General features: G+C 37.5%; 2 protein-coding genes across 2 annotated transcripts; one reads left to right on the top strand and one right to left on the bottom strand.

The window, feature by feature from the left end:
- Window positions 1-34,969: 34,969 nt before the first annotated feature.
- LOC104088560 (SKP1-interacting partner 15) lies at window positions 34,970-36,621 on the bottom strand. The gene is made up of 2 exons (XM_009593263.4): window positions 35,259-36,621; window positions 34,970-35,173 (listed from the first exon to the last, which is right to left on the bottom strand). Exon 1 carries the CDS (start codon window positions 36,460-36,462, stop codon window positions 35,296-35,298), a length of 1,167 nt encoding a protein of 388 aa, XP_009591558.1. The 5' UTR covers window positions 36,463-36,621; the 3' UTR covers window positions 34,970-35,173; window positions 35,259-35,295.
- A 3,747-nt stretch (window positions 36,622-40,368) lies between these two features.
- On the top strand, window positions 40,369-40,902 carry LOC104093852 (uncharacterized). Its single transcript, XM_009599686.2, has one exon. It carries the CDS (start codon window positions 40,369-40,371, stop codon window positions 40,900-40,902), a length of 534 nt encoding a protein of 177 aa, XP_009597981.2.
- Window positions 40,903-68,232: the final 27,330 nt, after the last annotated feature.

Genomic DNA, 68,232 nt, shown 5'->3' on the forward strand with positions numbered 1-68,232 from the left:
TTGTCGCAAGGTGCAAGATCTTTCCACCAGTCAAGTAGCAACGGTGGGATGTTTTAGACCATACCGAACCTGGGGACTTCATGCTTCATTTTCTGGAAGCCAACAAAGGTTAGCCCTTTCCCCCTCCAGATTTGACTACTTATGCAATAATGATCAACACGTTGGCGTATTTTATCCAAGTAATGCACATAATATGATAGTGTCCATTGGGATTATGGAAATCTCGGCGAACTTTGGACAAGGTTTATCTTAGCGGGTTGTTATGTTGATAAAGCTTCAGCCCATACTAGGTTTAGCATGATGCGTGTACATTTCAAGTTAGAGTAGGGTTTCTAGAATAGTCTAGACTGGTACTCCCAAGTGGACACCTTGAGAGGGAAAGGTACGGGACCGTCGATTGCACCGCTGATCGATTAGTCTACCGCAAATAAGCCTTTCTAATTTAAAAAGGGTAATTTTTGGAAGAGTGCGGACGCTCATCAAGCGCCACTATGTTGATAATTGGTGCGAGTGGAGTATGATATGGAGCATGCTTTATGCAGAGATAATAACACGTTGCCAAATATTTGCATGATCGAAAGCATTAAATAGGATGGCAAAAGTAGACATGGAAAGAATAGAGAAGAAAGATAAAAGGAAGAAGTCAGTTTAGTTCATAAAAATATATACGGGAATGTAATAAAGCAGGAAGTAGGGATGGGAAAGACATGATATAACAGACATGATGAAAATAGATGAAGGGTGGTTATAAAGGTGAATGGGGAAGGGATATGCATGTCATAGCAAATTTAAGAAGATAAAGGCGAATAGGGGAAGGGATGTGCATGTCATAGCAAATTTAAGCAAATAAAGGTGAAGAAGGGAAGGGATGTGCATGTAGCAGCAATTTTAGAACAAATGAAGAAAAAGAGAGTAATTCACATAAGTCAAGTTCATTATGGTAAGATCCTAAGCGTAATCCCCAGCAGAGTCGCCATGTTGTCACGCCCTATTTTCTCGTGAAAGCGGGCCTCGACGTGTGACAACTATTTTAAATGAGGTATTAAAAGAGAAGAATCGCCACCTAACGATTTTTAAGGTGCGTTAGGGCATCTATTTGCAAATAACTCTGTTTTAACTAGTCTGTGTCACCAAAAATTAGGTAAGGGCTCAAATTACTCATAGAGAATGTGTTAGGCACTCTTCGAGGTCCACAATTGTGGATCCCGGATGAACTTTAAACTATGTGAATTACGTGATTAGGCTAGGTGATCAAATAAACAAAGGGAGATATAGAAGTCGAAGAGTCTTATCATAACACATTGGGAATTGGTACAAATCCTAAATGATTACAAATGCATTGGTCTATGTTAAATGACTAAATGTAAAGGATGACCCCATGCAACATGAATAATACTTCGCAACTTCCTTTAGGTAGGGTTTGCTCATATTATTCAGCGGGCACAGGCTATCATCTCCTGCTACCCGATTACTATGTTGAAGTTGTTTACTTAAAAGTGCTCTAATTTAGTTCTAAGTCGTACCCTACGCGTGTGCCACTTGTCCCATGCCTTTGGTCCAGGAGGCTTTGGACATACTATCTGGGTAGTTCTAGACTTTACTTAGGTTGCTCAAGAAATGATAAAACTAAGCGACATTCAAAACAGATAGGACTTCACGTAAACACAATTAAAGGCCCAAGTTAGCCTCCACACATAACAACAAATGTACGTGGGCAGATTTCTGGTTATGCAGTAGATGATTTCAGGATTAAAACATATTTTGGGTTGTTAAATCCTATAGGCATGGTTCCTATGTGAGTTTGATTAATATTATCCAGACAATACTACAACGTATAGGCCAGTTAAAGCACCGCAAGTCCTATATGCATGATTTCTAATTGTTTACGCGATGAGGTAGTAAAGCAATATGAATTACCAGATTACTAGTGCTGATTTTATAAACATGCTTCTTAGGCAGACGTCAATGTCCTATAGGCTTGGTATCTAGGTAAGTAAAAATATTGCATTGCTGCGCCCTATAGACATGTTATCTAAGAGTGTTGAATAGTAGACATGGGAACAAGTATGGCAAATACTGGAACTAACATATTTTGACAAGTTAAGTGAAGTGTGTGCGTGACTCCTATAGGCATGATGTCTATCAGTGTGCAGAAATAAGGCATGCTAAACAAAACAACAAATAGAGCACATAGACCCTATAGACATGTTCTCTACCCTTTATGCAAGAATAAATCATACCCATTTCTCCTTTTTACTAATTCCCTAATTGTTTAGTTTATAAATTATTACAAAACCGGATAATGAATACACCTACAAACATTACATAAAGAATAACCACAGGCCTAGAAATAGACCCAAACAAAACAACCCAACACTAGCTGGGCCTTCAACAATCCTCACTCTTCACATGACCAGCAGGCCCAAGCCCTAGGCTGCAGAACAATAGAAGATGCCTGAATTCAGTACATAGATCCAACAACATGAATAGCCCAATACTAGGCCCAAGATGCATGACTTACCTACTGATGCCAGACTTAACCATGCAAGTGACAACTACTCAGGGAATTCATTGAACACTTTTTCACACTTAATTCTGAAAGCTGTAAGTAACAAACAGTTCTAACCAAAATATATAAGCAGGATCACATGAAACTTTGGAAAATATAGAAGACATACATAAAATGGGCTCATGCTAGGTTTTAAAGTGACAGGATTGAACATCATAAGCTAACAAACTACTTCAAATAGAATTTTAAAACGAATCATAGTCCAGAATAAGCCCAAAGGATTTCAGACAATTAGCATGAGAATCTAGCAAATTCATAGACAAGAATAAGTGAGAGGTAGTTTTCATATGAAGGTTTTAAAATGAGAGCCTGATGAGAGTATGGTCATCAACAGCATAGCAACAAGCTAATGGGTATGGTTAAGAATAGTTGGCAGCATATCACTTAGTTGAACATGAGACCTAACATGATGGGCATTACTATAGCACAAAGACTCTAAAGAACTCATGGTAGGTAAAAGAACATGTCAATTATAGATCAACAGGACAAGCAAACATTAGGATTCATACTAGTCGATCCCACATGAGAGAAAACTACACATTGACATTTATCCTAGAAGCAATGCTGAGAGTGCAGGATTGACAGATCAGAGAACATAACTATTCGAGTTACGAATTGCAAATAAACAAGTTTGGTTATATAGTGAAATAGTGCTATAATATAGGAGAATCAGGAATCAATTTGGAGGAAATAATAGATTATTCTTAAAGGGTTCAAGAGGAAGAGATTCATTAAAGCAGAATCTGAGCAAATATGACATTAAGGCACAAGTATGAACTTATAACAAGCACAGAACATGACATTAAGGCATAAGTTTGAGCACAGGACATGACATTCAGGCTAGTATGAACATGGTCAGTAAGGTAAAACTTAAGAGGGCCAGAAACTATTCGAATCAAATATGTAGAGTGAAAGTCTATTATGCATGTTGAAGCCATTCAAGTTCGATACTAGAGGTCATGTAACTTATAGGACATCATTGAGATAGTAGATTTATAGAAAATCAAACAATAATATAATACTACAAGTCCATAAATAACAGAGAAACTTAAGGCATGTTTGTCTAAAAGTTTAACAAGCATCGGCATACATAGTACACACATAAGCAAGTAAAGGAATAACGATGAAGGCTATGAGAGTCAAGAATGCTGACCAGTTACGAAGATAAACGAACAAAAAGGGTGAGTACCCAGAATCTCAGTAGTGACAGCAACAGAACAGCAAAAACCCAAATCCTAATGCGTCAGAGTTCATAGGAGCTTCAGTGAGCCCCGAGTAGTGCTCGCACTAGGGAGGTTAATAGAGAAGATTCTGATGGCATTGACTTTCAGCCGGCCAAGAGCAATAGATTCAGAATAGTATCGAGTGAATGAGAGTATGAGAGAATAAATGTGATTCCCGTTCCTTAAAGGGGATTAGGGGATGGTTTTATATAGTGGTAGAATCAAGCGAGTAAACATGAAAAATAATTAATCACACACAAAATAAGGAAATGAAATAACATGCAGTCGATAATAGAACCAGTAAAGAAAACAAATTGAAATTTCAAACCCTAGTTCGACGGAAATCAAAGATTGGCCAAGGATTTTGGTAAATCGGACCCATACAACCCGTTGGTGAGTGTATATAGACGAAATACCGTCTAAGTCTCGAATATTGAGAACGGTTGTTCATAACCCAAGGCCTGGTATTTTTCAAAAATAGGCAAGCACTAGGTGATGCCAAAATCGTGCAAGTAACCAGATGACAAAACGTATAAGGTTAGGAAATCATGGATTGATTCCATTTTGGGGTAGGAATTAGAGAGATTTAAGGGAGGCGGCTATTAGGGTTTCAGAGAAGAGGGGAAGGTTCAAGAGATTCAAGGGGTGGCTGAATGAGCGATTTGTCCCTAGGGTTTGGGGCGAGGGTTATAAGGAAAGGGTAAAGGTTGTTGTGGGTCGTTGATCATTTAAGATCAACGGCCAGGATTAAAGGGGAAGCGGGGCAGGTCGTGAGATGGGTCGCGACCGGGTTAGATGAAGAGGTGGTTTGGTTTGGGCTTTTGAAGGGTTAAACGGAATGGGCCAGGTGTTTTGGACTTTAATTGGTTTGAAAATTAGCCATATATTGGGCTATAATTTAAAACACACGAAATTCATTAAAATAAAATTATAAAAAGTAATTAACAAATAATAAAATATTATTTAAGTAGTACGATGCTTCAAAAATAATAACTTAACATTATAAAAATAAAAATTCTATTTGGCACGAATAATGTAAAAAATGTAATTATGCATAACATATAGGCTATTATTGCAAAATTGTGTGAATAGCCAATATAATTATATGAAAATATTGTGAAGCATATATGTGGATGCTAATAATATATTTGGAAGGCTAAATCATCAAAAAATAATTTAAGTGGTAATTAATACATATTCATGTAATTTAAATGCAAGAAAAAATTTATTTTAAAGCTCTACAAATTATGAAAAATTATATAAAAATACTTGTATAACTCTTTGTAAATTAAGTAATGATGCAAACGATATTTTGAAAGTATATATACTATTTGAAAAATATGAGGGCAAAATTGGGTATCAACAATGACCATGAGTGATATTTGTTAAAATCTGATTACTTACCTTAATCATGCAACTTTTCGATGATCCCAAAAGGGGGAAGATAAGGTGTGTTTTTGCTTTGGACTCTGATATTTTTAACTAAATGAACCTGGTCCTTGATGATTTGTGACTTTAAATGGAATGTGTTCTAACATTGTGTTTGATGCTAAGCTAGGTTGAAAGAGGTTCCATGCTTCTGAAAAGCGTAAAGTTTGTCATCATCAAAAATGGGAAAAATGGGGAATTTGTTGACCTAAGTGGTTTTGGTTTTGATGATTTGTCATGCCCCAACCTCGGGGAGCCCGACCGGTGCTCAACATAAATAACCCGGTCGAGCAAGCCTGTTAGATTTTCTTCTACCCAAACTCGCCTATTGCAAAAATATATTGGACCCTTGTCCATTGAAAGGCGCATTGGGAAAGTTGCATACCGGGTGGATACCCCAGCTTGGTGGAAAATCCATCCTGTTTTCCATGTCAGTCTCCTGAAACCTTTTCGGGAAGATGTGGAGGATCCTTCACGAAGCCAACTCACAATACCAAGTATTCGAGGCCCCAATTCAACCGGAAAAAGGCGTGCTGAAGCTATTCTTGATGATCGAGTGATTCACGCCTCAAGAAAAGATCACCAGGAGTTCTTGGTGAAATGGCAGGGATGTGATGCAGAGGAGAATACTTGGGAGAGGGGAACAAACCTCAAAGCCTACAAGAGCCTGATTGATGATTACCTTGCAAGGAAGGCGCCGAGGACGTCGCCAACTCAGGTGGGGGAGAATGTCATGGGCGGCTTTCCAGCCATGCCCCATGATCCCTTGGACGCGCCCCGTGGCGTCCTGGCCAGCCTCCCAACGCCCGTCGCCACGGTCGGCCCCGTGGTCTCGGCAGCTCCAAGTGACAAGCGCGCATGTGCCTCTGTCGCCCCACCGATAGCCATCGCCAGCGCCCAGCCACAGGCAAAAGCCAACAGCGCCGCGCGCGCAGACAATGCCGCGCGCGCAGACCCTGATGCTAAAGACAAAGTTGCTGCCAACGGACTTGCTGCTGCTTAGTAGAAGACTAAGTCCTTTTCATTGTAAATATAGAGTAGTTTTGCTGCATTTTCTTTAAGTGCGATTTTCCAGCTTTCATAGGTCTAGTCATGTAACTTTGGTTTATTTTTTTTAAGCATTATTAAGGGGGACCAAGCAATCAAAACTTTCAAGCAAGCAAACAATTCTCTGTACTGGTGTCTCTCCCCCCCGACACCGTCTTGTTTTCTGTAATAGCTTTCATTCAATGCAATCAAGCTTTCTTTCATTCTCAATTCTCTTTTCTGCTCTCTTTCAATTGCTCATGACATTGGTTTTCCCGTACGGCACTGACAATCTAGTCTAGCGTACGGAGGGGACCTCAGTTGGCGGACAGCAACCGTACTGACATCGGTTGCCTAGCCTTACGTCGCCCTTCCAAGGAACTTCAGGAAGGCGCCGCGTAACAGTTGGTATCAAAGCCTAGGCTCGACATCGGACGAGGGATCACATTGCAATTACCACCATTTCTGACCATGGTGAATTATGGGGATCGCATCGCGACCCTTGAGGGAACGGTTGACGCATTACGGCCCATCGTGGAAATGGTGCCCGATCTAAAAACCAGCCTAGTGCAAAGGTTGGACGACCTGGACCGCAGACTCATCCAGGCCGAAGTTGACATAGAAAACATCAGCCGCGACTCTGAAGGAGACCGGCAAACAGCAGCCACAGAGGCAGCTGAAATTTTTGGTAAATTTGAGGTCCTCCAGCAGGAGCGTGCCGAGGATTTAGCCAACAGGGAACAAGAGGCAGACAGGGTGACTGCCATGCAACAAACCATTGACAACTTGACAGGCCAGCTCAATGTTGTCAATGCTGCTTTACAAGGCCTACTTCGAGGAGGCGGAAACCAATTTGGGGGTGGTGTGAACCTCGCCCCCATGGCACAAAAGCTGAAAATTCCTGAGCCAAAGCCATACAGTGGAGCTCGGAATGCCAAAGAAGTGGAAAATTTCATTTTCGACATCGAGCAATACTTTGATGCCGTGGGAAGCCTGGAAGAAGCTAAGAAGGTAGCAACTGCTGCCATGTATCTTCAGGGTGATGCCAAACTCTGGTGGCGGGTGAAGTACGAAGCCATCAAGGCAGGTGAAGATGCCCTCGACACATGGGCGGAACTGAAGGCAGCCATACGCCTACAGTTCTTCCCCGAAAATGTTGAGTACAATGCCAGGAGAAAGTTGCGGGAGCTCCGCCAGACCAAATCAGTGCGAGATTACGTGCGGGAATTCTCCGCGCTCATGCTGAACATCCGTGACATGGGGGACAAAGACAAACTCTTCACCTTCCTGGAAGGGTTGAAACCTTATGCCCGGATGGAGTTGCAGAGACAAAGGGTAGACACGTTGCCTAAGGCAATCCAAGCAGCAGAGTGCCTTGGGGATTACCAAGTGGAAGCCCGGAAGGATAGGCCTCAACAGCCTGTCCGAGGAGGATACAAAGGGGGCCAACCAAACACTAGTGGCCCTAGCAGAAGTGGAGGAGACCGGAGTGCACCCAAATCCAAGACTCCCTCTTCCGGCAGTACTAGTGCTGCATCTAACAACAATGATCGGGGGAGGAAGCCCCCCTCAGGATGTCGCCATTGCGGCGGACCACATTGGAATAATGAATGTCCACATGCACAGATGAATGCCCATCAAGCTTTTGAGGATGGGACGGATGACGACGCCGATGATGCGGACCAGACCGAGCCAGTAGGTGCATTCAATGCAATTGTTGGCTCCATTTCTGAGCCCTTAGCGGGTACCAGTGCCGGTATCCGCAAGAAGAAGGACCCCTGTCCAATTGCCAGGAAAGGAAATAAGAAGGCGAATTTGAGGACTCCTCCTCATCAAGAGAGGACCCTAATGTTCGTTGACATGAAGGTAAATGGCAAGCCCATTCGGGCAATGATAGACACAGGTGCCACCCACAACTACTTAGCCTCGACTCAGGTGGAGCGTCTTGGACTAGTCGTAGGAAAGGGCAAAGGTCGTGTGAAGGCTATCAACTCACCACCTCAACCAGTGGGTGGAATAGCCAAAGAAGTACCAGTGAAGCTTGGCCCTTATGAAGGAAAGTTCAACCTACGCGTAGTGATCATAGATGACTTTGAGTTAATCGTGGGGTTGGAATTCCTGAGACAGACCAATACCATGCCCGCACCGTATGCAGACATGCTGCTGATGATGGGGGCAAATGGGGCCAAGCCCTGCATTATTCCGTGCATTCCCATGAAGATGGCAGCCGAGAACATCTCGGCCTTGCAGTTGAAGAAGGGGGTAAAAAGACATGAACCCACGTTCCTGGCTACCCTCTGCATGGAAGATATAGAACGCTCCTCGGGTCCCATTCCTGCACCCGTGAAGGAGTTACTTCTGGAATTTGAAGACATCATGCCACAAGACATGCCAAAGCGTCTTCCGCCTAGGCGAACTGTGGACCATGAGATTGAGTTGGTGCCGGGTGCGAAGCCACCTGCCCGGGCGCCATACAGAATGTCACAACCCGAACTCGCCGAGCTTCGGAGACAATTGACGGAAATGCTAGACACAGGGATCATTGTGCCCTCTAAGTCCCCATACGGGTCCCCTGTGCTATTCCAAAAGAAACATGATGGTAGTTTGCGACTCTGCGTGGATTACCGGGCTCTAAACAAAATCACCGTGAAAAACAAGTACCCTATTCCGCTAATGGCAGACTTGTTTGATAGACTGGGTGGTGCGACGGTATTCACCAAAATAGACCTGAAGACAGGTTATTGGCAAGTTCGGATTGCCGATGGTGATGAGCACAAGACGACCTGTGTGACAAGATATGGGTCGTACGACTTCCTGGTTATGCCCTTTGGCTTGACTAACGCGCCAGCCACATTTTGCACCTTGATGAACCAAGTCTTCCGAGAATACATTGATGAATTCGTTGTGGTTTATTTGGATGACATTGTGGTATATAGCCAGACACTAGAAGAACACCTGGAGCATTTGCGGAAGGTCCTAGCCCGATTGCGGGAGCACGAACTATATGCGAATCTATCTAAGTGCTCCTTTGCTCAGAGACAAATTGACTTCCTCGGACATGTCATCGAGGAAGGGAGGATCAAGATGGACCAGCAGAAGATTCAGGCCATTACAGAATGGCCTCCTCCTAAGGATATACATGCCTTGAGGTCGTTCCTTGGCCTATGCAATTTCTATCGGCGGTTTGTGAAAAGTTACTCCCTCATTGCAGTGCCGCTGACAGAACTTCTCAAGAAGGCCACCCCGTGGGATTGGGGCCCCAAGCGGGCAAAGGCCTTCGACGCATTGAAGATGGCTATGTCCAGTAGCCCAGTCTTGGCCCTCCCTGACTTGGCCAAGCCATTCGAAGTGCAAACGGATGCCTCCGACTATGCACTTGGTGGAGTATTGCTACAAGAAGGGCATCCCGTAGCGTACGAGAGCCGGAAACTGAAGGATGCAGAGCGACGCTATGCCGCCCATGAGAAAGAATTATTGGCTGTCGTTCATTGCTTACGCCTTTGGAGGCATTATCTACTGGGAGCCCCATTCGTGGTCAAGACAGACAATACAGCCGTTAGCCATTTCATGACCCAGCCAAAGCTGAATGGACGACAGGCTAGGTGGCAGGAACTCCTAGCGGAATTTCACTTCAACCTGGAGTACCGAAGTGGAAAGACCAATCATGTTGCTGATGCACTCAGTCGGAGAGTTGATCTAGCATCGATGTGTGTACTCGCCGCCCTAAAGGGAAGCGAAGTAACCACCACCATAAAAGACCAGATACAGGATCTACTCATCAAGGATCCTGCTGCACAGTATTTGGTTGATTTGGTAGGACAGGGCAAGACTCGCCAGTTCTACACCGAAGATGGGTTCCTGAAGGTGAAAGGGAACCGACTTTATGTTCCTAAAGGAGGAGATCTGCGACGGACTCTTCTTGCAGAATGCCACGATACTTTGTGGGCCGGTCATCCCGGCGAGGAACGCACCATGGCATTGCTTCGCCGTGCATATTATTGGCCTCAAATGGTCGATGACGTCGCTCAGTATGTGAAGACTTGTCTAGTATGCCAGAAAGATAAGTCAGACCGCTTGACGCAGGCAGGGCTCTTGGAACCACTAGCTGTACCAAAAAGACCTTGGGAAAGCGTTTCCCTGGACTTCATCACCGGATTGCCCAAGGTCGGAGATCTCACAACTATCTTGGTTGTGGTGGATCGGTTTTCCAAGTATGCTACCTTTATAGCAGCCCCACAATATATATCAGCAGAAGATACAGCTCGACTATTCTTCTCTCATGTCGTCAAGTATTGGGGCTTACCTAAAGACATTGTTAGTGATCGCGACTCACGCTTCACTAGCAATTTTTGGACCCAACTCTTTAAGTGCCTCGGGTCAAAATTGAGTCATAGCTCAAGTTTTCATCCGCAATCTGATGGCCAGACGGAGCGATTCAATGGCATGCTAGAGGAATATCTCCGGCACTTTGTGACCGGATCGCAGAAGAATTGGGTGAAGCTTCTGGATGCTGCTCAACTGTGTTTCAATTCACAAAAGAGCTCAAGTACCAACAAAAGCGCTTTTGAAATTGTTACCGGACAGCAACCGCTACTCCCACACACAGTGAACGCACCAAACATGTCAAAATCTCCTCGGGCTGCCAGCTTCTCAAAAGAATGGAAGCAAAATTTGGAGATAGTGCGGAGCTATCTTGTCAAAGCCCAAAAGCGGATGAAGAGGCATGCTGATCAGAATCGCCGCTTTGTGGAATACCAGGTGGGAGACAAAGTGATGGTCAAAATCCCAAAGCGGTACTTGTTTGCAGGGGTCCATGACCCTCGCCTATTGCAAAAATATATTGGACCCTTGTCCATTGAAAGGCGCATTGGGAAAGTTGCATACCGGGTGGATACCCCAGCTTGGTGGAAAATCCATCCTGTTTTCCATGTCAGTCTCCTGAAACCTTTTCGGGAAGATGTGGAGGATCCTTCACGAAGCCAACTCACAATACCAAGTATTCGAGGCCCCAATTCAACCGGAAAAAGGCGTGCTGAAGCTATTCTTGATGATCGAGTGATTCACGCCTCAAGAAAAGATCACCAGGAGTTCTTGGTGAAATGGCAGGGATGTGATGCAGAGGAGAATACTTGGGAGAGGGGAACAAACCTCAAAGCCTACAAGAGCCTGATTGATGATTACCTTGCAAGGAAGGCGCCGAGGACGTCGCCAACTCAGGTGGGGGAGAATGTCATGGGCGGCTTTCCAGCCATGCCCCATGATCCCTTGGACGCGCCCCGTGGCGTCCTGGCCAGCCTCCCAACGCCCGTCGCCACGGTCGGCCCCGTGGTCTCGGCAGCTCCAAGTGACAAGCGCGCATGTGCCTCTGTCGCCCCACCGACAGCCATCGCCAGCGCCTAGCCACAGGCAAAAGCCAACAGCGCCGCGCGCGCAGACAATGCCGCGCGCGCAGACCCTGATGCTAAAGACAAAGTTGCTGCCAACGGACTTGCTGCTGCTTTGTAGAAGACTAAGTCCTTTTCATTGTAAATATAGAGTAGTTTTGCTGCATTTTCTTTAAGTGTGATTTTCCAGCTTTCATAGGTCTAGTCATGTAACTTTGGTTTATTTTTTTTAAGCATTATTAAGGGGGACCAAGCAATCAAAACTTTCAAGCAAGCAAACAATTCTCTGTACTGGTGTCTCTCCCCCCGACACCGTCTTGTTTTCTGTAATAGCTTTCATTCAATGCAATCAAGCTTTCTTTCATTCTCAATTCTCTTTTCTGCTCTCTTTCAATTGCTCATGACATTGGTTTTTCCGTACGGCACTGACAATCTAGTCTAGCGTACGGAGGGGACCTCAGTTGGCGGACAGCAACCGTACTGACATCGGTTGCCTAGCCTTACGTCGCCCTTCCAAGGAACTTCAGGAAGGCGCCGTGTAACAGTACACATGGAATAGTACTAGTATGTAAAGCTAACTGTCCACTTTCAAAATAAAATGCCAATATAAGAAAGGAAAAATCATAGAAACAACAAGTCAAAATCAACAATATCCAAATGTCCAGTTAAAACATAACAATTTTAAAACTATGAAAATAATATATATTTTTGATTGGGAGATCTTTAGTACCGATATACCATTGTTCACAATACCATCGTTCACAATACCAATACCACCGTACTATTAGCACGGAGTCCGTTCACGACCCGATCGGTGTAACAACTCATCCAGTCGTTTTGAGTATTTGCACTTCGCTTGGTAGTTTACGGGCGTGAGTAGCTCCATATGATGTATTTTGAGTTGTGTGAATCGTCGGTTTTGATTTTCAGGTTATTCGGGACTGATTTGGAAGAATGATTCACAACTATAGAGCTTTAAATTTGAAAGAGTTGACCAAGTTTGACTTTTTAACATTTGACCTCGGATTGGAATTTCAATGGTTCTGTTAGCTCTGTTGGGTGATTTTGGATTTAAGAGCGCGTCCGGATTGTGATTTGGAGGTCCGTGGTTGAATTTGGCTCGAAATGGCGAAAGTTGAAAATTTTAAAAAGTTTGACCGGGAGTGGACTTTTTGATATCGGGGTCAGATTCTGATTTCGGAAGTTGGAGCAGGTCCGTAATGTCTAATGTGACTTGTGTGCAAAATTTGACGTCAATCGGACGTGATTTGATAAGGTTTCGGCATCGGTTGTGAAAGTTTAAAGTTCAAGGTTCATAGATTTTGATTTGAGGTGTGATTCATCGCTTTGATGTTATTATGTGTGTTTTGAGGCCTCGAGTAGGTCCGTATTGTGATATGGAACTGGTTGGCATGTTCGGACAGGGTCCCGAGGGGCTCGGGTGAATTTTGGACGAGGTTCGAATCATTTCATTGTATTTTTGGATTTTTGCTAAGTTGCTGGTTCTGGTGTGATCGCACCTACGGCTGGTTTGCGCATGTGCGATGGCCGCAAAAGCGACAAAGGCATCGCAGATGCGAGATGAGAGCTGGATGAGGACGCCCGCAGAATCGGAGAAAAAGGCGCAGGTGTGGATGCGCAGGTGCGTTGAGTGGAAGCGCAGATGCTGAGTTTGATACCGCAGGTGCGGGGATTGCTGGGCAAGGCCATTTTTCGCAGATGCGATGTTTTTCCGCAAAAGCGGTGGTCGCATGTGTGACGAATTGTCCGCAAATGCGGAATCGCTAGGCAGAAGCTATATTATCGAGGGTTTTGGATCTTTCTTCATTTTGGGAGCTATGGTGCTCGGATTGAGGTGATTCTTGAGGCAATTTTCACCATATGAATTGGGGTAAGTGTTCTCTACTCGGTTTTGGTTATATTTCATGAATCTACCTTCGTTTTTGGTAATTGGATTGTGAATTTTAAAGAGGAAATTGGGGGTTTTGTCCTAAAGTTTTATAATGTGTATTTTTGAGTTTTGAACATCGATTCGAAGTCGGAATGGAGTGAAACTAGTATGGTTGGACTCGTAATTGAATGGGTTATCGGATTTTGTAAGTTTTGTCGGGTTCTGAGGTGCGGGCCCGGGTTGGACGTTTTGGCCGATTTTGGGCTTTTGATTAAAGATTCGACCTTTTTCATTTGGAATTGTTTTCTTGGGCTTTATTTGATGTATTTGAGTTGCTTTTGGATAGTTTTGAGCCGTTCGGAGGTTGCTACGCACGTGATGGCATCTTTGGAGCATCGCTTGGCTTGCTCGGCATTGGTATTGGCTTGATCGAGGTAAGTAACTCTTCTAAACTTAGTGCTGAGGGTATGAAACCCCGAAATACATGTTATGTGATTGGTATTGAGGTGACGCACATGCTAGGTGACGGGCGTGTGAGCGTGCACCAAGTGAATTGGGACTCTGTTGTTTTCATGGCACTGTATAGTAGTCCTATTTTGTTAATATCCATGTTTTCACCATGCGATAAAGTAAAGGAGCTGTCAATCATGCTAGATATCATGTTTAGGCTTTATGCCGATACTGTTGGGACCCATAGTGGTTGTTTCTTGCTGTCATTTCACTGATTTTATTGATATTTCGTACTCAGTCATATTCATGCATTCATATCATATCTCAGTCTCCGTTGTTATTTATTGATACATCATATCAGCATTGTCGGGCTCGTTTCATGACATTGTGAGCCCATGAGTGAGACTGGAGAGATTGATGACTGAGTGAGGCCGGGGGCCTGTTTGTGAGGATATTGATACTATGTCATGTGAGTTGTCCGTGCAGCATATGAGTTGTCTGTGCGGATCCAGATATTGATATTATAGCACGTCAGTTGTCCGTGTGGATTATAGCGCTTGAGCTGTAGGAGTCCCTCCGGAGTCTGTACACCCCCAGTAAGCGTCGTTGATTATATTGAGGGATGTATCTTCCCTGGACATGGATCTTGTCCGAAGAATTTATATACCTGGAGATGAATCTTCTCCATTGGGCTGTATTGGCCTTCCTTGGTACTGAGTGACTGATGGTCAGTGATGTATATATTCCGGAATGGATCTTCCCCGGGCCGTATGGGACATATACAATACCGAGTGTTTGAGCATGATGATGAAAAGTGTGATATAATGAGATTGAATACTCTGAGAGTGTGAGTACATGATTCATCTCTGAGATACATGGCATTGGCATGCACACATAACATACATGCATAGAGATGCATTTTTCCTCATGTTGTACGGTATCACGTCATTCATGACTTTTTACACACATTGATATGTGGGCATAGAGAGGTATTTCACACTTGCTATCTGGAAAGAAAATGAAACATCTTATTTATTATGAAAAGGATATTTGGAAAAATTACAGTATTCAAACTTACTCGCATTTTTGGCATTTTCGGTAAAAGATTTGGGTTTTCACTAAGATACTTGAAAAGCATGACTATTTTTCTGGAGTTGTGAACGAGATGAGCATTTTACTTCTGAGATACATCTTTTATTACTTGTATTATGCTGTTATGAACTGTTGTGGGATATTGGTATTGGACTTGACCTTGCGTTAGCTCGTCACTACTTTCAACCTAAGGTTAAGTTTGTTACTTACTGAGTACATGGAGTCGGTTGTACTCATAATATACTCCTGCACCTTATGTGCATATGTTGGTTGCTGATGTTGTTGTGTTCTATGGGAGCGGGATTGAAGATGTACCTGCGTCCCGGTTGTAGCTGCCCCTTATTCGTGGTAGCTTTAGATCTATAAAACTTTGTTTATGCACTTTTCAAACAGATGATGTATTTATTTCATTTGAGTTTTTTAAGCTCTATTCTTAGAAGCTCATGATTTGTACTACCAGTCCTTGGAAAATGTATAAAATTCAGTAAATTACTATCGTTTATTTGTCTTGTTAATATCATTAGAATTGGATAGTCACTAGTTGGCTTACCTAGCGGGTTGCGTTAGGTGTCATCATGACTAGTGGATTTGGGGTCATAAAAATCGGCTAGGACATCTCATCTGAGACATCAACAACAATCACAATTTCAATTATAATTTCTAGCACAATCACCACCATGTGTGCGGCATGGCGTCCGATCACGACCTGATTGGCTAGGCCATCTCACCACAATGTCGTGTGGATAGACATCATCCTTTTCTATCAATCATATCATCCCAATTAAGGGGAATAATTTTATCACATCAATCTCATCCCAAACAAGTGGAATGATCATAAACCACTCCTACACCGGCACGTGTAGTTTCGGGGTAAGGTTATTTCAACCTACCCTTCCTCGGTGATTATCGATACTCCCAAAAATATTTTTGATTTGCATACAAAAGAAACAACAATACAAATGCATTTACCTTATAACCTTTCACACCATTTATAGCCTCATTGGCATTTTTATCCACTTACAACATTATTATTTCATTTGCTCTCTTGGCCATACATATGATTCTTCATTCATGATACAATGGTCGTATTTTATATTCCACACTTTCATTTATTTCCTTTCATGGATCGTCATCATAAATATAAACATATATAATATTCCAAAAAGCACAACTTTAAGTTCACTAAAAATGAAGAATTTAAGCACAATAGATTTTTTTTTAAGAAATTGAGTAAAATGATAAGCAATCGAAGCACAAGTTAAAATCATAAACAAGTAACACACCATTTATTCTTGAATTACTTTTCCCCAAAAAGGGCAATACATAATTTTCACTCACGAATATGTAAGAATGCAAAACATATTGAAAATACTCATAAAGAATAGCACTAAAACAGCCACATTGGGGCATGACTTGAGGATATAATCTTTTAGACAAATTTACTTTTGAAGTAATTTTAGAACAACTGAATCAAGGATCATTTCATAATCTTTCTAACATCATCTCATTTCATTGGCACCTCTAGCCACAAGTATAGCTTTCATTCTTGGCATAGTGACCACTCTTTATATCTTCAACTCACTTATTTCACTTTCGAGCATCTTTATAGATTATCAACAACAAGGCATTTCCAATCAAGACTTCAGGTACACATATGAGTAATTAAAAGTCTTAAGCATGTCTAGTTTTTCTCACACAAGTTGGCATACTAGCTTTCATTTGAAACACGACTCAAAGCCATAACATTTTAATACACATATAATTCTTGAACACATTCCCGAAGGATAACATAATGTGATAGGAACATTCGGAACACATTTCGAATACATACATCTTTCGACACTTTGCTTACTCGGAATAATTGAATTTATTAGGAATAACTCGGAACATGGGAATTGGAAACTTGAGCCAACCATAATTGAAACTTACGGGAACATCACGGAATTCATTTCTAAAAGAGTAGTTTAGACAACATACCTCAAATTCATCCATTAATGATACTACAATGATCCACTACACTAAGCAACTTCAATCTACAATAACAACATCCAATGGGACCAATATTAGTAACAAATTCCATAATTTAGGCCATTTAGGCACTTTATCAAACACCTAGTAGGCATGAATCTCTACATCTCTTAACAATATAATTAGTTCATCCAACTACTACCATTTACCAACAATTTATCCCACCATCATTCTCAAATAATTCTTAACTTCCAACATCACATACATGATCATCCATCCATACCCAACCAACAAAATTCCATCAAATAATCACTTTTCAATCTCTACAATGGTTATGTATTTAAATTGGGAACTTATGGCTTCCAATCACTATATCCTAAGTTATAACACATATTTCATACAAAAATAATCACCATCGATTAGTTAGAGATGGTAGACATACCTCTTGTAGTGAGACTCTTGAAAATCCCAACTTGTAGGGTTCCTGACCAATTTGAGAATTTGAATGGAATTCTATGGTTTCAAGATTAATCCTAGTTAATATAGGTGTTTAGGAGTAGTAATCAACTCAAATTCTCCAAAAACATTACCTTGGTTCATGGGAGAGAAGTGTAGGACGGATTTCCCTTGATACGCAAGCCCTAGCTCAAAAAAATGACTTAACCCCTCTCTCTACTCGGCCTTGGGGGTATTTAATAGGCTCCTACGTGCGAGATCGCACACCTGGTCACGCATCTGGCATTGGTTCGGTAAAATGGCCATAACATTCTGTATAAATATCCAAATGATGAAAGGTTTGATGCAGTAGAAACTAGACTCAATGGGATTTAATTTGATATGTAGATCACCTCCTAAGTCTTTATATTGATGGAGTTCTATTCATTTGAAATCGGGTCTTGTGCTAATTGAAACATCCTTTCCACATAATGTATCCAACTTGTTCCACACAAGTTCTTGCTATTCACCAAACTCCTTAGTATGTTCCAACATACCTAAGACATACATTATCATTTCAAAATGATGTGGCTCTATCCCATATGTCTCCTTTAATACTCAAATACGTTATTCCAAAATACTACTGGCGCACTTTAAAATCTTAAATCATTAGAAAATTTTAACGGGGCCGTACATTATCCCCGCTTAGGATCATTCATCCTTGAATGAGGGTTAGAGTCTGTCATAGACACCCAATGTGACTTAAATCTTTATCCACACACTAAAAGCTCCAAAATTTGACTAACTCCCCAAATTTTCAGAACTTTCGGCACAGTCTCCCCTATAATTGGGCCTAACCACCTACCAGAGAACCACCAAAATAACTCCTAACAACACATCCACAACTCAACAAAGTATCACAGTATATATCAACAACACCGATCTCAATATTAAGGGCATTACATTAACAGAAGTGGTGTCTATACATGAGTTGCACATATTTAAATCATAACAGATAACAAGTACCCTTTTGAACCACAACCATTTGGTTATACAGGTAAGTGAGAATACTTCCTTTACTTTGACGGAGGCAGATCTCAATTTTCGGACTTATCTAATAGGGATGACAATTAGGTACCTCTTATAAACCAATTACCCATTAACTTCACCTTCAATAGTTTCCACTGGAACGATAGGCAAAGGATTTCCAACAACCTTCTGGAACCTAGATATATGATGCATTGGGTGCATGGAGGACAACGATGGGAAAACATCATACTCATAGTTTGGCCTATTTCCTTCAAGATTTCATAAGTCCTAATGTGACTACACATACTTTACCTTTATTAGCAATTCACATAACATCCTCATAGAGAAAATATTGAGTTCACTTTTTTCAACTCTAAATCTCTACGCCGTACACCCAAACTAAACCTTTCGAAACCTCCAACAATTACTCTAAGATGTGCTAGCATGAATATGACCATATAATTTCCTACTCAATATGTTTGATCATGGAATGATGCTTCTTCTTTGACTTGTTTGAACCTTCAACCCCCATAGGTTACTATAAATAGGAACAACGAGATCCGAGATTGGGCTGGAATTTTTCAAGAATCCATTAATGTGCTGAACAGGGCATTTCAAGATGTTATATCCTAAGAGACATGAAGGTTACTACCAATAGTGCTAACATGGTTAATTATTGTGATGACATCACTGATTCGACAAATGAGGCGTAGAGGTGCCTAGTAGGTATTGATAATGTAGGGACTATGTGATTCTGAGATTTAAAAGAAATGAGTCATTTTAGACATGTGACATATGGGAGGCATGGTCGGGAGGATAAAGACATTAGCGTCAGTTATTCTTGCAAGACTATGAGTCATGAAAAGGACAGCAACTTGAATCATGAAAAAGGACAGCAACAATTATTTCATTCCATATGTGTCTTGTTCGGCAATAGTAGGCCTCAAAGAGAAATAGCCAAGTACGTGGCACCGGTCGCCTCTTGGAATGTAGGGAAAATCAGTTTAACTCGAAATGAGAATATCCTGGCACCCTGAATGTGATATGGGTTTCAAAATACATGTAGTTGCATTACTCTTTTAACATTAACTAACACAAGGAATAGATGTGACACAAGCCCATGAGGATGAAAAAAGAAGTTGAACACTTGTGAGATTATTATCATTCTGACAGCTTAACCCTTCACAATAGTTGATCCTATATGAGAGGACTAGAGATACAAAAAACTTGTCTTTCAAATCAATATGCTCATCATATGTGCCAGAATTTGAAATATCCACCTGAAGTGGGGAGGAAAAGTCGATGTAAGGCTGCTCAACTTTCAACCACACACGAGTGAAACCATGTAGATAGGACATCTTAATGTTTGGATGAAATCATGTATTGGTTAGAGAGAATGTACACTTTGCTATGAGCTAGACATGTCTCTGCCATAATAACACTCAAGCCGCAATACCAGGCCACTTCATGGGAAACTACAATACTAGGAACAAAGTGAGCTACTTACTTCGGAATGATATAAGTGGACATGAAAGTCATGCTGAGATGGGCAAATAAAAAGATCTTCCTGCGACGAATTTGTGAAAATCTCAAATTTCCCAGAAACTTTTATACGGACAAGTGACCCTTTCAATTGACATTTACATATATGATAGGTGCTCATATATGCTCTCATGTTACTAGATAGTGAAAATGATTCATGATAATATTCACAAATAAGTGAAGTGATTGTTCAAACCATAGGAATCACATACACCGGAGAGAAAAAGAGTGGCTCAAGAAGTATCTCAACAATAAGCCGCTATACATTGAATTTGATACCACATAGGTAAACTTTATGACTGTGCATGCATAAGCACAAGTGAGCAGATGTTATCCATTTGAATTAAAAGGTTCTGTAAGAAATTCATTAGGTATAGTCCCTTGTTGAGAATTTAGGGAAGCAGTGGGAAGTATTAACCTAGGGTTATAACTCATTCTAAGGAAATCATTGTAGAACTCAATCCCTTAATAGGTTGTAAATAAGATAATTTATGATAGAGTGGCTTCACGAATAATGTGTCTCGTTTAGAAAGTAAGTACATGCAATGTTTTGTGATTCAGCGTCTTGTTAAGACCATGTTTATATAGGCCCCTTCAATATGGATGTACATATACAACAAGGAAAATAATGCGGTGTTCATAATGATGTACTAAGGAGTGACTTACTTGATGACTTTAGATTGACAGGGCAGTAGCTTAATTGATGCCCCTCTACTCCACATCTAAAACATACATTAGTACCATAGTGGCATACCCCTGAATGACATCTCCTACATTTCACGCAACGGTTATGAGGTCTGCTAAGCTGACTCGCTCCACTAACCTGACTTTTACCCCTTTTGCATACATCATAAACATTCCCCCTATCCTTCCTCCAGGACCCCGTGATGGGATTAACAATCTCTGCAACAGCTCGTTGTATGGACTTTTGAAATTGCCCAAATCTACCACCCCTAACACACTCCTGAGCATACTCATAACACGGCGCAAAATATTCCCGTCCGCATATCGGGCAGACCGGGATGGGTGTACCTAACCTAAGGGCATTTGTTCTTCTTGTGCCCCCTCTTTCCACAACCATAACATATTTCAAGAATCATCCAACATAAACCCGAGTGGCTCTTCTTTCATATCAAACATTTTGGCTTATTGATGCCAATAATCCTCTTTCATATCTTAGGTGCTCTCACCACATAATCCGGTGGCGCGGTAACATTAATAGGAACAAGGACACTTCCCCTAGCAACTGGTTATTTTAGTCCCTCTTTTCTGCCTCGAACCCATGGGTTACTCATATGGAAAATGAGACATGACGAGGAATTTAGCTTCCTATCTTGAGCTCTATCGTACGATCTGGAGTATCAAAGAAGTGTGAAATTCCTAAATTCCCAAGTAGCCTCCTCATTATAGATGTGATCGACAATACACCGATAAGAAGGACTCTACTAGACACGGCTCTGAGACATCCTAGTATACTTTAAAACTGTAGGCTCTGATACCAAATTTGTCACGCCCCGACCTCGAGGAGCGCGGGCGCTCAATCGAGATAACCCGGCCGAGCAAGACTGTTAGATTTCCTTCTACCCAAAGTCATCCATGAATAAATAGGATATGTACTCCATTAAACAAACACTAAAAAGACTTCACTAATAACTCTCACTTTATTTCTATTAGCAGCTTCATTCATAATTTCCAAAATATTACAAGTTTATAGATATAATGAAAAATATGTTTACAAAATACCAATATTTCTATTTCAATTCCCCACATCAAAAACCACCCATAACCTGTCTACGGAGCCTCTAAGTACAACAAAAGAGTAAAATGAAAGTGCCGGCAACAAGGCCCCGGCTATACCTCAAAACACAAAGTATAACATCAAGTGACATCAGGCCCAAAATAGAGTAGGGCTCACCAAACCTGCTGAATAGGGAGTAACTGCTAATGAGGATCAAAATTGCCTGCTGTTGAACCACCTGCATCCATTGAAGATGAAACGCCCCCGGCAAAAGGGACGTTAGTACATATGGAATAGTACTAGTATGTAAAGCTAACTGTCCACTTTCAAAATAGAATGCCAATATAAGAAAGGAAAAATCATAGAAACAGTAGGTCACTATCAACCATATCCAAATGTCCAGTTAAAACATAACAATTTTCAAAATACAAAAATAAATATATTTTTGGTTGGGAGATCTTTAGTACTGATATACCAGTGTTAACAATACCATCGTTCACAATACCAATACCACCGTACTTTTAGCACGGAGTCCGATCACGACCCGATCGGCTAGGCCATCTCATCTGAGACATCAACCACAATCACAATTTTAATTATAATTTCTAGCACAATCACCACCATGTGTGCGGCATGGCATCCGATCACGACCCGATCGGCTAGGTCATCTCACCACAATGCTGTGTGGATCGACATCATCCTTTCCTATCAACCATCTCGTCCCAATTAAGGGGAATAATTTTATCACATCAATCTCATCCCAAATAAGGGGAATGATCACAATCCACTGCTACACCGGCACGTGTAGTTTCAGGGTAAGGTTATTTCAGCCTACACTTCCTCGGTGATTATCGATACTCCCAAAAATATTTTTTATTTGCATACAAAGGAAACAACAATACAAATGCATTTACCTCATAACCTTTCACACCATTTATAGCCTCATTGGTATTTTTATCCACTTTCAACATCATTATTTTATTTGCTCTCTTGGCCATACATATGATTCTTCATTCATGGCACAATGGCCATATTTCATATTCCACACTTTCATTTTTTTCCTTTCATGGATCGTCATCATAAATATAAACATATATAATATTCCGAAAATCACAACTTTAAGTTCATTGAAAATGAAGAATTTAGGCACAATAGATTTCTTTCCTTGAAATGGAGTAAAATGATTGGCAATCGAAGCACAAGTTAAAATCATAAACAAGTAACACACTATTTATTCTTGAATTACTTTTTCCCCAAAAGGGCAATACACAATTTCCACTCACAAATATGTAAGAACGCAAAACATATTGAAAATACTCATAAAGCATAGCATTAGTTAAAACAGACACATTGGGGCATGACTTGAGGACATAAGCTTTTAGACAACTCTACTTTTGAAATAATTTTGGAACAGTTGAATCAAGGCTCACTTCATAATCTTTCTCACATCATCTCATTTCATTGGCACCTCTAGGCACAAGTATAGCTTTCATTCTTGGCACAGTGGCCACTCTTTATATCTTCAACTCACTTCTTTCACATTCGAGCATCTTTATAGATTATCAACAACAAGGCATTTCCAATCAAGACTTCAGGTATACATATAAGTAATTAAGAGACTTAAGCATATCTAGTTTTTCTCACACAAGTTGGCATACTAGCTTTCATTTGCAACACGACTCAAAGCCATAACATTTTAATACACATATAATTCTTGAACACATTTTCGAAGGATAACATAATATGATAGGAACATTCGGAATACATTTTGAATACATACATCTTTCTACACTTTGCTTACTCGGGATATCTGAATTTATTAGGAATAACTCGGAACATATGAATTGGAAACTTGAGCCAACCATAATTGAAACTTACGGGAACATCATGAAATTCATTTCTAAAAGAGTAGTTTAGCCAACATACCTCAAATTCTTCCCTTAATGATACTACAACGATCCACTATACTAAGCAACTTCAATATACAATAACAACATCCAATGGGATCAATATTAAAATTCCATAATTTAGGCCATTTAGGCACTTTATCAAACACCTAGTAGGCATGAATCTCTACATCTCTTAACAATAGAATTAGTTTATCGAACTACTACCATTTACCAACAATTTATCCCACCATTATTCTTAAACAATTCTTAACTTCCAATATCACATACATGACCATCCATCCACACCCAACCAATAAAATTTCATCAAATAATCACCTTTCAATCTCTACAATGGTTATGTATTTAAATTGGAAACTTATGGCTTCCAATTATCGTACCCTAAGTTATAACAAATATTTCATACATAAATAATCACCATATATTAGTTAGAGATGGTAGACATACCTCTTGTAGTGAGACTCTTGAAAATCCTAACTTGTAGGGTTCTTGACCAATTTGGGAATTTGAATGGAATTCTATGGATCTTCAAGATTAATCCTAGTTAATATAGGTGTTTAGGAGTAGTAATCAACTCAAAATACTCCAAAAATATTACCTTGGTTCATGGGAGGGAAGTGTTGGACGGATTTCCCTTGTTATGCAAGCTCAAGCTCAAAGAAATGACTTAACCCCTCTCTCTACCCGACCTTGGGGGTATTTAATGGGCTCCTATGTGCGCGATCGTGCACCTGGTCGCACATCTGACATAGGTACCATAAAATGGTCAAACCATTCTGTATAAATATCCAAATAATGAACGGTTTGATGCGTTAGAAACTAGACTCAAAGGGATTTAATTTGATAGGTAGATTACCTCCTAAGTCTTTATATTGAGGGAGTTCTATTCATTTGAAGTCGGGTCTTGTGCTAATTAAAACATCCTTTCCACATAATGTATCCAGCTTATTCCACACAAGTTCTTGCCATTCACAAAACTCCTTAGTATGTTCCAACATACCTAAGACATATATTATCATTTCAAAATGATGTGCCTCTATCCCATAGGTCTTCTTTAATACTCAAATATGTTATTCCCAAATACCGTTGGCGCACTTTAAAATCTTAAATCATTAGAAAATTTTAACGGGGCCTTACATGATTGACAAAGGAACACATGCATGAACCAGGTCCATGGACAGGGTACATAGGGCACAGGCAGATTCAAGCACAAGGCATGCATGTGAAGTGAATAAGCATAAGTGGTTATATCTGATATTCCGTGAACAAAAAGATTGCATAATTGATAAGAAGCAGGACTCCTTACTTGAAGAGAACTCTATCCTAAATAAGGAAAGAGTTAGAGATTGAAGTTAACTAGAACTCTTCCATCAAGGAAGAGTAAATCATTAGAACTCTAGTTAATTTTTATTTACTAACTTTTTAAATAGTAGTGTTGTTCTCTTTTACAGGTGGCGCACAAACGCTGAAGTTAAACAAGAGTTCTAGTAATGCATGTGACGTGGATAAGCATAAGTGGTTATATTTGATATTCCCTGAACAAAAAGGTTGCATAATTGATAAGGAATAGGACTCCTTACTTGAAGAGAACTCTATCCTAGATAAGGAAAGAGTTAGAGATTGAAGTTAACTATAACTCTTCCACCAAGGAAAAGTAAATTATTAGAACTCTAGTTAATCTTTATTTACTAACTATATAAATATCAGTGTTGTTCTCTTCTATAGGTGACGCACAAACGATGAAGTTAAACAAGAGTTGAGAGCAAAATAGCAAGGCATTTTGTAAGCAATTCCTTTGTGATTCAAGTATGCGAACCTGAAGCTACATGAACCAGATAGAAGAACCAGTTCCAAGTATCTATCTTTTATTCTAGTTCAATTGTAGTAGGGCTTTTGAGTTGTTTTCAGCTTTCTCTAGAAGCAATTGTACTAGGTACTTTGAGTGTATTGTTCAAGTTAGAGTTAACTTGAAATTGTCGCAACGGTCTGAGGCTGGTTTTCACAAAGGGTTAGAGGTAATCCTTAGGTTTACAAGAGGTTTGTAAACGCTGTTTTTGGTTTAGTGATTTAGTGAAGTGTTGGGGAAAATCCTACTGGGTAATAGGTCGTAGTTTTTTCACCTTTTGAGCTAGGTATTTTTCACGTAAAATACTTGTGTTCTTTACTTTCTGCATATATTATTCTGCAATAGTAGTATAAGAAACACATAGAAGAACCAGACCCTTCTATAATTTGTGCACGTAAAAAATTAGACACCACACAAAACACCTGTCTTGTGTTGTATTGAAGCATAAAATTTCAGTGGGTCAAAAAATATATTAAGATGCTGCATAAGATTGATGTCAAATTTGTTGTTAATTTTCATTTGTTTCAGTTGTGCATAAATTTCTTTATAATTCATGCAGGAAAATGGGAATCTATCTTGATTTTAGAAAAAAAAAAAAGAGAGAGATGAAAGCAGAAGAGCAATTCATAGGGCTATTGTTGGCTGTTGGCATTGAGCCGTTTGGGGGGGGAGGGGGGGAGAGGGGGTTGTAAAGAAACCAATGAATTAAGGAGAAAGTGGAAGTAGCTTTCAAATAAGAGAACATCATCTTTAAAGAAGTGAAAGCTCCTTTCATCCAATCCAATCCTCTATTTGATGACATATATAGTTGTAATATCAAAAGCTCAACATCATGACCCAACAACAGGCTTAAAACTTAAAAGCCATCATTTAGACTGCATAAAAGCCTATTTTAAAGCTCCACAGATTTTTTTGTTTTAATATTTCCCAACATTATTTTTCTCTTAGCTTCGAAATGAATAGATCGGCAGAATATATATAGTAACAAAGTCGAAGCTTAGTCTCTTCGTATTCCACATTTCAGAATTGATCAGACACAACAATATATATATATATATATATATATATATATATATATATATATATATATATGTATGTATGTATGAAACAATGTATAGGTCAACATAGTAGTTTTTTTTGTTCCCTTCTATATGTATAAGAAAACTAAGTCAAAATGACATGAATTTACGTCCAAACTAGCATATATATATATATATATATATATATATATATAAGTTTCCTTTTATGTTCCCTTCTATATGTATTCATTTTTTGGATTTTAATATATAAGGTATTGATAAATATGAGACCTCTGCCACCCAAGGCGACTTTAATGAACAAAATATTTCATATAGCTCTTGATGAATGTGCTCAAACAAATTTCATAAGGAAACACAAAGCGAAATTCTTAACACATGGTGGATGTGATCTGAATAAATAAAGGTCATATCCTTTTATATTTCAGGATGTTACCTAACGTTACGAAAATAAAATTTGGTCTTAGTTTTATTTACGAACGTTGTTACGATTAATTCTTGAGAGCGAATTAAATTTGAAAATATCGTCATGCATCTTAATTCGCCCTTGGAGCTACATGGTCCAATTCATTAAAAAATAAATATATAGCCCTTGAATTAGTTCTCTATAGGTCTGCTGCATGGTCATATCATAAATATATAGCATACAAATGAATATACCAAATTGAGTGGGTATAAATTGTTGGTAAAGTGGAAGGAATTCAATTCCCCACCTATGTCCCTTTTCAAATTATGATGATGAGAGAAAAACAAAAAAGGGAGGGAATTCCAAAATATGGGGAAAACAATAAATAAGGAACAGATACAAGGAGCTCTAAGTAACTTATTAACTGAATAAATAAGTGAATCTCTTAATTTTTTACTAGTTAATTATATTTTTGATAAGTGAAATCAATTTCTCACCTATGTCCTTCGTGTCAATTTAGTTACTAATAAGTGAATCTCTTGTTAAATATTAACAGTCTATCAAAAATGATAAGAAATTTACTATCATAAGTTAAAATTTATTATAAGAAAAAAAAAATTACCGTTATCAACGTATATAACTTAATTCATTTCTTGAAAGAGACATATATGAATAGAGAAAGAAAGAGGATAAGGTAGGGAGGGGGTGGGGTGGGACCTATATTGATCATTTATATCTAAAAAGATGTAGAACCTAAACAAGTCAAAATGACACGAGGGGTATAATTATACAACAATAACAACATACTCACTATTATCCCACACCGTGGGATCTGGGGAGGGTAGTATGTACGCAGATTTTATCCCTACCTTGTGAGAATAGAGAGGTAGTTTCCAATAGACCATCGGCTCAGAAAAGCATAAGCACCACATTAATAAAAATATAGACAAGAAGAGACCGTACCAAAAAGCCATATAAAAGCAGAATAAAAATAACAAGATAGTAAGGTGATCAACAATGAAAGAAAATAACGGTTAGTCATAAAAACCCACTACCAACAGAAAGTGAGACTGCGTGTCAATACTACTGTTATGAACACTCTAGACTACCTACTCTACTACCATAATTCTCGACCTACATACATTCCTATCAAAGGTCATGTCCTCGGTCAGCTGAAGTTGCGTCATGTCTTGCCTAATCACCTCTCCCCACCTCGTCTTTGGCCTACCTCTACCTCTTTATAGGCCCTCCAATTTCAACCTCTAATAAGGTGTATGATTATGATCTATGAAATGATATATTGCAAAATAGTGACCAAAGGGGTTTTAAGGATCACTTGTTCATAAAAGGTGTAGTAGAGGAATATCTCCATTAATGGAGTGGGCCAATGCCAAAAGATTTCCTTCTCCCTCGTGAAGAGATTTGTGAATATTTGATGGAGTATTTTATTTGGAAATTTTGAATTACTAGGTCTATATTTGTAATCTCCATTGACCTTGGAAAAATGTTAGACGACAAACTTCATTTTGCTTGTCTCCACTTTTGTTGGCCTGATATGATGGTAATCGAATATGTTTCAATTGGGTGATTTGATTTATATTATGGGCGTTGTGTACTGTTTTCTTTTTCATCCTCCCTTTATATTTTGTTGATATTTTTCACTTTCACTAAATTGGATGCATGTATCCTTTGTTCAAGATTCAGCTATAATTATCAATGGGCATCTCAGACTATCTCCAAAGGCCCTTAAAACAAGAATTAGATTAAACATAGTGCTTTTGTTATTTTTATAACTAGTATTAGTATATGTGCGGATGCCGGACTCATGTCAAATTATTTGAATTATGTGTAAATAACTTTAAACTTTAAATCTTCTAGATAAATATAGAATAAAAAGGGCAGCCCGGTGTACTAAGCTCCCGCTATGCGCGGGGTTCGGGGAAGGGGCGGACCATAAGGGTCTACCGTACGCAACCTTACCCTGCATTTCTGTAAGAGGCTGTTTCCACGGCTCGAACTTGTGATCTCCTGGTCACATGACAACAACTTTACCGGTTACGTCAAGATTCCCCTTCTAGATAGATATAGAATATCATAAGATAATAATAAAGAACCACTGCACAAACAAAGACTAACTATTTATGAAATTTCGTAGTGGATAATTCTATTTTTTTTTTTTCAGTACCATTGTCGACGTTGTCATTCGAACCTAAAAATAATCAGGAAGTAAATAATAACTTATATTTATGGCAAAGCAACCAAAGGTTGAGACAATATGAAGGACTCTTTGGATACGACTTGAACTCTTCTTTGATATGCTGTTATATTTCAAAAATTATTTTAATTTAAAATTCTAATTTCTAAAACATTATATTTCAATAATGATATCTTTATAATGATGTAAGTGAAGATATTATCCTTAATTCAAAACTCATTTTAATAGTCTATCTAAAAATTAATTGGTTTTTAGCCGATAAAATTTTATTTTATTATGACTCCATTTTTGAGTTTATCTATATCTCTACCCACAATTTTTGAATTTTGAATACTTTTTATATACAGATTTTCTGTTCTTTGAATCATTAAATGGTAAAATTAATTGATTGTTATTACATAACATTGTAGATATGGTCCAGAAATTGCTAAATAGCTTTTTTGGACACGACTTACTTAACCTCAATGCAAAGTACTCAAATTTTCAACTCAAATTTCATTTAATTTCAAATTCGAATATTATATTAGTTTGGACTTTAGAGTTGGACTTAATTGTTGGTTCCCCTAGAGCCGCCCTTGTTTTTGCTATCAGAGTAGTAGAATCAATGTGTTTAAGTTTAACTTTTGATGTTTATATCAACATTAAAACAAACTGATGATGAAAGGAAAGTTATTTATTCAAAAAAGAAACACGTCAAATGCTTATATCTTTGGAGCATACAGTAAACTTGCAGATCATTTATGGATAACTTTTATAATAAAACGGTGGGATTAACTATTCCATATAGAAGGTGGGATAACTAATTCAATGAACGAACGACCCCTTAGGCTTTTGCCTGTAAAGGAGAAGTTTAGGTTGAAAAATGCTACTGTATATTATTATTTTCTAGCAAGTCTTTAGATTTGACTTTTGTTAGAAACGGAGCTACTTCAAAGAGAATTCCCATTTTAACACCTTTAGAACCTAATTGTAGCTTTTTCTCCAAATCCAGAGTCTGTTCCTTCTAGCCAGATATCTACAGTAAATGCAAAACATTTCTGTTCGCAGTGCTCAGATGTTGTCTGTTGAAGTTATAAGTGTTTTGGTTAGGCATTCAGATTAGTTTTATCTGAATACGTGAAAATTTCCAAAAAAATTTCAACATATAGGGAAGAGCACCATATAGCTTAAAATTCTAGAGACCAGCAATGAATCGAAAAAAAAATATTTATTTGTTCGACCTCCTATTTTTTATGAAGAGAATGAATCTCAAAGGAAAAAAAAAAGGGTCGGATCTCCTGCGGGAATGATTTGGAAGATCCAAAACCAAAAATAGTAATATTTGCTAGCAACAACATAGTGGAGCCAGTAACTCAATATAGATTGATCTGAAATTTAATTCGATTCCAATATACCTATGGGTACATAAGAAATATATTGAATGGATTCTTTTTAATGAATAGATCTAATCGCAACTTCGAATATGAAATTCAAAGGAATCAAATAACAAAAGATACTCTGAATCATAGAACTATAATGAAATATACGATCAACCAATATTTGGTGGGTAAGCAGAGAACTAGAGTATTTGATGAAGGAATCTTGGTTTTTCCTACTACGCTTCATTTTTTAATCTTTTTTAGTAAAAGGATTGGAATACAAGCATAGGCAGCAGTAAATGAAAGAAAGAGCATAAGATCAAACCATAGATAGTGCAGAAGAAACAGATGTTAGGTCATTAAAGTTAAACTGCTGTAGGAGAAACGATTGGGAAATGAAAAAATAAAGCTGTTAAATTACGACATTTAAACACGACGCCGCATCCGGTTGTGAATTGACAGCAATTGTATCCAATTATTATCATTCACAATCCCTCTCTCTTCCTTTCATTGTATATTGAGTAGTGACATAGACATCATTTTTTATCAAGGGCAAAGGTCCAAATATGCTCTTATATTATACGAAATTGAGCACATTTGTCATTCGTTAATACTTTAGCTCAAATATGCCCTTACCATCACATAGTTGGTCCATATATGCCCTTAGAGTTACACGGTTAGCCCATATATGCCCTTTTCGAAACGGAATTCACCCAAACTAATTAGCTTTTTCGTTAATTATATTAAAGTGTATTACAAACACTATTTTATTTTTATTAATACTTTTTTTTCTTTACCTTTCTCTTTTCTTTCTTCTTTTTTCTTTTCTTTTTTCTTTCCCCCTTATCTGTTTCCTCCATTACTGATGTCTTCTCCATTTTCGTCACCAATTTCACTTGACAAAACTCATGAATTCCAATTACTAAGAAAATTCTCCCATAAGGTAATCAAGTTCCAATTTCACTGGCCCTCTAAATAAACGAAAATAAATTGTTTCAAAAATTATGGTTTAAACTTTAAAATAATAAAAACATCCCAACCTTTAACAAAACTCAAAAGACCAAAATATTTAAAATTGTTTCCAAAAAAATAATTTAATGATTAAAAACCTAGAGTTCAAGTTATAGTATTATAAATTTGAGTTGTTAGTCTTTTTTCCTCTTTTTTCAGCGGGACATTTTCTATTTTTTTTTTTATTAACTATGTAAATTAAGGGTGTACATGGAACGTGTTGGTTCGGTTTTTATCAAAACCAAACCAATTATATCGATTTGGATTGTTAGGTTTTGTTGGATTTTTTGGGTTTTTTGTTACAAAAATATTATTTCAATCTTACTTTGTTAAATTTTTTAGAACTAAATATATGTTCAATAAAAATTAAAAAATTGACAAACATATGATCTATAAAAATATTCTTATGGAAGAATTTTCTTAGATCATGAGTTTTGTCAAGTGAAATTGGTGACGAAAATGGAGAAGACCTCAGTAATGGAGGAAATCGGATAAGGGAGAAAGAAAAAGGAAAATAAAAAGAGAAGAAAAGAAAAAAGAAGAAAGAAAAGAGAAAGGTAAAGAAAAAAAAGTACTAATAAAAAGGAAATAGTGTTTGTAATACACTTAAATACAATTAACGAAAGAGCTAATTAGTTTGAGTGAATTCCGTTTCGAAAAGTGCATATATGGGCCAACTGTGTAACTCTAAGGGCATATATGAACCAACTATGTGACGGTAAGGGCATATTTGAGCTAAAGTATTAACGAAGGGCAAATGTGCTCAATTTCGTATAGTATAAGGGGATATTTGGACATTTTCCGTTATATCAATAATGACATGGTTACATCATAGCAAGGGCAACAAGAGTAGTTCCAGTTTCCCTTAATCTCCAATAGTATAACTGCTATTATTATTGGAGCAATGTGATGCAACAGTAAAGCCCAACTCTTGCTACATTGCCATTTTGTTTAAAAACTATACAGCTTTTTAGGAAGCCCCCAACAGGCAAGCCTAACAGAGACACGATGGGATAGATCATTCAGTATGCCAGTTTTCGAATAATTTGAAGGGAACACACAATGGGATGGCCACTTAGACACAAGAAAACTTGATGTTTCAGGAAACATTTTATAAGGATGCTGAGGAAAGGACATTGACATTTGACAGATAGGAAAATCTGATGTTTAAGATCAACACAAAAAAGAAAATGGGCTTATTTTTTAAGCACACAGCAACTTCCCATTTGCATAAATGACTAGAAGGTTCCTCAAAACTAAACTTCAAGGTATACTGTCCCCATTTGTATACAGCTAGCTAGTACTGGGATTCTATCCATCCCCTCTTTTAGTTAGTAACAAAATACTTGTGATTTTTAACAAATAAATAAGTCCTCCATGATGAAATGATATGTTCATGAAATAAAATTTCAAGAAATAGCACGTGAAACTTAAAAGACATTGAAGACAAAGATGCAACATCAAATAGACCTTGATGATAATATCTGAAGAAAGGACTACGACTAACCTTTCTTCCACAGATCATGGATAGTGGCCACCAGTTGCCATTATTATCATTGGTTCACATATTCTAACCAAAAGGAATCATACAAACCCAACAAACTATAACGCAGTTGTACTATCTTAGATAGTGCAGGTACAAGTAGCAGTGACCTACCCACCATTCACTCAATAAAACTCTACAAGTATGCTACAATGTATTGCAGCATCAAACAAGCGGCTGGCTCGGCCTTTACTAGAATAGACATACACACAAGAATAAGCCTCTCCGCTCGTAAGAGGATTTTCTATTCTAATTTGTTGAAGCTCCTAAACCAACCCTCGACGAATTTACAGACAAGTAAGAGCTGATTCCTTTACAAAGACCAAAGAGTCCTTAATGAGGACAAAATGGAAGGTAGATGGAGGCGGTTAGAGAAGAAACAGGTCACCGCAACACTTGAACTCTAAAGAGAATCAACATCAATTGCGAGAAAAAAGTCAAAACCAATAACAGGAAGAAACCGCCAGTTCACTAAAAGATGCCTCTTTTTGGCATATTTGCGGCAGTTCAAAATTTATAGCATGTTAGTCTTACAAAGAGCTTTGGTCACTTAGCTTCTTAGGATGTGAACTGTTTTAGCTGCAAATTGAGGATGTTCATCCTAGATTTCAACAATTTCACGGCTCAATAACCTCAAGATATGACTGTGATGACTAACCACTAGGTTTACCTGTTGCTGTTACGTAACTGTATAATAGAATCTCAACCTCACTCTTATCTACACTACTCCTTTTGTGTGTGAGTGCTATGTACTAACGGGGGAGAGAGTATAGTTTCACAACAAGATAAAGAGAAAAGAGTAAAAGAAAGGAAAGAGGAGAGGATCTCTTTCTGTCTGCAAAACACAAGCTGCACTCAGGTTTTTCTCAATCGGTAAAAGAGTAACCAAAATATAAACTGTACTCTCAACAATCATTCCACCTACAAATAATTCATGGTTCAGTTACATATAGTATTATGCTAGCGTAATCTGTATCTTCTTTCTTCTTTTTTCCTACTGTTGTCTATCTATGTGACATCAAGTGATCCACTGCATGAAGTCAAATCTCAAAAAATAAATATCTACTCCAAGAGTTGGTTTTCCCATATAGGATGTGCAACAGTCATAATTGTAGTGTTGCCAAAAGCTGGCTTAAGGTGCGTTTAAATTCAGAAGATAGCTGCAAAACAGGCTTGACCTCATTTAGCAAAGCTTCAGTTCAAGCACCAAGGCACTATCGTTTCCGTGTTACAATAACTATTTCACTTAATTGGTGTTTGTGTTTCTTTTTTATTTTTTACTTTTATAAGGCATATATATTTGTTGTTTATGTTCATAGTTATAGTTGAATTACAAAATATAGTTTTTATTTTTAATTTCTTCTTTGTGCCTTCATTAAAACCCGCACTATATTTATGCTTTTCGTATAAAGCCCAAACAAAACTCAACAGTTATTTTCGCTTTTCACTTTAACAACACAATGATTGGAATATCAACATATCTTCCCATACAATAGAATAAAAGGTCTCAGTCAAGTAATTAGCTTAACAAGTATGTCCGTACCTAGTTCCTTGCTACCACTGCTAAGAGTTAAGTCCCCTGATTGAAAAGGGCAATAAAGTACGAAACTTAGCTTGACGCTATTAGTTAGAAAGGAGCAAATCCATCAAATAGAGACATCATCACATAATCCACATGGCATAACTTAAAACCATAACACAAGTGATCTTTATAAAGGCAATATAGCAACTCCATAAGTTATAGCAAAATCACAGTCGCTGATATGCAAATCAAGCAAGGAATTCAGCCATTATTCTTCATTTTCATAGAAAATATAGCTAACTTACAGATGAAACAAAGGACTGGTATGCATCATATGAAACGACAAAGCTCTGTAAAGACAAATACATTCCGAATACATGAAAAGGGAATCCTTGCATACACGAATAGTCAGATATCATATAACAAACAAGCCAACCAAAAAAAAAAATCTTCATCTGAATATCGAATTGCTATTCAGATTTACCTCAAAATACAAGTACAATAACATTATCTTTCTGACGGACCAATGTTCTAGGAGACCACTGCCTCCATCCTGTTTAGCATGGCAATCAAAAGAAAAACTAAACATTTAGCTTCAACATTATGAGAAGTTAGAATTCCCAAATCAGAAAAGTTACCATTGAAGCAGATGGTCTTCCTCCTCTAACTCCGCCTTTAAGACACTGCATTCAACTGAGCCTCAAAGACGAATCCACGATAAAGTCCATCACTATTCCCCGGAACGCCACTTATCCACCGCCATTCCCCTTTCCCGCACTCATTTTCCTCCCAAAGCGCCAATCTTCCCACCCTCTTGCCCGAAAAACAAACTTTACTCCCTCCACCAAACACCTTGAACTTACTCGAATCTTGAAAATACCTAAACATATCTGGCGGCATTCGCCCAGCTTCTTCCCATTCCAAAGAGTCCAAATCCAATCTAAGTATCAAAATGGTCGAGCATGTGCTGTGCAACGAATAGGACGATTTTAGACCACCAATCATCAACACCTTATCATTTTTACCAGCAAGCAATCTGGGGCGTTTCAATATGTCAAAAATATCACCCCACTCATGCTTTTCTAACCTAGTCCATTGTTGACTAAATTGCAAATCTTTAACTGTTGACCTAAACAGCTTCCACTGGGACCGCCACGGGGAACCAACATCACAAAGGGCTAAAATGGTATCAGAAATCAAGATTGGACTCCTAGGTTTTGACGGTAAATTCGATGAAAACTTGAGCCAATTATTGGAAGTTGTTGAGCCAGAGAAGTAAATAGCAGCTAACTCAGTCAAAACCAGAACTTGATTTGGTGACCCGACAAGAACCGACCCGTGTTTACACCAAGCTGAACCCAATTGCGGAAGCAGCTTGAATTGACGAGTTAAAGGGTTACAAACGATTAGGGTTTTGCTATTGTTACTGGGAAGAGGAGGAGGAGGAGGTGAAATTGCGGGTATGGGCCCCGCAGTGGTGGGGCCCTCAGCCCAGAGATAGAGGAGGCCGTGAGAGGAAGTGATGGGGTAGTGAGATCTAAAGGGAAGGAAAGAAAGTGGGAATCGAAACCAGTAGTTAAGCACTGTGTCGAACACATGGAGTGCACAATGAGGAGATTGATTATTATGACTGTGGCTGTGAGTACGGTGGGAGGGGCGGAGGGCGAGGAGGGAGAGGGGGGGTTGGTGGGTAGAGATGAGGTGGAGGAAGGCCGGAGAAGAGAGAGTGGAGTTGAGACATTTGCAGACGCATTTTGAGACGATGATTTCACGGAGGGTTAAATGGGAGAAGATCTGGTGAAGGGTATCTTGAGGTAAACGATTTAGAGGGGAAAACTCCATCGGAATACGGCGTCGGCGGTGGTGATCGGAGAGACTGATCTAATCACTTGTTTCGGGTTTTTGTGTTTGATACTACTATTATTTTTGTGCTTTGTAGAAAGTGTTTTTTCTTGTTTTGGTTGACTGGTTTGTCTTGACAATGTATTTGGCTATGGTGATAGGGGAAAATGGGGTCTTTTTTTTCCCTATTTTATTATGCAATTGGGCAATTGGATTAAGAAATTATTGCAATTTGCAATTGATTTTATTAAATCCTTCGAATAATTACTATAGTGCTTTGTTTTTTTAACTAAATTCAAAATAATCTTCATGAGAAGAAAATCTCATAATGAGGTGCTTTCATTTGTCTTTTTTCCTGATTGGTGTGACATAAGAAATACTAGTACTAATTTTCATAACCTTCATTTTTACCTATAAATTAACCACTTCATTTCTTGATATACTATCGATACAGTGGACGTTTTGTGTCCGTGATACGTCCAAAAAACCAAAATTTGAGAAATAAATTTGATATAAGAAAAGAATGTTATTGCAAAATTAAGATAAAATTAATGCAAATGTAGTTATATTCCCATTAGTTTGAGTCGGTATAAAAATAAAAAAATTTAGCCTTTAAGTTCTGAAATTTGGGGTCGACGAGAGATTCTTCTGCTTGGACTTAGGATTTTTAATAGAGGAAAAAACATAATTAGGCAATATTTAACAAAAAATTTCATAAATTTAGCAGGAATAAGTAATTATAAAACTGACAGCTAAATAACTACATTCCTAGCATAAACATGATCAACCCAATGAATTTTAATTAATGGACCTCTCAATCTTTTCCGTTTTCCGTTGCCTACTTTAACGTGATACGTTACACATTTAGATGATTTATAGGTAAGATTGCACCACCGTTAAACCACATTAATATTTTTCATTTCCTATTGCTTTTTTTCTTTTTCTTTTTCTTTTTTCCGTTTTGATTTACCCCCTTTAATTTATCTTTTTTTTAATAAAGAAGAACAATGATTTTCAAGTATGGGAAGTTGTGAACGTAATGGGAGGTTTTCTTTATATATTTACTTTTATGGTGTTTTTATTCCTTTTCCACTTCTAAAAATATCAAGTATAGTTTATATATAGTATATAATAGTTGTATATATATATATATATATATATATATATATATATATATATATATATATATATATATATATATATATATATATATATATATATATTATGTGTGTGTGTGTGGAGTATATATAGTTGAATAAATAGTATTTAAATAATATACCACTTGTATATTACTACTATTATATTATATACAACGTATATAATTGATATATACATAAAAATTATTTGGATATGCATAGTGATATATGATGTATTTTTGGCATATATTTAATTTGATGATTTAGTCTGACGTATATTTATCGTGTAAATAGTAATGTATGGAATATATATAGTTGAATAAATATTATTTAAAAATACATCATATATCACTATGCATATCCAAATAATTATTATGTGTATATCAATTATATACGTTGTATATAATATAATAGTTGAATAATATTTAGTTGAATAATACATCATATATAGTTGAATAATATTTATTCAACATATATAGTTGAATAAATATTATTTATATAATATACCACTTGTATATTACTACTATTATATTATATACAACATATATAATTGATATATATGGAGTATATATAGTTGAATAAATATTATTTATATAATATACCACTTGTATATTACTACTATTATATTATATACAACGTATATAATCGACATATACATATTATATATAATTATTTAGATATGCATAGTGATATATGATGTATTTTTGGCATATATTTAATTTGATGATTCAGTGTGCCGTATATTTATCATATAAATAGTACATATATGGAATATATTATTGTTGTATAAATGTTATATATATAATATGCACTTGTATATTACCATCATCGTACATCATTTATAAATGATATATTATATTATATACCATCAAAAACTTGAAAAAACCGAAACTGAAAACTGAATATACTAAGCATCTGCTCTTACTTGTGGCTCATATTAATACAAATAATAAAGATTGCAACAAATGAATGAATATCAAATTCATCAACAATACTATGCATGGTCTGTACATGATCTTGCTTCTACTTTTATTAGTTCCCTTTCCTTCATTTTCATTTAGGATGCGAATCCAAAAATTACTAACCAATTCTAAGAACCACCAATGTTTTTTTCAACCAAACTGTACGAATATTATATTGTTAGAGATGGTGTGTTTCACAAGGCTGAAGTAAATTTGCTTTCCACATAGCATGGAAAATTATGCGAATTGATTTTCTGAGAGAAGAGTCGAGAGAGATTTTGAGAGAACCTAATTCAAAGATTCGGGCAATAGAGACGATGAATTTCAAATGAAAATGGATAGTTTAAGTATATCCATGATTAGAATATATTTTGGGTAAAATGAAGAAAATAAGAGGGGAGTAGCAACTGTAATTTAGGTTAGAAGATAAGAAGAAAGAGAGAGTATGACAGATTCCATGATTTACGCCTCATTAATTGTGTGTATAATCTATACAATATGCTAATATTGTAAAAAAATCTTCCATTTTTTGGAATAAACAAAAAGTGATATTATTTTCTTAAATATTCTTTAAAAAATGTTCAGCCATGTAGTTTTCTCTTTTTAATAAGCAACTTCACCTCAAGGCCACTTATCATAAGCGACTTTCTTCTGCTTCTAAAATACTGTAATGTAATATCTCTAATAGGCTTCGTGGAAATTGCTACAATAATTAAGCAACTCTATCGTTTTGTATCCTAGTTTTATTTGTTTATGAAATGCTTAAAAAATGAAAGGGCAAAAAAGTTGTTCCTCATTGAGCTTTTATTCTTTGATTTCACATCCGGTGTTCGTATGTGCTCAAAGTACTTCATAATAAAGATGATTTTATATCCGGAACTTGAACTCGAGATCTCTATTTAAGGGTGAAGTATTTATCATTTCACTACGATCTTTGTTGGTTAGCTACTTCAGTTATAAGTTATTTTATTAAGTGCCAACTCCTTTATCTTTTGTGGAATAACTTTAATGAGAATAATTTTATCGCACTAAAGAGTTGTTATAAGAAATATCAAATTATGGTGGATGTCTACTCTTCCTCCATGATCTTCATCTCAAATGCGTAATGACATATTTAATGACATAGTTTCTTCACTTTTATGCCTATATAAAGGCCTTATAATAGATAGAAAAATACACACAATTGAAGAAGAAATAAGAATCTTTTCTTTCTTTCTCCATATATCTCTTAGCTTATTTTTTCTTTTTCCATATTGTTACTTTGAGTTATATTTTATAACACGTTATCAGCACGAGACTCTACCGTCTCAAGAAACTCTTTGAGAAGACTAAGGTATAACTTTTCTCCTCTTTTAATTATTACTGATATTATGAAAAGAAAGTTCGTTGCCCTTAAAATTTCGGGCAAGAACTATATGACATGGGTGTTGGATGCTGAAATCCATTTAGATGCAATGGGTCTTGGAGACGCCATTAAAGACAAAAATAAAGCATCTACCCAAGACTGTGCTAAGGCCTTGATTTTCTTGCGTCATCACCTTGATGAAGGGTTGAAGATAGAATATCTCACAGTCAAAGATCCACTTATTTTGTGGAATGGCTTAAAGGAAAGATATGACAACTTAAAGTTGGTCACTCTTCCACAAGCACGATATGATTGGGCTCATCTGAGGCTCCAAGACTTTAAGTCTATTTCTGAATATAATTCTACGATGTTCAGAATTACTTCTATATTGAAACTCTGTGGAGATACTATCACTAACTATGATATGTTTGAAAAAACATTCACAATATTTCATGCCTCCAATATGGTCTTGCAACAGCAGTACCGAGAGAAAGGTTTCAAGAAGTATTCTGAGTTGATTTCTCTTCTCCTTGTGGCTGAACGAAACAATGACTTGCTCATGAGAAATCACGATAATCGACACACTGGGTCTACACCATTGCCTGAAATGAATGAGGTGCATTCCCATTATTCTAAGTATGAAAAAGGTCGTGGCCCTGTTCGTGGTCGTGGCCGTGGCCAAGGAAGAAATTTTTCTGGTGTTAATCACCCTCCAAAGAAAAATAACCACCAAAAGTGGAAAGGGCCAAGGGCAAACGGTTCAGAAACTGAATGTTATCGTTACGGTGAAAAAGGGCATTGGGCAAATATTTGTCGCATACCAAAATATTTGGTTGAGCTTTATCAAGCATCTCTAAAGAATAAAGCCCCTGAAACTAATTTTGTCTATGAAAATGAATTTGACATCACCCACTTGGATGTGGTAGATTTTTTTGAGCACCCTGATGGAAAAATAAACCACTCGATCGGTGATGGATCTGTGGTTAAAGATGATTGAGCAGTTTGATTTTTATTTTTCCTATTCGTAGTATCTAATGAATAAACATCTTGTAATTTTTATTGCACTTAATAATACTTCTTATGTAGTTTTTAAAAATATATGTATTTCCGAAATTTCATAAATTTCACAAACAAGGAGTAATATCTAACTAATTAGTGTCCTGGTCTTACTGATCTTTTAACGCTTTTTGATTTTCCTTTACGTTACTTTAATTCTCTTTAAGAAGAGATGTACGGCACCCTGGAATAACTTTTGTTACCTCACCCTTAATTTATTTCATGTACATGGATGAAATATTATGAATAAAGAAAAGAGAAGCAGCTAAGTATGTTCTTTCTTACACGGATCAATTATTTTTCACACAATGTATAGGAAAACGCAAATAACTCATACATGTAAATAAATTTATTGTAGTTGTATTAATCATATGTATAATGTGCTTATAATTATATTATTTTTGTTGCGTAATTATTTATATAATAATTAGAATTTATCAGAAAATGCATTAAAAGGTCACTATTGAATTATTGGTTTAACTTTATTTCTTTTCCTTTTTCTCTAAAAATATTAATATTTATTCATATACTTCTTTTGTATGTCAAACCATGGGAAACAAATATGGATATCTTTCAAAGCAAACTTAGATCAAAGTTCAATTGTAAAAATATTTGCTTAATTGATTCATGTACAACACATACAATATTCAAAGAGAAGAAATATTTCTTTCATTTAAGTATGTGTAAGGCAGATGTTACTACAATTTCTGGTAGTAGTAATCTAATTGAAGGCTCTGGAAGAGCTAATATAACTCTGCCTAAGGGAACAATACTTATCATAGAGAATGTAATGTTCTCCTCCAAGTCCAAGAGGAACTTGTTAAGTTTTAAAGATATCCGTCGAAATGGATTTCATATTGAGACTATAGATGAGAATAATTTCGAATATCTCATCGTTACCAAGAATATCTCTGGCCAGAAAAGGGTTATTGAGAAGTTCTCATCTTTATCTTGTGGCATGTATTGGACAAGAATTAGTGCAATTGAGGCACATTCTATCGTAAACCAAAAGATTTCTAATTTTAATATTTTTGTACTTTGGCATGATCGATTGGGACATCATGGATCAATTATGATGAGACGAATTATAGAGAACTCAAATGGGCATCCATTAAAGAATTTAAAGATTCTTTTAAATAATGAGTTTTCTTGCACTTCTTGTTATCAAGACAAGTTGATTATTAGACCATCACCAACAAAGATTGGGATTGAGTCCCCTGCGTTTTTGGAACGTATACAAGGGGATATTTGTCACCCACCTAGTGGGTCGTTTAGATATTTTATGGTCTTAATAGATGCATCTTCTAGATGGTCTCATGTGTGCCTATTATCATCTCGCAACCTGGTGTTTGCAAAATTAATGGCACAAATAATTCGATTACCGGCACAGTTTTCCGATAATCCAATTAAGTCTATTCGACTTGATAATGCTGCTGAGTTTTCATCCCAAGCATTTAATGATTATTGCTTATCAATTGGGATAAAAGTGGAACATCTCATAGCTCATGTTCACACTCAAAATGGCCTTGCAGAGTTTTTGATTAAACGTCTGCAATTGATAGCAAGACCATTACTCAGGAAAACGACATTACCCACTTCTGTTTGGGGTCATGCCATTTTGCATGCAACAATGCTAATTCGTCTCAAACCGATAAATTATCATAAATACTCCCTATTGCAATTAGTTTTGGGTCATGAACCTAATATATTCCATCTAAGAATTTTTGGATGCGCTGTATATGTGCATGTAGCACTGCCATATCGCACCAAGATGGGTCCCCAAAGAAGGTTAGGAATATATGTTGGGTTTGAATCGCCATCCATTATTCGCTACCTCGAAACATTAACGGGAAATTTGTTCACTGCTCGATTTGTAAATTGTCGATTCGATGAGGCATTTTTCCTAAAATTAGGGGGAGAAATTGGTGAAATCAAACGGAAAATTTCGTGGAAAAATCCATCATTGTCTCATCTTGATCCGCGTGCCTCTATTTGTGAAAAAGAGGTAAAAAAGATTATCCATTTACAAAAAATAAAAAATCAAATGCCAGATGCATTTACGGATCTGAAAAGGATAACGAAATCACATATCCATGCAGAGAATGTTCCAATCCGTATTGATGTCCCTGTTGGAAAATCTTCTAGTGTCATAGCTAATGAGTCAAAAGTACGCCTAAAGCGTGACATGCCATTGGGTTCTAAAGATCGATATCCTAGAAAAAGGAAAATAAATGATCGAGATGACACTACGAAAGAGTCTCACAAAGAAACCCATGATTTAACCAATCTTGAGATTCATGAGGTTATCGATGAGCCTAAGACTCAAGAAAATAAGGAACTATCAATAAATCCAATCGATATTGAGATAAATTTGAATCGATTGAATATAGTGGTGGATTATATCTTTGCATACAATATTGCATCTAGCATTATGCAATATAATGAGGATCTTGAACCTAAATCTATTTGAGAATGTCGACAAAGTCGTGTTTGGACAAAATGGCAAGAAGCAATCCAATCTGAGTTGGATTCACTTGCGAAACGTGAAGTTTTTGGGTCTGTAGTCCAAACACCTAATGTTGTTAAACTTGTTGGCTATAAATGGGTCTTTGTACGTAAAAGGAGTGAGAAAATGAGGTACAAAGATATAAGGCACGCCTTGTTGCATAAGAATTTTCACAAACGCCTGGTATCGATTATGAAGAGACGTATTCTCCTGTTATGGATGCTATAACGTTTCGTTATCTCATTAGTCTTGCTGTCCATGAAAAGTTTGACATGCATTTAATGGATGTGGTTACAGCCTACCTTTACGGTTCACTTGATAATGAGATATACACAAAAAAATTTGAGGGATTTAAAATGCCTGATGTATATAATTCAAAGTCCAGGAAAATATTTTCAATCAAATTGCAAAGATCTTTGTATGGTCTAAAGCAATCAAGAAGAATGTGGTATAACTACCTTAGTGAATATTTATTAAAGGAAAGTTATATAAATGATTCCATTTGTCCATGTGTTTTTATAAAGAAAACAACATCGGAGTTTGTTGTACTTGTCGTATATGTTGATGACATAAACCTTATTGGAACTCCTACAGAACTCCAAAAGGCAATTGATTATTTAAAGAAGGAATTCGAGATGAAATATCTCAGAAAGACAAAATTATGTCTTGGTTTGCAAATTGAACATTTGGCAAACAGGATTTTTGTTCATCAATCTGCCTACATAGAAAAGGTATTGAAACGGTTTTACATGGATGGAGAACATCCATTAAGTACTCTGATGGTTGTTCGATCACTTGATGTGAATAAGGACCTGTTCCGACCTCAAGAAAAGAATGAATAGCTTCTTGGTCCTGAAGTACCATATCTTAGTGCAATTGGTGCACTAATGTATCTTTCTAACACTACAAGGCCTAACATAACTTTTTCAGTTAATGTCTTAGCAAGATATAGCTCTGCTCCTATAAGGAGACATTGGAATGGAATCAAACACATATTTCGGTATCTAAAAGGGACTACCGATATGGTCTTATTTTATGGCAATGATTGCAGTCCCGATCTTGTTGGTTATGCCGATGCTGGGTATTTATATGACTCACACAAGGCTCGATCTCAAACAGGTTATGTGTTTACATGTGGAGGCACTGCAATATCATGGCAATCGACTAAGCAAACAATCGTGGCTACTTCATCTAATCATGTTAAGATAATTGCTATTCATGAAGCAAGTCGAGAATGTGTATGGTTGAGGTCTGTAATACACCTTATTCGAGACAAATGTGGTTTGAAGTATGACAAACTACCCACAATTTTGTATGAATACAATGCAGCATGCATAGCTCAATTGAAGAGAGGATTCATAAAAGGAGATAGAACAAAGCACATTTCACCAAAGTTATTTTTCACACATGGTCTTCAAAAGAATGGTGATATCAGTGTGCAACAGATCCGTTCAAGTGATAATATGGATGATTTGTTCACCAAATCTCTACCCATGTCAACCTTCAAGAAACTAGTGTACAAGATTGGGATGCGAAGGCTCAAGGATGTGAATTGATGCTCTCATCAGGGGGAGTTAATACGCGGTGTACTCTTTTTCCCTTACAAGGTTTTATCCCACTGGGTTTTCCTTGCAAGGTTTTTAATGAGGCAACCAAAAAGCGTATTTCTAAATATGTGTACTCTTTTTCCTTCACTAGGATTTTTTTTTCTCTAATAAGATTTTAACAATGCACATTATCTATAGACATCTAAGGGAAAGTGTTATAAGAAATATCAAATTATGGTGGATGTCTACTCTTCCTCCATGATCTTCATCTCAAATGCTTAATGACATATTCAATGACATATTTTCTTCACTTTTATGCCTATATAAAGGCCTTGTGATATATATAAAAATACACACAATAGAAGAAGAAATAAAAATCTCTTCTCTCTTTCTCCATATATCTCTTAGCTTGTTTTTCCTTATTCCATATTGTTACTTTAAGTTATATTTTATAACAGTTTGGCATTTTTAGATCGTATCATTTTTATCATTTTGGATTAGCGACCAACATTTATTTTGCAAAGGCCAAATACATATGTAGGCCCTCAAACTTGTCCATTTTTGTCATTTGGACACCTAAACATAGGGTTGTTCCTACCAGGCACTCCAACTAAATCACATCTGTGCCAATTAAACACTGTCAAGGGAAAGGGCGCGTAAACATGAGAAAAACTTGTTGATTTTTTATTATTATTATTATTATTATTATTATTATTATTATTATTATTATTATTATTATTATTATTATTATTATTATTATTACTCCATATTATAATTATTTTATATATCCTAATATATTATTCCTATTAAAGCAAGAACGTCATTTTTTTCTTGGCAAAATCGAAGGCAAAGTTGCTGGCAATTTTTCCAGGTGGTATGACGATGAAATTCTTAAGAAACCTAAGAGGGCAAGCAACTTTGCCTTTGATTTTGCCGAGAAAAAAAATGATGATCTGGCTTTAATAGGAATAATATATTAGGATATATAAAATAATCATAATATGGATTATTATAATAATAATAATAATAATAATAATAATAATAATAATAATAATAATAATAAAAAATCAATAAATTTTTCTCATGTTCACGCGCCCTTTCCCTTGACAGTGTTTAATTGATACAGATGTGATTTAGTTGGAGTGCCTGATAGGAACAACCTTATGTTTAGATGTTTAATTGGCACATATGGATTTAGTTGGAGTGCCTGATAGGAACAACCCTATGTTTAGGTGTCCAAGTGACAAAAAGGGACAAGTTTGAGGGCCTACATATATATTTGGCCTTTTGCAAAAATAACATCCTTCAAACTTTCGGTAAAGATGGATGGAAATTACGAACCCATATACTTGAAATAGTCAAAAAGTTGGAAAGTTTGCTTCATAAATAATATGCCGTAATCTGAGGTGCCACTTAACTCTTTCAAAATTCATGGAGTGGTTCTTTCACATTTCATACAAAGCGTACCATATATTGTTTTTCTCATGTAATAATCAATAGATAGTGTTACTTATTATATAGCCTTTTGAGGACTGTAAAATCTATAGTGGCAGTATACGTTCTTTCGGCTTCCTGGCAAAATGCACATCTTTCGGTCCCTAGTAGTGTAACTTGCCATGTTCAATCAACACAAAATTCAAGTAAACAAGTGCCCATTTTCATGGGTTGGTCATTTCCTCCATAGAGATTTATCAAAATCAACACTGACAATTGTTTCATATTTAATCTAGGATTAGCAGGGTTTGAAGGTGTTACACGAGATGACAAGGGAAGATGGTTAGGCGGATTCTATGGGTGACTTAGTGTGAAAGCGACATCAAGTCTTATACCGGAGTTATGAGCCACACATGGTGGTCTAGTTGTAACAAAGAATTACAACTAAAGATGGTTATTATTGAAACCGACTCGAGTGATGCTTTGATTCTGCTAACTATGATTGATAACGTCGTTGAAAGCCACCCTGATCGTGTTGTGAGCGAAGAATGTGGGGGACTCATATCCAAACATGGAATTACACTAATCCATGCTTTGAGACAAGAAAACAAATATGCAGATCACCTGTCAAAGTTGGAAAGAATACAGAGACAATACTTGGTAATATCACATCGTTCGCCATATTCTATGCAACAATTGCTTCTCGCCGACCTGACTCATGTAGCATACGCAAGGTATCCAAAGTATTTAACCTAACAAGGGATAGGATAAAAATATTGTGAAGTTATAATATTTGTAAATGTAAATGCGTAATTTTGGTTCTTTTTTTATGTTTATTATGTATGTATGTATAGGTCTAAGGTTTGATTATAGTTTAATTAAGAAGTGAATAAAATATTGGGATAAGATGCATTTTAAAATGAAATGGACTAAAAAATCGGACAAAATCAGTGGCCCAAAGGCACTAACCCGGTCCAGATTAGGCCAACTAGGGTGATGAGCTAAACGACGTAGTTTCATGGTAAAACTACGTCGTTTTTCTTAATGAATCAGAGGTCTAATCTCAACCGTTGATCACCTTTTGATCCAACAACACTTATCTATCCCCCACCCTAGGTATTTAAAGCCTAAAATTCCAAAACATTACCACATTTCCCTTATTACCCCCCCCCCCCTCCCCCCCCTTCTTCTTCTTCTTCCTCTCTCTCTCTCTCACTCTCTCGCCCTTTGCCTGCACCGCCGCTGCCGCCCGCCGGAATTCTCCACCGGCGGCGGAGTACCTCCAAACACCCCCAAATCATCACCATACACTCCTCTCAACCTCCTCTTTCCAAATCTCCAACCCATACCCTCTCAAATTCCACGATTTTTAGATCTAAGAAACCCCACACCTCATTATTGTCTTAAAATCGTGAAGATTGAACCATCTCCTCTACCTAATACCTATATAAATTGATAGAGCTTGGTATGGGCTACCAACTAACACTGGTCTGGACCCGAAATTTCGACGACTAGATTCCGGCAGGTCGCCTACAGCCACCCTCACCGCCGACTTGCCACTACTACCGCACTACTCATCTTCTGTTTTAGCCTAATTTCGACCCAAGAACACTCATTTCCTTTTGGTATGACACCAAGTTCATTGAATTTGGTGTCTACCAAAATGAAATAAGCGTTCCATGGTTGGGCAACCACTTCTTGGCATCTCCGACGTCTTCTCGTGGCTTGAACAGCTTCAAGCACGCTCGTTAGGTATAATCGCTATTTCTTTACTTAATTTCTTATTTTTCTTTTAGTAGTAATAGGTTAGTTCTTGATTTTAATTTTAGTTCCTGATTTTAATTTTTCGGTTTTGGGTTTGTTATTGTTAATTAGAGTTTTAAGTTAGATTTATTTAATTAGTTATCTCTATTTAGTTTAGGTATTTGTTAGACTATTATTAATTAAACATAATCTTTAGTGTATTAGTTTAATCGTTTGCTTAGTTAATCGATTGTTTAGTTGTTGAACGTCGTCGTCTGATTGTTAACAATGGTCGTTCTATTTTGAGCATTAGTTTGTGAATATAATTGTTTGTTCTATGTTTAGTTTGCACAAATCAATTTGTTTCAATCTAGTTAGTTTGAGTTTCAGTTCCATTTGAAGTCTTGTTTCTGTTTTGTCAATTGTTAGTCGTATGAGTTTGATTTGCTTCAAAATCAAGTGGTTTGGAGCTGATGGTTAAAATCTGAAGTTTATGTTATTTTATCATAAAATAGGGTACTAGTAGCCTACTTTTTACTAGTAGGGTGGCTTAAATGATATTTTTTCTCCTTGCTTCTGACATAGCAGATTTTCAGACTGTCCTTTCACCTTTTGGACAGATTTTGAACAGTATTTAGCATACAAAGTCAGTCTTTTGGACAGATTTTTGGTGAACAGGCCCAACAGAAACTTTCTATTTTTAATTTTTTTTTATAGAAGTTAGAGAAAAAAAATAGTAATAAAGATATATAAGCTATATTCGATTTATATACTATATATACATCTTAAAATATACTATATATACATCTTAAGATATACTATATATATATATAGTATAGTATAGTAGATCTTAAAATATATATACATCTTAAGATATATAAGCTATATATATATATATATATATATATATATAGTAAGATGTATATATAGTATATCTTAAGATGTATACTATCGAATATGACTTATAAACTATGTATATATATTATAGTATATATATAGTATATATATAAACACACTATACTATATATACATAGTATATTCGATATACTCGATATACATATATATATAAGCTTATATATATATATACTATACTATACTATATATACATCTTAAGATATATAAGCTATATTCGATTTATATACTATATATACATCTTAAGATATATATATATATATACACACACTATACTATATATACATAGTCATATTCTATAGTATACATCTTAAGATATATATATATATATATATATATATATATATACACACACACACTATACTATATATACATAGTATATAAGTCATATTCGATAGTATACATCTTAAGATATATATATAATATATATAGTAAGATGTATATATATTATAGTATAGTATAGTATATACTATATATACAACTTAAGATATATAAGCTATATTCGATATATTCGATATATATATATATATATATTCGATATACATATTTATATATATATATATATATAAGCTTATATATATATATACTATACTATACTATAATATATATACATCTTACTATATATAAGCTATATTCGATTTATATACTATATATACATCTTAAGATATACTATATATACATGTATATCTACTATACTATACTATATATATATATCTAGTATACTTAGTATATCTTAAGATGTATATATAGTATAGTATAGTATATATATAAGCTTATATATATATATATATATATATATATATATAAATTCGCATACCATCACCCATAATTAAATGGTAAATATGACAAATACATCTAACATGAAAAATGTTACTAAATACAAGACTTAGTGTAGTGGTAAGCAAGGCTACAACATTTGTGTTACTAGTAGCATTATCCATTGAAACTGACATTATTTTATCACTAATGCAAAAATATCTACAAATATCCGCAATCGTGCTAGAAATAAACTGCCCTGTGTGACGTGAATTAATTATTCTATAAGCAATAATGCGATTTTGCATTATCCAATGCTCATCAATCCAATGACTGGTAACAGTAAGGTAATTACAGTCATTACCACTTCTACCAATATCAGTTGTAATAGCAAGACGATAATTTATATGAGTAAATAAATAGCGCAAATATTGTTCATATTCATGTTTATATTTATAAATATTACTCTTTACGGTTGTACGAGGAAAACCTTTATAAGTAGGATTATAAACTTTTCTAATATAATGCACAAAGTGGGGGTTAGAAGGAAAACTATAGGGTAAGCACATAACAGTGACCATTTTTGCCAATTCTTCCCGATCTTTTTTTGGATCATAATATAAAATACCACCGGTAACAGTGTTAATTCCCGGTTGAAATTGATTTGACCCGGTACTAAGGTCAGCCTGACTAGGTGCACTTGTCCCCTCAGCCAAAGCTTTCATACGAAAATATCTAGCTTTATCTTGAGGGTGTAGCAATATGTGTCTAGTCAAACTTCCCGTCCCCCCCGACTCCCCGACTTCCAATATATTGAAAAACTAACTCTTTGCCACAAGTTTTACACTTAGCCCTATTTTTTTCTCTTAGTTGAGTAAAAAATTGCCAAACAAGAGATATTTCTGCCCGTTTAGAAGGTTGTCTAGAAAAAGTAGGGGCACTAATAGGAGGGTTAGATGAGGGATTATCTGGATTATTATTAGTTGGGTTAACTTCAGGAGCAGGACTAGTGGGTGTATCGTCATCCGGTTGCGTTTCATCAAAATCTATTTCTTCATCATCATTTTCATCAATAGTTGGATTACCATAAAGAGCATTCATATATTCATGGTTTAATTGTTCACCGGGTGCAATATTATGTCAAAATTGACTCTCGGTAAATTGTAATAAACTATTATCGCTATCAAGAATAGGAGGTGTAGGACGGGTAATATGTTTGGGTTGGGGAGCCGGGGGAAGTGGAGGAGGAACATATTGGCCATTAGATTCACCACTCTTCGATTTTCCCTTATTTTTACTAAACATATTTTTTAAGGAATAAGCCATCTTAATTAATCAAGCAAAGTAAATAAAACAAACAAAATTATAATATTAAAACTTAAGAGTTGGAACGAGATTACCGAATTGACGAACAACTTGTTAGAAATTGATTATCGTTGAAGACTTCAATTCACCAACTTCACAATTGTTTCACAAATTGTAACAATAAAGTAAGCAATAATAGCAATTATAGAAGTAAATTAGAGAGAGATTGTGATAGATTGATGATTTTGTAAGAAAAAATGAAATAATGATGGGGTATTTATAGTTGAAAATAGAGAAAAAGTGTAATTATAAAAAGTTTGGGATTAAAACAAAGTTGGGAGGGGGGAAGTTAAATGGCTATTTCATAAATAGCCAACGGCTATTTTGACAGCCCAACGGTTATTTTATTTTTATTTTTTTAAAAATAGCCGTTGGGACCGTTTGGCCCGCTAAGGTCCCGGGCCCTGGCGGGCCCAAATCATAGGACCGGCCCACGAGACCGGACCAGGCCCGCTAAAACCAGACCAAACGGTCCTGGCCCGTTTAGCCCGTTTGACCCGCGATCCCGGGCCGGTCCTGGTCTTGGGCCTGGACCGGCCCACTTGCCAGCTTTAAGTGGAACTAAGGCTGGGCATGGGCAGGTCTTAGTGTATGGGCTATGAACGACTTGTGTTCATAGCAAAGAAAGGAAAACAAGTTAGGAAGGTGAGTCTTTCTAAATGTTTCAAACGTGGGCTAAGGCTAGGCGTTGAGCAAGGTTCGTTCACCTTTTTAAAATAAAATAATAATAAAAAATACTTTCTTTAGACTCATATGTGAGCAAAAATTAGTCATGACATTCACTATCTTTGCACGAAAACTCTTCATGCTCTCGAGCAAAGAGGGGCAGCTGTAAATGTCTAATTTTGGTTCTTTTTTTTTAATGTTTATTATGTGTGTATGTATTAGTCTAAGGTTTGATTATAGTTTAATTAAAAAGTGAATAAAAAGTTGGGATAAGATGCATTTTAAAATGAAATGGACCAAAAAATCGAACCAAATCAATGGCCCAAAGGCACTGACCCGGTCCAGATGAGGCGAGCTAGAGCTAAATGACGTAGTTTCATCGTAAAACTACGTCGTTTTTCTTAATGAATCAGAGGTCTAATCTCAACAGTTGATCACCCTTTGATCTAACAGCCCTTATCTATCCCCCACCCTAGGTATTTAAAGCCTAAAATTTCAAAAAATTTCCCCATTTCCCTTATTACTCTCCCCCTTCTTCTTCCCCTCTCTCTCTCGCCCTTTGCCTACACCGCCGCTGCTGCCCGTCGGAATTCTCCACCGGCGGCGGAGCACCTCCAAACACCTCTAAATCATCACCATACACTCCCCTCAAACTCCTATTTCCAAATCTCCAACCCAAACCCCTCAAACCCCGCTCAAATTCCACGATTTTTAGATCTAAGAAACCTCACACCCCATTTTTGTCTAAAAATCATGAAGCTTGAACCATCTACTCTACCTAATACCTATATAGATGGATACATCTCGGTATGGGCTACAAACTGACACTGGTCTCAACCAAAATTTCGGCGACTAGATTCTGGCGAGTCACCGACAGCCACCCTCACCGTCGACCCGCCACTACTACCGCACTACTCCTCTTCTGTTTTAGCCTAATTCCAACCCAAGAACACTCATTTCCTTTTGGTATGACACCAAGTTCATTGAATTTGATGTCTACCAAAATGAGATAAGCGTTCCATGGTCGGGCAACCACTTCTTGGCATCTCCGACGTCTTCTCGTGGCTTGAACAGCTTCAAGCGCTCTTTAGATATAATCCTCATCTCTTTAGGGTATTTTATCTGAAGTTTAGGTCATTTTATCATAAAATAGGGTACTAGTAGCCTACTTTTTACTAGTAGGGTGGGTGAACTGATATTTTTTCTCCTTGCTTCTGACATAGCAGATTTTCAGGTTGTCCTTTCACCTTTTGGACAGATTTTGAACAGTGTTTATTACACAAAGTCAGTCTTTTGGACAGATTTTTGGTGAACCAAAATATGTCCCAAAAAGTAACTTTATTTGCCTATTTAAGGGGCTGCTCTTCCTTCACTTCAGGACACACGATCTTACACGTTTTTACAATCATTTACACTCGAAGAAAACACCAAACTTGAGAGAAAAATCAGCAGCTGATCATCCAAAAGTAAGCTGAAAAAACTGAAGTTTGTGAGTTCTTTCTTCCTTTCCTAAGTCGCTGAGCTTTTGGTTTGAGTTTCTGGTTCGCATCGGGTTTAAAAGTTTGTTACTCGTTGTTGTTGTTTTGCTGCAGTTTCCACTCCTATTTCTGCTGCTTTCTATTCGTTTTCACTGCTGTATTTTCGATTCTCTGCAATACAGGTAACTTTTGAACCTTTTGTAATGCAGATTTTGCTTAGCAATAACTTAAGATTTGAACCTTTTAGATTGATGGGATGCATTTGATTTCATTCTCTGAGTTTGTTTAAGTGCTTTAACGTTTTTATGTATGGCTCAGGCACGTGATTATGTAACTGATAGCTTGAAGTTTTTATTCTTCTTTAAATGTTAGTTGAAGCACCCTTTTAATCCCGTTTGATCACGGAAAAGATCATAGGCTAGCCATCATGGTTTTTACATGATTACTTTGTCTAATTCTTGAAAGAGGAGGTGTATATAAGCATATACTACTTTAATGTTTCTGAGAGGCTCATGACTAACCTTTAATAGGTTAGTCAAGTATATAATCTTAGCAAGTGAATATGCATTTTCTTTTTTAGCAAATGAATTTGGTTGGTTTGATTTGGGCAGTAACAAGTTGTTAAGTAAAAGAAGATCTATCCATGTATTATTAGTTTAAAATTATCATTTATTTTTTTTATTTTTTTTATTGACTGCTTGTTTTTTTAAAATTTATTTAGTTATTATTTAAAGTTCTCATTTAGTTTAATAGTAGGTATTATGTTATTTATTGAAATTGTAGAAAATATGGACCATTCGTTTATTAGCTAACCCAGATGTAGGCCTCAAAATAATTGGTTTTTGTTACTGAAAATTAGCAATTAAAAAAAAAAGAATTGGGCCAAATAAAACTCAGCAGTCCATTGGCTAGTAAAGCTCATATGTCGTGTAATAATAAGGGCAAAAAACATAAATAGATAAAACTTAAGAAAAAATTCCACAAACATAGCAGCAATATGTATTTTACATACAAGGCAACTAAATAATTATATTACTAGCAGAAAGTTTTAAATTATTACCTACAATCACGCACCTAAAGGGTTTTAGTTTCCCATCTAATAATGGAATTGTCATTAATTATGATTTTATTGGTACTTTCTTTCTATTTCAATTATGGTAACGTTTTATTTGGTGATATAACTATATTTTATTGATAAATGTGAATGCTTGTATAATAGTGCATACTTTGATGAATAAGTGATATTTATAATATTTACCTATTAATATACATATTATATAATTTGTATAATACATTAATATTTATTTAATAAGTATATTATGAAGTATAAATTAAAACTTATTAGTATAAAATATTATTTTAATTGGATATACATAGTATATAATTCTTTTTCTCAATATGATAAAACGTATATTCAGAATAGTAAATTTTATAATATAAAATATACCACATATTTATTGTATAAATGTTATATATTTAGAGCACATTGTAGTTGTTTAAATATTATATAATATTACTATTGTATATAAAGTATAAAAATGACTCATGAATGCTTAACGTTTAAAGTCTTTCATTTTATTTAGTAGGATCTATTTTATTTTCTAAACCTGCCAAAATAGTAAAAAAATCTTTCATTATTGAAATAAACCACAAGTGATGTTATTTATATAAATAGTCTTAAATAAGAGACCTACCATGTAAATATTTCTAATAATAATAATTGAGTATTTCAGCTGGCCCATTTTTGAGATAACCATTAACTGGCCCAATTGATTAAAAATCAGTTTTCTTCCAACAGATCCGGTAAAAGTGAACTTCTTTTAAATAATCTTTTGATAACTTAATTATTTTATTTAAGCATTAAGCAACTAGAAGGTTAACTTTTTCATTCACGGACTCGCTTACGTAGCGTGATGTTAACACATTCTTTAATTCAATAATCTAACACCATACTCGTTAGCTTTTAATTAATTTCCTAATCCCTTGCTGTAATCGTGATTCGCTTGTGTAGCGCGATAATTGATAATTAATAAATTTCAAAATTAATTTCCTCAAATATAGTAATTTTTTCAAAAGTATTAACGTACTAATAACCCTTGTCATGACTTCGGATTCGCTTGCATAGCGCGGTTATGATAAAATTAATAAAATTCGTCTTGGTCGCATATTCGCGTGCGTGGTGCGGTTAGGACAATTTAATATTATTCAAATATTTTTCTTAAATAATTAAAAGCGGATAGGTAAAACATAGAAATCATATAAATTACAGTTTTGTCCAAAATTTAGTCAAGCCAAGTTTGAGTCAATAAAGCGACCGTGCTAGAACCACGGGTGTGATGACCCGATAGGTCATCTTATATTTTAGAACCTAATTCTGTGTTACGAGGTCTCAAAAACCTTATTTTAGCCTTTTTTTGATTTGCGTGCGCAATCCGGGTGTCTCTCCGGAAGATTTATATGTTAAAAACTGATAATAATAAGAATTTTGCCTTAGAAATTCATTTAAGTTGACTTCGATAAACGTTTTGAACAAACGGACCCGGATCTGTATTTTGACGGTCCCAGTGGGTCCGTATCGTAATTTGGGACCTGGGCGTATGCCTGGAATCGAATTCGGAGGTCCCTAGCTCGAGTTATAAATTTTTGTTGAAAATAGAAAGTTTGAAAGTTTAATGGTTTTTAAGAATTGACTGATGCTTGGTCTTATTGATACCGGGTCCGTATTTTAGTTTCGGAGCCCGGTACAGGTCCACTGTAATATTTATGACTTGTCTGTCCAATTTGGTGAGAAACGGAGTTGATTTGACGTGATTTGGACGTTCGGTTGTGAAAATAGAAGTTTTAAAGTTTTCTTGAAAATCTCATTTGATTTGGTGTCCGATTCGTAGTTTTAGGCGTTATTTTGGTATTTTGTTCGCGCGAGCGAGTTCGTATGAGATTTTTGGACTTGCGTGCATAATTGGTTTGGAGCCCCGAGTACTTGGGCGAGTTTCGGATGGACTACAGATGTTTTGAAACTTAGAAAATTTAGTTTTTTTGTGCTTCAGCTGTTATCTGGTGTCTTCTTCTTCGCGTTCGCGAAGGTACTCTCGCGAACGCGAAGAGTAAACTGGGGCTGGGTGATTTTCTTAATCGCGAATGCGGTATCTGGGTCGCGAACGCGAAGCAATGGGGGCCTTACCCTTCGCGAACGCGACCAGCTTCTCGCGAACGCGAAGCTTTAGGGACCTGGGGGAGGGGTCAGTCATTCTTCTACGCGAACGCGAGCATAGGCTCGCGAACGCGAAGACAAGGGGGACAGCCTTCGCAAACGCGAAAGCCACTTGGGCTGCTGCTCATCGCGAATGCGGCAGGCCCTTCGCGAATACGAAGAAGGCCTGGCGCCTCTGACTTAAAACAGAACAGTAGCGGGATTTTTCCAAAATTTCATAACCCTTCCTTTAGAACTCGGCCTAGGAGCGATTTGGAATAGAAAACTCAATATCAATTCATAGGTTTGTACTCTTTAACTCATTTTTTTCCATTTCTAACATCAGCCACTAAATTCCTAGCCTTAATCTTTGTTCTTTCATGGTAGAAAACTAGGGATTTAAGAAGGATTGGGGTTTTTACAAATTGGGGATTTAGACCTCAATTTGGGGTCAGATTCCAAAATTATTTATATAATCGGGATCATGAGTGAATGGGTAAATGAATTTTGGTCCGAACCTCGGGTTTTGACCAAGCGGGCCCTAGGTCAATTTTTGACTTTTTGGAAAATCTAAATTTATGCATTGTAATTGATTTCTTTCGCAATATTTGATATTATTGAGTCGTTTATGGATAGATACGAGTGGTTTGGAGGTGGATTCTAGAGGAAAAATGATAATTGAGCATTGAGTGACTTTTGGAGCGAGGTAAATATCGTGGTTAACCTTGACTTGAGTGAATTAGGAACCCTCGGTCTATTTGCTATGTGAAATTCATGTGAGCGGCGTATATGTGAGGTGACGAGTACTTATGGGCCGCCAATTTATCTGTTTTTCCTTGTTTCACCCATTTTTCTCATATTGTCCTATTTCCTACTCTTACTTTTACATACTCTACTTGTGTTCCCATGCCTAATTATTACGTGTTTAGACTAGTGTTGTTAAATTGATCGTTCTTATCATGTTTACGGATCTTCTGGTGATAATTAAGTATTGACTCCGAAGTTGTGGTTGATATTGTGGAACCAAATGTTGAAGTAAGGCTTGTACTTGTTATTCTATCTCCTTGTTGTTATTTGTTCATTGCATTATGGTAAGGGAGAGTGATAATGCACGAAGGGTGATGCCGTGCCATATTGTGAGTGTTAATGCACGAAGGGTAATGCCGTGTCATATTGTGACTGTTAATGCACAAAGGGTGATGTCATGCCATATTGTGACTGTTAATGTACGAAGGGTAATGTTGTGCCATGTTATGAGAGTTAATGCACGAAGGGTGATGCCGTACCATTTCTATTAATTTTATGGTGAGGTTGAGAGTAAACGCACGAAGGGTGATACCGTGCATTTTTCCTTTATTGTGTTTACTTGTTCTTATTGGTTCATAGTATATTGGTTATTCAAGTTACCATTCTGCTATAGTTCTCTATCTCGTATTCCCCTCAGCATGTTCCCCCTCCCAATAGTATATGTTTAGCTGTTATTTGTACATATACTGTTAAATTGTACATGTTTGTTATGTAGGTGTCTTGTCATAGCCTCGTCACTACTTCGTCGAAGTTAGGCTCGACACTTACCAGTACATGGGGCCAGTTGTACTGATACTGCACTTTATACTTCCTGTGCAGATTTTGGTATTAGTCCCAGCTGATCGAGCGGCATAGCAGCTCGGACTGGTTCATCGGAGACTCAAGGTAGATCTGTTAGCGTTCGCAGACCTTGAAGTCCCCGTCTATCTTTTCAGTTTTTTTTTACTGTTTCTTTCGTTCAAACAGTTGTATTTCTTTCAGACTTTTACTTGTAGTAAATCCTAGAAGTTTGTAAATTATGACTCCAGATCCGGGTGGTAGTAATTAGTGAAGTTGTTATTTTATTCCGTACTCGCTGTATTTTATTTTAGCTTCCTTGCTATTATTTACTGAATTGAATAAGGATTGGCTTAATAATTCTCTAACGTCGGCTTGCCTAGCAAGAGGAATGTTAGGCACCATCACGGTCCCGACGGTGAAAATTCTGGGTCGTTCCAAGATGGTATTCGAGAACTAGGTTGCCTAGGTCTCACAATTCACGAGCTGGCTTAGTAGAGTCTGGAGGATCGGTACGGAAATGTCTGTGCTTATCTTCCAGAGGCTATGAAGTTTAGGAATCATTTCACTTCTATTCTTCTCTGTCATGCAATTTTATTCTATCATTGCTGATTGAACTCTTCTATTCTTGTCCTTCTGCGGATGGCGAGAACACGTACCGCTTCTTCAGCTGAGCAGCAGCCAGAGCCTCCAGTAGCAGCTCCTACGAGAGGCAAAGGTCGAGGCCGTGCTAGAGGTCGAGGCCGAGGCAGGGGAAAGGCTTAGCCTAGAGCCCGAGCAGTAGCCCCAGCAGCACAGCCTCAGGTAGAGTTTGACGAGGAGGTTTCAGCCTAGACTATACCTGCCGGACCAACTCAGGTTCCGTAGGGGTTCATTGCCACCCTAATGCTTCAGGACGCTTTGGTCCGTTTGGTGGGCCTTATGGAGAGTGTGGCCTAGACTAGCCATTTTCCATGGCACCAGCCGTCTCTCAGGCTGGAGGAAGAGCCCAGACTCCTGCTACCCACACTCCGGAGCAGATGGCTCCCTAGTATCAGACTCTAATCGCTCATCCAGTCGGAGTAGTTCAGCCAGTTATTACGGTACAGGCCGGCGATGGGTTAGCTATGTCTTCTGAGGCTTTATGGAGATTGGACAGGTTTACCAAGCTCTTCCCAGTTCACTTCAGTGGTGCTCCTTCAGAGGATCCCCAGGAGTATCTTGACAGCTGTCATGAGGTGCTACGGAACAGGGGTATAGTTGAGACCAATGGGGTCAATTTTTCTGCATTTCAGATGACTGGTTCCGCTAAGAAATGGTAGAGAGATTATTTGTTAACCAGACTAGTTGGATCGCCTGCTCTTACTTGGGACCAGTTCTCTCAGCTTTTCCTGGAGAAGTTTCTGCCTATCACATTGAGATAGGAGCATCACCGTCAGTTCGAGCATCTCCAGCAGGGCAGTATGACTGTTACCCAGTATGAAACCCGTTTTGTGGATTTGGCCCGTCATGCTCTTCTTCTGCTTCCCACCGAGAGAGAGAGAGAGAGAGAGAGAGAGAGAGAGAGAGAGAGAGAGAGAGAGAGAGAGAGAGAGAGAGAGAGAGAGAGAGAGAGAGGAGGGGTTTATTGACGGACTTGCTCAGCCTATCAGATTGTAGATGGCTAAGGAGACTGGGAGTGAGATTTCTTTTCAGATGGCTGCCAATGTCGCCAGGCGAGTCGAGATAGTTCTTGCACAAGGAGGTCAGGGGTATGACAAGAGACCTCGTCATTCCGGTGGGTTCAGCGGTGCCTCATCTAGAGGCAGGGGTACTTTTGGTAGGTTCTATCCTCCCAGGACATTTCATTCAGCGCTTCAGGCATCCCACAGTGCTTCAAGGAGTCGTGGTCCTTATGTGCCTTATTCCGACCAGCTAGCCTACGGTGCACCACCAGCTCCTATTAGTGCACCTCCGCTCCAGAGTTTTCAGGGTGGTTACTCAAGTCGACAGGGTTAGTTTCAGGGTCAGTACTCCCAGCAGCCGAGGTCTTGTTATACTTATGGTGATTCGAGGCACATTGCTAGATTTTGCCTTCGAGCATCGGGCAACTCACAGCATCAGGGTTCTCGTGCCATGGTCCCGGCACTGGGTGTTTCACCGCCCGCTCATCCAGCTAGAGGTAGGGGTCAAGCAGCTAGAGGTGGAGGTCAGGCCATTAGAGGTGGAGGTTAGGCCGCTAGAGGTGGAGGCCAGCCAGTTAGGGCTCGTCCAAGAGATATAGTTCAGAGTGGTAGGGCCCAGCCCCGATGTTATGCTTTTCCAGCCAGGTCTGAGGCTGAGTCATCTGGCGCTGTTATCACAGGTACTGTTTCAGTTTGCAGTAGAGATGCTTCAGTTCTATTTTATCTGGGTTCTACTTATTCCTACGTGTCATCCTATTTTGCTTCATATTTGGTTGTGCCTCGTGATTCTTTGAGCGCTCCTGTGTATGTGTCCACACCTGTGGGATATGCTATTGCTGTAGATCGTGTTTATCGTTTGTGTATGGTCACCATTGGGAGTCTTGAGACTAGTGTAGATCTTCTACTTTTCGATATGGTCGATTTTGATGTTATCTTGGGTATGGATTGGCTGTCACCTTATCATGCTATATTGGATTGTCACGCCAAGATGGTGGCCTTAGCCTTGATGGGTTTGCTTCGATTAGAATGGAGAGGGACTCCTGGCCATTCTACCAGCAGAGTTATCTCTTATATGAAGGCTCGGCGTATGGTCGAGAAGGGGTGTCTAGCTTATTTGGCTTATGTTCACGATTCTAGTGCGGAGGTTCCTTCCGTGGATTAAGTACCAGTTGTTCGTGAGTTTCCAGAGGTGTTTCCTGCAGACCTACCGGGGATGCCACCCGATAGGGATATTGATTTCTGTATTGATTTGGCTCCGGGTACTCAGCCCATCTCTATTTCGCCATACCGTATGGCCCCGCCAGAGTTGAAAGAATTGAAGGAACAATTGCAAGATTTGCTTGATAAGGGATTCATTAGACTTAGTGTCTCGCCCTGGGGTGCACCTGTGTTGCTAGTAAAGAAGAAGGATGGATCGATGAGGATGTGCATAGATTATCGGCAGTTGAACAAAGTCATCATCAAGAACAAGTATCCATTATTGAGGATTGATGATTTATTTGATCAGCTTCAGGATGCCAAGGTGTTTTCAAAGATTTATTTGAGATCTGGCTACCATCCGTTGAGGATTAGGGCATCCGATGTCCCTAAGACAACTTTTCGGACTCGGTACGGGCATTATGAGTTTCTAGTGATATCCTTTGGGTTTACAAATGCCCCCGTAGCATTCATAGATTTGATGAACCGAGTGTTCAAGACTTATTTGGACTCCTTTATGATTGTGTTTATTGACGATATCTTGATCTATTCCCGCAGTCGAGAGGAGCATGAGCAGCATCTTAGGATTGTACTTCAGACTCTGAGAGCCAGCCAGTTATATGCTAAATTTTCAAAGTGCGAGTTTTGGCTGGATTCAGTCGCTTTTTTTTTGGAGGAACTATCTTTATGGCGTGTCGTGTGAGGTCTTCACGGATCATCGGAGCCTTCAGTATTTGTTCAAGCAAAAGGATCTCAATTTGAGGCAGATGAGGTGGTTGGAGCTATTGAAAGACTATGATATCACCATCTTGTATCATTCCGGGAAGGCCAATATGGCGGCCGACGCATTGAGTAGAAAGGCAGTGAGTATGGGCAGCCTTGCTTCATTCCAGTCGGTGAGAGGACGCTTGCATCAGATGTTCAGACTTTGGCCAACCAATTTGTGAGGTTGGATATTTCAGAGCCCAGCCATGTTCTAGCTTGTGCAGTCACTCGGTCTTCCTTATTTGAGCGTATAAGAGATTGGCAGTATGACGACCCTCATTTGTTAGTCCTTAGGTACACAGTGCGGCATGGTGGTGCCAAGCAGGTTACTGTTGGAGATGATGGAGTTTTGAGGATGCATGGTCGTGTTTGTGTGCCTAATGTGGATGGATTTCGTGAGTTGATTCTTGAGGAGAACCACAGTTCCCGGTATTCTATTCATCCGGGCACCGCCAAGATGTATCAGGACTTGCGACAGCATTATTAGTGGAGAAGGATGAAGAAGGATATAGTTTGCTATGTAGCTCGGGGTCTAAATTATCAGCAAATAAAGTATGAGCATCAGAGACCCGGTGGTTTGCTTCAGCAGATAGAGATTCCTGAGTGGAAGTGGGAGCGTATCACTATAGACTTCGTTGTTGGACTTCCATGGACTCAGAGGAAGTTCGATGCCGTTTGTGTCATTGTGAACATGCTCACTAAGTCAACACATTTTATTCCTGTGGCAGTTACCTATTCTTCGGAGCGATTGGCAGAGATTTACATCAGTGAGATCATCCATCTTCACGGTGTGCCCGTGTCTATCATTTTTTATCGAGGTAGGCAGTTCACCTTGCACTTCTGGAGGGCATTTTAGCATGAGTTGGGCACGTGGGTTTAGTTGAGCACAGCGTTTCATCCTCAGACGGACAGACAGTCCGAGTGCACTATTCAGATCTTGGAGGATATGATCCACATATGTGTTATAGACTTCGGAGGATCGTGGGATCAATTCTTGCCCCTTGGAGAGTTTGCCTATAACAATAGCTACCAGTCGAGTATTCAGATGGCTCCCTATGAGGCATTATACGGTAGGCAGTGTCAGTCGCTAGTTGGGTGGTTCGAGCCGGGGGAGGCTTGGTTGTTGGGTACAGACCTAGTAAAGGATGCCTTGGATAAGGTCAAGATTATTCAGGATCGACTTCGCACAGCCCAGTCCAGGCAGAAGAGTTATGCCGACCACAGAGTTCGTGATGTTGCATTCATGGTCGGGGAGAGAGTGTTGCTTCGAGTATCACCCATGAAGGGTGTAATGAGGTTCGGAAAGAAGGAAAAGTTGAGCCCTAGGTATATCAGACCTTTTGATATTCTGGAGAGAGTGGGAGAGGTGGCTTATAGGCTTGCATTGCCACCGGGGTTATCAGCAGTTCATCCGGTGTTTCACATGTCCATGCTCCAGAAGTATCAGAGCGATCCGTCCCACGTGTTAGATTTCAGCTCTGTCCAGTTGGGCAAGGATTTGACTTAGGAGGAGGAGCCGTGGCTATTCTTGCCCGGTAGGTTTGATGGCTAAGGTCTAAGAGTGATCCTTCAGTTCGAGTGCAGTGGAGAGGTCAGCCCATTGAGGCAGCTACTTGGGAGTCCGAGTCAGATATGCAGAGTAGATATCCACATCTTTTCACCAGTTTAGGTACTTTTCTATGTCCGTTCGAGGATGAACGGTTATTTTAGAGGTGGAGAATGTGATGATCTGATAGGTCATCCTATATTTTAGAACCTAATTATGTGTTTCGAGGTCTCAAAAACCTTATTTTAGCCTTCCTCGATTTGCTTGCATAGTCCTGGTGTCCTTCCGGAAGGTTTATATATTAAAAACTGATAAAAATAAGAATTTTGCCTTAGAAATTCATTTAAGTTGACTTCGGTCAATATTTTGAGCAAACGGATCCGGATCCGTATTTTGACGGTCTCAGTGGGTCCGTATCGTAATTTGGGACTTGGGCGTATGCCCGAAATCGAATTCGGAGGTCCCTAGCTCGAGTTATGAATTTTTGTTGAAAATTTAAAGTCTGAAAGTTTAATGGTTTTTAAGAATTGACTGATGCTTGGTCTTATTGATACCGGGTCTGTATTTTGGTTTCGGTAGAGGTCCACTATAATATCTATGACTTGTCTGTCAAATTTGGTGAGAAACAGAGTTTATTTGACGTGATTCGGACGTTCGATTGTGAAAATAGAAGTTTTAAAGTTTTCTTGAAAATTTCATTTGATTTGGTATCCAATTCATAGTTTTAGGCGTATTTTGGTGTTTTGATCGTGCGAGCGAGTTCGTATGAGATTTTTGGACTTACGTGCATAATTGGTTTGGAGCCCTGAGGGCTCAGGCGAGTTTCAGATAGGCTACGAGTGTTTTGAAACTTAGAAAATCTGGGTTTTTTTGTGCTTCAACTGTTATCTAGTGTTTTCTTCTTCGCGTTCGCGAAGGTACTCTCACGAACACGAAGAGTAAACTGGGGCAGGGTGATTTTCTTAATTGCGAACGGGGTATCTGGTTTGCGAATGTGAAGCAATGGGGGCCTTACCCTTCTCGAACGCGACCAGCTTCTCGCGAACGCGAAGCTTTAGGGACCTGGGGGAGGGTTCAGTCATTCTTCTACGCGAACGCGAACATTGGCTCACGAACGCGAAGGCTAGGGGGGACAGCCTTCACGAACGCAAAAGCCACTCGGGTTGCTGCTCATCGCGAACGCGAAGAAGGCCTGAAGCCTGTGACTTAAAACAAAACAGTAGTGGGATGTTCCCAAAATTTCATAACCCTTCCTTTAGAACTCGGTCTAGGAGCGATTTTGAAGAGAAAACTCAACATCAATTCATAAGTTTGTACTCTTTAACTCATTTTCTTCCATTTCTCACATCACCCACTAAATTTCTAGCCCTAATCTTTGTTCTTTCATAGTAGAAAACTAGGGATTTAAGAAGGATGGGGGGGGGGAGGGGGTTGCAAATTGGGGATTTAGACCTCAATATGGGGTCGGATTCCGCCAATTTATCTGTTTTTCCCTGTTTCTTACGTTTTTCTCATATTGTCTCTTTCCGTGTCTTAATTGTTACATACTCTACTTGTGTTCCCATGCCTAATTGCTACGTATTTAGACTAGTGTTGTTAAATTGATCTATCTTATCATGTTTACGAATCTTCTGGTGATAATTGAGTATTGACTCCGAAGTTTAGGTTGATATTGTGGAACCAAATGTTGAAGTAAGGGTTATACTTGTTATTCTATCTCCATGTTATTATTTGTTCATTGCATTATGGTAAGGGAGAGTGTTAATGCACGAAGGGTGATGTCGTGCCATATTGTGAGTGTTAATGCATGAAGGGTGATGTCGTGCCATATTGTGAGTGTTAATGCACGAAGGTTGATGCCGTACCATATTGTGAATGTTAATGTACGAATGGTGATGTCGTGCCATGTTATGAGAGTTAATGCAAGAAGGGTGATGTCGTGCTGTTTCTATTAATTTTATGGTGAGGTTGAGACTAAAATCACGAAAGGTGATGTCGTACATTTTTCCTTTACTGTGTTTACTTGTTCTTATTGGTTCATACTATATTGATTGTTCAAGTTACCATTCTGGTGTAGTTCTCTATCTCGTATTCCCCTCAGCATGTTCCCACTCCCAATAGTACATGTTTAGCTGTTATTTGTACATATATTGTTAAATTACACAGGTTTGTTATGTGTGTGTCTTGCCATAGCTTCGTCACTATTTCGTCGAGGTTAGGCTCGACACTTACCAGTACATGGGATCGGTTATACTGATACTACACTCTGCACTTCCTGTGTAGATTTTGGTATTAGTTCCAGCTGATCGAGAGGCATAGAAGCTCGGACTGGTTCATCGGGGATTCAAGGTAGATCTATTGGCGTTCGCAGACCTTGAAGTACCCGTCTATCTTTTCAGTTTTTTTTTACTGTTTCTTTCGTTCAAATAATTGTATTTTTTTTAGACTTTTACTTGTAGTAAATCTTAGAAGTTCGTGAATTGTGACTCCAGATCCGGGTGGTAATAATTAGTGAAGTTGTTATATTATTCCGCACTCGATGTATTTCATTTTAGCTTCCTTGCTGTTATTTATTGAATTGAATAAGGATTGGCTTAATAATTCTCTAACGTCGGCTTGCCTAGCAAGTGGAATGTTAGGCGCCATCACGGTCCCGACGGTGGGAATTCTAGGTCGTTACAACGGGACTCGGGGAATGCCTTACACCTTCTCCCCGGTTAATAGAATTCCTTACTCGGAATTTATTTTCGCAGACCAATTAATAATAGAGTCAAATCTTCCTTTGACTAGGGATTCAAATAAAAGGTAACTTGGAACATCAAAAAATCAATTTCAAGTGGCGACTCTATAAATAAAATAATTCCTACTCAAGTTGGTCACTTTAATTGGAAAAACACTTTAACCCACAATCCATAACATAACATATATCTTTTTTGGGGTAGAAAATGGGTGTGACAGTAAAACATCAAAAAGAATATAATAATATTAAAAGATATTTTTTTAAATGTTTAGTAAGATCATTGCGACTTGCGAGTAATCTTATCTTCACTATGTTTTTTTCTAATGTACTCGTTCAGTAGTAGTATTTAATTAATTATCCTTGCTAGCGATACTATAACGATTGTTTCACAAGTAACAATTTAATGTCCTATTGAACTAATATAATAAGCTTTATAGACATTGCTAATGTTTTAGGTATCATTTGTTTAGTTGGGAGAGAGAAGTTTTATTTTGGGTGAGACTCACCAACAATAGTTGTATGAGGTCATTTTTTACCTTTTACAAGTCTATTTGTGGGGTCCATTTGCTGACATAAAGTTATAAACAAAGAAGAAAAAGTGAGTTAGTGGAATGTGGGCCAACTGAAAGGATTAAATAAAATAAAAATAAAGGTAAAGTGGATTGTAGGGGAAAGTGAACAATTAGCCACTAATTAGAGTTGTCTATTAAGCCACTGTTTAAAATATATTTATTCTTTAGTCAGTGCTTTAATAAACTTTTATCTCCCCGGACAAAAATATCTCTTTGCTAGACATGGTGTCTTTAACTTCATGAGTGCTCTGTAAATATTAAGGACAAAGTGTTATGAATTAGCACCTTCTGTTTTAAACTTTAGGACATCATGTCCTTAACTTCATATGTGCAGGGTAAATGTTAAGGGCATAGTGTCCTTAACTTCATGAGTGTTGTGTAAATATTAAGAACATGATGTCCTTAAATCCATGAGTACTGTGTAAATATTAAGGACAAAATGTTATGTATTTGCACCTTTTGTTGTTAAACTTTAGGACATCATGTCCTTAACTTCATGAGTGCTGTGTAAATATTAAGGACACCATGTCCTTAATATTTACACAGCACTCGTGAAGAAAGGATAAAACCATCTTTTCGTATTAATTTTAATAGAGTAGTGGCTATTTTTGCTCAGCATTAAAAATGCTGGATAAAAACTAAATACCACATTAAAAAGTGGCTACCCCACGCCATTTCTACACTGTAGGTCCCATGCAAAACCACAAACACAATCTGAAATGAATTGAAGAGCTTCTCCTTCTCATTTTTACCGGCTGAAACAATACCCAAAACCAAAAATTTTCCCAAACACCATTTCTTCTAGTGTATTAAGGCATTATTTACTCTGATTTTAAAACTTTGGAAACTGAAGATGAATTTAGAAAGATATAAACTATGATAATAAAAAAACAAGAACAAAACAGATATATACAAAATGTATATGGAGTATTATGTTTGGATAGAATGTCGTTTTCCTTTGCTTGAATATAGATTTGATGTGGCGTTCGTTGGACTATGTTGATCAACAATACAAAGTGGTGAGAAATTTTGTTGGAGTCTATACTCTATTGTGATGGCCATTGATGACCAAACACCACAAATACGCTTGTTAAAATTAGAGCATGGCCTCATACAACTATTGTTGGGTGAGTCTCACCCAAATTAAAATTTCTCATTGGGAGTGCTCTTAAATTGTTATTGTAGACTCCATAATTTGGGTAACTGATGTACTTAAAATCTAAGTTTTCATATCAATAGTCTATTTGGCCAGGCTGGAAAAATCAACTTATTTTGAAAAGTGTTTTTCTCAAAAGTAATTTTGGTGAGAAGTAGTTTGTGTTTGACTAATTAATTTGAAAAGCACTTCTGAGCAACATTTAGTGTTTTGTCCAAGCTTTTAAAAATTATTTCTTAGTGTATTTTTCTCAAAAGTACTTTTTAAAAAAGTGCTTTGGAGAGAAGCTATTTTTTTCTGCTTCTCCAAAACTGCTTTTGATTCTACTCAAAATCACTTATTTTTTCTTCTAAAAGCTTGGCCAAATACTTCAACTTTAAAAAAATACTTTTTTTAAAAAAAAAATAATATTTTTGCAATTACAACTTAAGAAAATACAAGGAGCACAGAATAATTTCTGGGGATATGGGA

Source organism: Nicotiana tomentosiformis, chromosome 4 (assembly GCF_000390325.3).
Source record: "Nicotiana tomentosiformis chromosome 4, ASM39032v3, whole genome shotgun sequence".
Taxonomy (NCBI): domain Eukaryota; kingdom Viridiplantae; phylum Streptophyta; class Magnoliopsida; order Solanales; family Solanaceae; genus Nicotiana; species Nicotiana tomentosiformis.

What these genes read in the sequence shown, in the direction of transcription:
- LOC104093852 (XM_009599686.2), top strand. Translation starts at nt 40,369, where the DNA reads ATGGTCTTGCAACAGCAGTACCGAGAGAAAGGTTTCAAGAAGTATTCT.
- LOC104088560 (XM_009593263.4), bottom strand. Translation starts at nt 36,462, where the DNA reads ATGGAGTTTTCCCCTCTAAATCGTTTACCTCAAGATACCCTTCACCAG.